A 72089-nucleotide genomic window follows, 5' to 3' on the forward strand; every position below is an offset into this window, starting at 1 on the left:
AGGGGTAGTAACACTGTCTTTCTCCCTTCAAAAAACACTGGCTTTCTATCCTCACCGCTGGTTACAGATCCAGACGTATCCCCCTCCGCCGGTGAAGGGGAGGAGGGGCAGCGTTTAGGCCATCGTCGACAGCGAGGGAGGAGACCCATTGCCGGTCGCACCGTTATCTCTGGCCGAGCGCCGGCGCGGGAGGTCCTCCTATCCCTTCGTCGTTGCCTGTGGGCGGATCCGGCCTCCCGCCGCCCACCTATCCACATCCTGACGACCTTCAGGTATATATTCATTTGAAACCGCCTTAGCTCTACTTCCCCAGCTCGCTACGTCGCTGCATGTGCATCATTTTCTACCTCTTAGCCCCTCTCGATCGGATGGTCCAATGTCACATATTTTTTTCTTCTATTGTTAGAGGTAAAGCTACTTCATGGAGTCAAATCTTGTACTCCCTCTGTCCAAAAATACTTGTCATTGAAATGGATGTATCTAGATGTATTTTAGTTCTAGACACATCCATTTTGATGACAAGTAATTCCGTACGGAAGGAGTACTTGGTTCAAACAAGAAATAAAGTGGGCGTGGGGGAATTTAGTATGTACATCATACTTGGTACAAACAGGAAGGAAAGGGGGTGAAAGTAGTACAGACTGGTCATCCAACCGGTCTCTTGGTCAAAAAGGGAAATATAGGGGTAACATTGTACATAGTGGTATGACCAGGACTAGATTTGCTATCCACACATAGGAGTAGGTGGATAGAGTGAAAAAAATGGGACCAACCCAGATATGTTTCTTGGATGTTTGTTTCTCAAGGCAACAAACTATGAATCACCACTTTCTGCCCCTGTTTACGTACATGGTGCTGGACTGCTGGTGCACCCACTGTTATAAGCCATGACAAGTTTAGCCAAATGTTTTTGCCTGTAATTGTTTGAGACTCTTACTGTTTCCTCTGTGCCTTTTTGTGCAAACCGGGATATCCAATTCACCCGGTTGCTGTTGTGACCTTTTGGTGCACTACACAAAACTCTTCTTAAAAGAAGTGACTTTTGTGCTGTTTAACTGGAATGTCATAATGGAACAGTTGGTTCATTTTGGTGGAACTGCACAAAGGGAGATCTGTGTTCCATTCCTCATCATCCATACTGGCACCATAACCTTCCTTTAGGTAAGAATGATATTTAATGCATGTGTTCATCTCTATTTTCCAACTGCCATGAGAAAATAATGCTGTTTTTACTAGTACACTTGTACTCCCTCACTGACAAAACCAATTCTGAATTAGAAGGCCAATCATGTACTTGGTTTCACCAACTGGTGAGGAGAAAGAGAAACATAGCATGAAGAGGAAGAAGAAGAAGAATAAACAGTGCCAAGGCGATCTTGCTGAAGCTAGAGGCCTCAGTCGAGGCCATTCAAGGGCTCAGGCAATGACTACCTTACATGTGAGACGATCCTCCAGGGAGCCCTTCCACTTCTACTGTCTCACCTAATTAATTAGGAGTACTTAAGTACCACTAATTTATTACTGCCTAATTTTCCTGTTGGAGTTAAACAAATCTTTAGTAGGACCCTATGCTGAATCATGTGCGTGTGTATGTTTGTCTATGGAGGTGAATCACGTGGTGGAGCAGGGAGGGAATATTATTAGTGTCATGACATAATAGTGCTATTGTTTTGCATGTCAATTTATTTCCATTGGTTCAATGAGGCAATGTTTTTCGTATTGTCCATCATGAATTTGATGCTACTTGTTGAGTAATATGCTAATGTCTTCCTATCCTTTCTCACTAAGCTAATGAAGGTTTCACCTTGTTCCTACTTGTGCAAACAGGGATCATGTTGTGCCAATCATACATTAAATGGAACTACACAAGACAATACAATGAACTGTATCCCAGCCAGTGCTTTAACTATGATGGAAGTTCTTGATAATCTTTCGATATAATCTCAGCACTGGTAAACAAGAGTGATTTCAACCATACATTTGAAGTGCACAAAAATATATACTATTGTGTGATTCCAGCGAGTGCTTTATCATCTCTTATGGGACTACATGAATAAGCTTTTTTCTCAGGTTGGTACGGGCCTAAGGCCTTCATCCATATTAGTTTGCTGTCATCTCTATTTGTATCGTGCTACTGTCATGAGAAACTCCTTTATCTTTGCACATTGAAGTTTTGTAACCTATGATAAATGGCAATGCTTTGAGTGTTGAGTTGAGCTAATTGGCACTGATTAAATAAACTAATACCTCCCTTTAAGCAAGACTACTATGTTGCTAACTTTACCCATTAAGATAATGAGGGTGCTTCTATTTGTTAGTATATGTTTCATAAACTAGTCCCACTATTACAGTAATCTCACTCTCTCAATATATGTGCCAACAGGGATGCTCGATTTTGGTGGAACTGCACAAAAACTTTGGGTGCTTCATTGCCTCGACAGCTTCCGTCCTTTCCTGTCAGTCGCTAAACTCCGCATGCTTTCTTCCTTTGCTGTCAGTCGCTTGGCTTATCTCGGCTTCCAGTCATAGGAAATAGTAATTGATATGCTACCTCACACAGGTTGGTACTAGTCTTTATCCTGATTATTGTGCCTGTCATATGTATTGGTAATTTGGTATTGTGCTACTGTTTTCCGATTTCATAAAGGAGTAATTTGGAGCCTGAACTCGCAGGCAAATCATTACATCGGGTGATTTCAGTAGAACTTCACAAAATGATCAGATGGACAGGTACTTATGCCGCTGCTATGTACTCCAAAGTTCACTCAGACAAGGATCGATGGTGACAAGAAGTGCCTATATTCATTCGAGTATCAACCGGCATCAACCAATTGTCAAACTCCAAGTGTTAGGAGAGTGAACGCCAAAAATATTGCTTGGTGCATAGCCCAGAAAAACACAGTCCAGTCTTTGGTCCCAACTTGTGCCTTTTGGTTATTGGCACATATGGTAGCGAACTATATGGCATGGAGTCTAAAGATTCCAGACAAGTTGGTTGACGCGTATATTCATCTGGCACTTAATCAGTCTGCACGCAAAGGATGCTCCATTTCAGTTGAACTGCACAAAATATTTGGGTGGTTCATTTTCTCAACCACCTCCTTTCTCGTCTTCAATGTAGAATTTTGGCGAGATACAGGACCAAGATGACCCAGTAAACTGGTTGGATGAAAGTAGTGGCCAAGTTGCTCAAACCTCCCTGGGCACGAGGCCACTATTTGAGGATAAACCTACAAGCAAAGTTCAGATTGTCTGTGCTGCCTCTTATGTACTTGAAAGTTTACTCATACAAGAACTAATTTTAGCAAGCCAATTGAACACCATTTACCAGTCTGTACCCTAGGTAATTAAAGTTCGTCCATGGATCATATTGGCTGTGATCTCAATCATTTGGATGCATAAACATACTAAACAGGTGTATATCTGAATCTTTTTGTAAATTATGTATGAATATTGTCGTGTGATCTATCAATGATTTGGATGCATAGATATGCTGAGCTTGTGTATATATGAATCTTTTGAGTTGTTGATTGTGAATGTTGGCTATGGATATGAACGTGTCCTATGAACCTGAGTTTGATATGAATGTTTACCTTTTCTGTTGTATTTGTGTGTGAACTTGTTAGTATGACTACTGTGGGGTGTAAAACGCAGGTCTCTTATAAAAGTAATGATGTGTACAATTTATGTTTTCCCTTCTAACCACCGCTGCTGTGTTGCCGCGCACCCGAACCAGTGAAGTTTCCCACTCCTCTCCATCTACGACTCAACTGCAGCTTAATAAATAGTAACGTCTTCGGTTTTAGCCTGGTTTTCCGTAGACTAACCAGGCAATTCTCTTCTTCTTAATTAATCAACGAGGCAATTCTTTTGCCTCCGTTTCGAAAAAAATAGTAATGTCTAACTGAGCCAGTTAGTTAGATGCGTACACTTGGTGTAGTATGATCTTTATTTAGTTTGATGCATACACTTGTTCTTTTTTGGTAGCCCTTTTGTAATGATGGCTGATGTTTGGTTTGGAAGAGAGAGCTGTGTCTTCACTCTTCTGGCCTGCTTACTGCTTCTGTTGCACCCCCAGCCCTGGTTGCTGCTGCCGCTATTTTCAATGTACAATCAGTAGTATATTTCGTATGTTGGTTGAATAAATGTGTTGTTAGAACGACAAACACAATGTTTTGGAAATCGTTGCACGGTTCGATCCTTTAGTGCCCCGTACCGTACGTAGCGCATACTATTTATTGTACGGAACACATTTTTTTTGAAACTTGGAACACATTGTCCACTTGTTGATAACATGCAACCCACTAATGAAGGCCCAATAGAGAAGCCCATAATTAACTGGAAGGGAGGCTCTCACATGAATCCAGCCCAGGTACATGCTCATGGTCCCCTAAACATAAAGAAGTAAATAAATAAATAAATAAAGCTAAATGCTCATGCACCAGTTCTTTGGGAAAATAGGTAGCCCAGTATTTCTTTTTGAAGAATACCCAAGATAGGCCTATTTGTTTTCTCCGAATTAATGGGCTGCAAATCTTTCAAGACGAGGAGGGATGCATTCCGGCCTGGCTTAAGAGTATGGTCAATGTTTGTTAAAAGTAATATCAAAAGGGGTTGAAAATTCGAAATTTTTTACAGCAAATGGGATATAAGTTTCTTTTTTTGTTTTTGTTCTTCACTGATATCTTATACGTATTTCATTGGATTTAACATGACATAGTACTAATTTATTTTTAAATTTGTTTTAGTATGGCTATTAATTTTTGGATTAAGAATATTTCGTTCCCCAGCAAAAATTTGTGAATTTTCAAAATTTCCCACATATTTAGTTAATTTTTTGACCCTAGTACTGACCAGAAAATGGCCAGCAATTCTAAAAATGGAAAACTGGATGCAATAAATTCCATATGAATTAGAAAATGAGTAAAAATTATAAAAATAATAGCAAATGGGCTATACACACCACAGATTTCGAGGCTGACTTGTTTACGCAAGGCTTTGTCAGTGAACACACGATTTTAGCAGCAGTTAGTGTTGGATGTCCATCCAATGGCCGACGTGCTTCTTCAATCTCTGATCTTCCTGCTCCAGCCGCCTAAACTAGCGCCGGAGGGACTGCCTTCTCCCCCCTCTTGTGGCCCGCTGTGATGCCTCATAGGCTTCCCCGGCCCACGCTACTCCCTCCGCTGGCCTGGCCGCACGCAATCAACTGCCTCCTTTGCCGCGAAAAAATGATTCCTCCCACTGACATCTGGGGCGCACCGATTGGGAGGCTAACTTGTGGGCCTACTAAGTTGACGCGTACGCAGGTCTTGTCAACTTAGTCAACAAACGATTCTAGCAGCAGTAACCGTTGGATTTGAATTGAACGGTCCTGCTGCTTCTTCAATCGCTGCTCTTCTTGCACCAGCCGCCCAAACCAGCGCCGGGGAGACCGCCTGCTCCTGCCTCTAGTGGCCGGCTGTGCTGCCGATGAGGCCTCATCGCCCCCTACTACTCCCACCGCTAGCCAGGCCCTGTGGTGACGGCAGCCTCACACCACAGCCGAACCAGTGAACCCTCGTACTCCTCTCCGCGTGGGCATCCACTGCCGCGCCTTCCCCGGCTCCGCATCGTCCCCTTCCTAGGCCTCGCCGTCGTCCACCGCCTTGGTGCTCTCGGCGCGGCGTGGTCAACGTGGTCAACGACATTCCATCGGAAGAGTACTGTACGTGGAGAGGCTGACAGCTGGGTCCATGGCCACAGCCCAGTTTTTTTGTGATTTGCCAAGTAAGTCGCTTTGTCAGGCCTGTTGGGCTGCAAATCTTTCAAGACGAGGAGAGCTTTCATTCGGCTGGCCGAGAAAATGGCCCATCAGTAATGAGAAATGGGTTGTACATTTTTAAAACACATCAAACCGGGAATTAGTTTCAAATATCTTTTTTTTCATTTCGAGATTTGAAATTACATTAATTTTTATGCGTGGAGAATTTGTTGGATTTTATATTGATATACATTTATTTTTAAAATTAGTTTGAATGTGAGTCAAAATTTCGGGATTAAAAACAGTTCAGACCGCACCGAAATATGCAAAACTTTGTATAATTTTTTAACCGTGGCCACAATATGGGTTGTAATGCTAACAAAAAGAATATGGGCTCCAAAAAAACCTTAATAATTAGCAAATGGGATGTAAATTATTAGAAATAATGGCAGATGGGTTGTATGCTATTTTCCACAGATTTGAGGCTTTCCTAAAAAAAAGGTTGACGCACAAGCAATGACTGTTGGATGGCCATCCAACGGCCGTCGTGCTTCTGCAATCTCTGCTCTTCCTGCTCTAGCCGCTCAACCAGGCGCCGACGGGACTGCCTGCTCCCTCCTCCCCGCGGCCGGCTCTGCTGCCGCGCAGGCCTCACCGCCCCACCATACTCCTATCGCTGGCCTAGCCATCCCTCTACTCACCCACAACTGCTGTTATTCTCCGGCGACGACAGACGAACTAGTAAACCCTCGTACAGTCGTACTCCTCTCTGCGTGGGAAACAACTGCCGAGTCTTCCCTGCCTCTGTGTCGTTCCCTTCCTAGGCGTCGCTGTCATCCACCGTCATGGTGCTCTCGGCGTGGCCTGGTCAACGTGGTCAATGACCGACATGCATCTGAAGTGGACTTTACGTGGAGAGGTCGACAGTTGGGTCCACGGCCGCAGGCAAGGAAATGCCTCCTTATTACGCGCAAAATAATGATTCCTCCACCTCACATCAGGGACCCACCAAAAGGGCCTCTGTATTTCACGAAAAAACGTTACCGGCACTGACAGCTCGGACCCACCATCTATATCTTCACACGCAAGGAAGTGCCTTCTTATTATGGACAAAAAAATTGAATACTCCCCCTGTTAGCTGGGACCCAGTATAGTGGCAGGCTGAGTTGTGGGCCTACTAAGTTGACGGGGACGGAGGGCTTTGTCAACTTAGTCAATATGCACGATTCTAGCTCCAGTGACCGTGTGATGTCCATCCAACAGCCGTAGTGCTTCTTCAACCTCTGGTCTTCTTGCTCCAGCCACCCAAACCAGCACTGGTCGTGCCTCGTGCTCCTGCCTCCCGTGGCCGGCTGCGATGCGGCGGAGGCCTCACCGCCCCCTACTACTCCCACCGCTGGCCCGGCCATCACTCTACTCACCCACACCCCCTGTTATTCTGCGGCGACGGCAGCCTAACACTGCAGCGAACCAGTGAACCCTCATACTCCTCTACGTGTGGGCATCCACTGCCGCGTCTTCCCCGGCTCCGCGTCGTCCCCTTCCTAGGCCTCGCCGTCGTCCACCGCCCTGGTGCTCTCGGCGCGGCGTGGTCAACGTGGTCAAGGAACGACTTCCATCGGACGCGGACTGTACATTGAGAGGCTGACAGCTGGGTCCACGGCCGCAGCAAGGAAGTGCCTCCTTATTACCTGCAAAATAATTATTCCTCCACCTGACAGCGGGACCCACCGGACGGGCCACCATATTTCATGAAAAAAAATGTTTCCCCCTGACTGCTGGGACCCACCAGCTACATCTTCGCATGCAAGGAAGTGCATCCGGGCAAAAACAACGATTTGCCCCCTAACTGCTGGGACCCACCAGCTACATCTTCGCAGGTAAGGAAGCGCCTGACTGTCGGGACCCACCTGGTCGAAGCGTACGTAGCGTTGTCATTCTAGTCACGAACGTGTACGTACATACTGGTCGATGTAGAGGCGCGCACGTAGCATTTACACGTATGTACAGCGTCCAGGGTGCAAGAAAGAAAATACGACCACGTATGTGTAGATATGGGCGGGGTCTCGAACGCCTACTCGCGCATACGTACGGCCAGGGCTCGTGTACATGGCTGGGTCGGAATGGAGAAATAGCGTCGTCGTCGTGTTCATGGGGAGGCAATGGAATGCGTCGTGTTCATGGGGAGGCAACGGAATGCATCGTGTTCATGGGGAGGCAACGGAATGCATCGTGTTCATCGGGAGGGCTTGGACGGCACAGGCGATGGAAACGAGGCCTGGCGTACCGCAGAACGGAGGAAACAGCCTTGTGTTCGACCGGCCATGTTCGAAACGGGATCCTGTTCATCGGGAGGGGTCTGGCGTAGCGCAAAACGGAGGAAACGGACCTCCTACGGTCGAAACGGGGGTCCTGTTGATCGGGAGGGGTGTGGAGTACCACAAAACGGATGAAACGGACTTGTGTTGGAGCGCTACGGTCGAAATGGGGGTCCTGTTCATCAGGAGGGGTGTGGCGTACCGCAAAACGGGACTCCACGGGATACTGTTCATCTCAACCGTCGACCTCCTCCAGCCTCCACGGGCTCCTGTTCATCCAGCCTCCACGGGCTCCTGTTCATCCAGCCTCCACCGCGCGCTACTCCACCGGCTACTGTTCAACCACCCCTCCACCGTATACTGTTCATCCAGCCCTCCACACCACTGGGTCCTGTTCAACCACCCCTCCACGGGCACCCCTCCACCGTCTACTGTTCATCCAGCCCTCCACATGACGGGGTCCTATTCAACCACCCCTCCACCGTCTACTGTTCATCCAGCCCTCCACACCACAGGGTCCTGTTCATCCACCCCTCCACGGGCACGCCTCCACCATCTACTGTTTATCCAGCCCTCCACCACACCACGGGGTCCTGTTCATCCAGAGGCAACGCCACCGCTCACTGTTCATCCACCCTCCCCCGCAATGCTCACTGTTCATCCCATTGATCGGCTTCAGTTAGCAGGAGTAGCGAAGGAATCGCTCGATCGGGTTCAGTTAACAACCATTGATCGATCGCTCGGTTTCAGTAACGCGTAGCTTGCAGTGCAATCGCTCGGATTCAGTTAGATCCCAACGCCTCGCTCGGGTTCAGTTAGAGCCAACGCCTCGCACACACGCGCGTACGTGTACGAGAGAAACGCGCATCGCTCGGCCCCCGACCTCCCACAGTAACCGGGAACTCCCCGAAATTTTCCTCCCCCTCGCTTCTACCACGGTTTTTTCCATCATGGATGGCCCAAAGAATGTCATGCAGCTGCGTCTCCGGCCCGCCCAGGAAAAAAAGCCCATTTTCTGTCATGATTTTTTGTCATAGAAGTAGGAGCCCACCACATCTATGATGATCCCGGGTTTCGTCACAATTATCATCATAGAAGTGTCATATGTATGACAGGAAAAAAAATTCGTTCGGCCCAAAATGTCACGGATGTGTCTTTTTTTTTGTAGTGTTCCAGCCTGAGGGAGTCCTGGATTAGGGGGTATCCAGACAGCCGGATTATATCCTTTGGCCGGAATGATGGACTATGAAGATACAAGATTGAAGACTTCGTCCCATGTCCGAATGGGACTCTACTTGGCATGGAAGGCAAGCTAGGCAATACGGATATGTATATCTCCTCCTTTGTAACCGACCTTGTGTAACCCTAGCCCCTTCCGGTGTCTATATAAACCAGAGGGTTTTAGTCCGTAGGACAACATACAATCATACCATAGGCTAACTTCTAGGGTTTAGCCTCTCCGATCTCATGGTAAATCAACTATTGTACTACTCATATTATCAAGAATAAATCAAGCAGGACGTAGGGTTTTACCTCCATCAAGAGGGCCCGAACCTGGGTAAAACATCGTGTCCCCTGCCTCCTGTTACCATCCGCCTTAGACGCACAGTTCGGGAACCTCTACCTGAGATCCGCCGATTTTGACACCGGCATTGGTGCTTTCATTAAGAGTTCCACTGTGTCGTCGCCATAAGGAAGGATGCCTCGTCTCGTTGTTAAAAACAACATTACCGCCGGCGGAACCCTGGCTGTCGGCCAAACTCTCCGGCTTGGCAGTTTCATCATGACCGCCCGTTCGGCCGCTGCACCGACGATGACCTCTCGGGTCATCAAAAACAGCCTCCACATCGGCTCGGAATTCGCCGAGTAGATGGATCCAATGGAACTCTCTTCCCTAAACGAGCTCTTGGATCGTATCGCCGCCTTGGGAGTCGCTACAGACTATGATCGGATTGGGCTTAAACCCGATCAAAGGGAGATAAATTCTCCACCGGTCACCCATCATATTGCGGTGGTGGAGGAACAATGCAGCGATTCTTCCTCTATCTGTAGGACTAAATATGTCCAGATTTCTGAGCTCTCCGAGCCGGATACCCGTTTATGGGAGGACATCACCCAAGACCTAAACTTAGAGTCAGGCAGCAGGCCATACTTATCGGGCAACACTCTAGAATCCAAGCTTCCAAGATTGGACACTCCTCGGCCCCTAGGTCTCAGATCAGGTAGGGGTTCTTACTCAAATCCACCCACCCACGCAGACATAAACAATCTTTCCCACATCAGGCAAGAGCCCCATAGAACAGTACATCATTATTGGGCCAGATTCCTCCTTGTGATGAACAAGGTTAAGGACTTTCGCGGGGAAGACGTAGTCTCATTTTTCTGCAATAATTGCATGGACAAGGGAATCCTTACCGCCGTAAGTCGACATGACATATCACGCTTCGCCGACTTGGCTTCCATAGTACGAAAGTACTGTGCAATGGAAAGCGCCTGGAAAACCGAAACGAAATTTTGGGATTATCCGGCTCGGAATATACACCCAGTCCGAAGTAAAAGAGTGCACTATCATAAGACACCCGAGTTAGTTACAAAGAAACAAAAACCCTCTACAGGGCATAGATTAGTATTCGAGGGATGGCTTAACGGACCCTGCAAAATTCATAGTACAGCGGATACCATACCAACACATAGCCTTAGAGCATGTTGGATACTTCGGCAGGTGGCCAAAAGTGGTGAGGATCTTCTCATCCCAAATGCCACAGAGCACCATCCCATGGATAATAATACGGTATTAACAGTCTTTGAAACCTTCGCATCAAATAATAGGCGCAAGCGGACACTCCGCAGCCTCGCCGAAATCTGCCACGTGGCAGCAATGAATCCATGGAGTGACACAGCTATTACCTTCAATGCCAGTGACGAACCTAAATTCCGAACAGCCCAAGCACCAGCTGCACTGGTCCTCAGTCCAATTGTGGACGGCTTTCGACACACCAAAGTACTCATGGACGACGGCAGTGGATTAAACCTCATCTATGAGGAAACTCTTCAAAAAATGGAAATAGATTGGAACCGCATTGAGCAAAGCAGCACAACCTTCAGAGGAATCATCCCCAGTCGGGAAGCATGTTGTGCTGGGAAATCACACTAGATGTGGTATTCGGCACGCCGGAGAACTATAGGTCCGAAGAAATTACATTCCAAGTGGCCCCGTTCAGTAGTGGATACCACGCCCTTTTAGGACGGGAGGCGTTCACGATCTTCCAAGCCATACCCCATTATGGGTACATGAAGCTCAAAATGCCCGGGCCCAACGGAATCATCACTCTCGCTAGTGTTCCAGACACAGCACTCCGTGCCGAAAACAAAACAGCCGCATTGGCCCTCGAGGCATTATCCGAAGCCTTTTCGGCCGAGGAATTAACTGCGCTACGCTCCACAGTGGACATGGATGATGTGATACTTGACAAGAGATCCAAGTCCACCTCTTTTAAACCAGCGGATGAAATAGTAAAATTCCAAGTCCACCCAATGGACCCTACAAAAACAGCCTCCATCGGGGCACAGTTAAACCCCGCCATGGACGCCGCACTACAAGAGTTCCTGCGCGAGAATTGGGACATATTCGCCTGGCACCCCTCAGACATGCCAGGAATCCCAAGCAGGCTGGCCGAGCACAGCCTCAATATCCTAAAGGGATTCAAGACGGTCAAGCAGGCTCTTTGGCGTTTCTCTGAACCTAAGAGATAGGCTATGGGAGAGGAACTAGTCAAGTTATTGGAGGCCGGGTTCATTAGAGAAATAAAACACCCGGACTGGCTAGCAAACTTGTTGATGGTACCAAAGAAGGAAAAATCCTCGCGCCTATGTCTCGATTTCAAGGACCTCAACAAGGCTTGCCCAAAGGATCCCTTCCCCCTCCCCTGCATTGATCAAATTATCGATGCTACCGCAGTACACGAGTCATTGTGTTTCCTCGACGCATACTCTGGCTACCACCAAATCAAGATGGCAGAGTCCGACCAAGCCGCAACGGCATTTATCACACCATACGATCCCTTCTGTTTCAACACAATGCCTTTTGGGCTCAAAAACACCGGCGTAACATATCAGCACATGATTCAGACATGTCTGGAGAAACAGATCGGCAAAACAGTAGAGGCATACGTAGGTGATGTGGTCGTCAAAACCAAACACGCCGACTCTCTAATAGACGACTTGAAGCTCACATTCGACAACCTTCGAACATACGACATCAAGCTCAATCCAGAAAATGCGTTTTCGGTGTACCAGCCGGAAAGCTCCTGGGCTTCATTGTCTCCAGTAGAGGAATTGAAGCTAATCCGGCCAAAATCCGAGCTTTGTCACAGTTGTCTACCCCAACAGACCTCAAACAAATCCAGAAATTAACTGGATGTGTGGCGGCTCTAAGCCACTTTATCTCCCGCTTAGGAGAAAAGGCATTACCCCTTTATCGCCTCCTTCGGTGCACAGAACACTTCGAGTGGACGGACGCTGCCACAGCCGGATTGGAAGAAATAAAAGCCATACTGGCAACCAACCCAATCCTGGCCGCGCCAAACATTGGCGAACCAATGTTGTTATCCATTGCGGCAACTCATCAGGTTGTAAGCGCAGTGCTCGTCGTCGAACGAGAAGCGGATGGACATAAATTCCCTCTTCAAAAGACCGTATATTATGTATCCACTGTCCTCACTCCATGCAAATCACGGTACCCACATTATCAAAAGATAGCCTATGTGGTATTCATGGCATCCCGGAAGCTGCGACACTACTTTCAAGAGTGTTCGATTACAGTAGCCTCGGAAGTGCCACTTAATGATATTATAAACAACCGCGACGCCACGGGCAGGATTGCCAAATGGGCTATTGAGCTCCTCCCGTTTGACATAACATACAAACCACGGCGAGCCATTAAATCGCAAGTATTGGCCGACTTTGTCGTCGAATGGACGGAAGCCGAACTCCCTAAAGAGTACGACGCATACTCCAATTGGATCATGCACTTCGACGGCTCCAAAATGCTAGCTGGTCTGGGGGCCGGCATCATCCTGACGTCCCCAACCGGAGATACAGTTCAATACGTACTACAGATACTGTATACAGACTCCAACAACGCAGCGGAATACGAAGCCCTGCTACATGGTCTTCGGATGGCAGTTTCCATGGGCATTCAACGCTTGGAGGTGCATGGGGATTCGAACCTCGCAATATCCCAAATAAATGGAGACTTCGATGCCAAGGATCCAAAGATGGCGGCCTATCGAAACGCCATCCTAAAGATGTCAGCTAGGTTCGAGGGGCTCGAATTTCACCATGTGGCTCAGGAAAACCATCAAGCAGCGGATATCCTCGCCTGCATCGGCGCAAAACGCGATGCGGTCCCCCCAACATCTTTTTGGAGAGGTTGTTTAAGCCATCCGTGGTATGGGAAGGGGACATCGGTAACAATAGTCCGGATCCGGCCAAAATGCCCGATACCGAACACTCTGACATAATCGGAGGCTCTGCCACCGAAATAACACCTTCAGCCCACGTAATAATGGCCATCATCGCCCTGTGGACTGAACCATTCCTGACCTATCTAACTAGGCAGGAACTTCCCGAGGACCACAATGAGGCACGCTGCATAGTGCGGCGATCCAAAGCCTACAGGGTCCACGAGGGAGAGCTGTATAAAAAAAGCACTACCGGAGTCCTTCAAAGGTGCATCTCCAAAGTGGAAGGGTGGAAACTTTTGGCAGAAATTCACACCAGACTTGGCATCCACCACGCCGCATCTCGGGCCCTTGTAAGCAAGGCCTTTCGTACAGGTTTTTATTGGCGACGGCCTGGGCAGACGCACATGACTTGGTCCAACGCTGCACCGGTTGCCAGCTTTTTGCAAACCAAAGCCACATGCCACCCACCACCATCCAAACCATCCCCATTACCTGGCCCTTCACGGTCTGGGGGCTTGACATGGCTGGACCCCTTAAAGAGGGAACCCATAAGAAAAATACTTATTGGCCATGGTGGATAAATTCACCAAATGGATAGAAGCCAAACCTGTTAAAACGGCCAAATCCGGACCGGTGATAGACTTCATATCCGGGGTTGTACACCGTTATGGCATCCCCCACAGCATCATCACTGACAATGGCACGAACTTCATGGCCAACGAGGTAAAACTCTGGTGCAGCAACATGGGCATCAAGCTCGATTATGCTTCAGTCTATCACCCACAAACCAATGGCCAAGTTGAGCAAGCAAATGGCCTTATCATGAGCGGCATTAAACCCAGACTAGTGTGGTCCTTAAAGGAGTCTAACACGCATTGGGTAGAGGAGCTCGACTCTATACTCTGGGGGCTGTGGACCACGCCGAATCGTACTACATGATATACACCCTTCTTTATGGTGTACGGCACAGAGGCGGTTCTGCCCTGCGACATAATTCATGACTCACCTCGAGTGCGCATGTACGAAGAAAGAGAAGCCAAGCTCGATCGTTAGGATAGTCTGGACACACTGGAGGAGGAGTGCGACATCCCAAAAGCCCGTTCCGCATTCTATCAGCAACATGCTCGCAGATACCAAAGCAAGGAAGTATGGGCCCAAACTTACAACGTTGGCGAGTTAGTTCTACGCCTCCCGGAGAAGAAAAAGACCAAGCTCGAGCCCAAATGGGAAGGTCCCTTCATTATTGTCCAAGTTCTGACCGGTGGAGTGTACCGTCTGTGGGATGCATCGAATATTCGACTTGAGCCGAACCCATGGAATGCATCCAGGATCCGAAGATTCTACGCCTAGTGCCGGACTCTAAGTTCGTCTCCTTCCTCTGTCCATTTTTCGCATATACATTATCTGTCTTTTTTCTCTTTCTTTCTTTTATTCTTTCTCAAGGCCTTCAAGGGCCAACTTGTGCCTCGCTCGCACACTATATATGCGCTAACCGCGCTCATTATACCTGGGGGCTTCTTGCACAGAAGCTTAATTATCTATCTGGGCTTCATGCCCCGCACATGTGTTCTTCTTCCGCATGTACCTTTTCTTCGTCATTATATGCATCGATATGACTTAAGTTTTGGCCAAGCTGGGTTGCCTGGCTCTTGTATTTATGCCCTACATTCCCATTAATTCGGCTAGGGCATAAGGGGAGCACCTCTGTGATTGTTACTGCCGGGTCAGCCGGATGTGTACCTCAGACTGGGTGAAGCCGAAAGCTAGCGTTCTTAAGGGAATATTCGGTGGGCGAACAAAAGATGATTTTTATTTATTTTCCATATATGCCCCCAGATGTTTTTGCCTGCGGCTCCGCTTGCAGTCCGGACATGCACTTTAGGGCATGTGTACCCAGGGAAAGGAACCCCTAACGGAACTATTCTCCCTGGAAGTTGTTTCTTACTACCCATGTAATATAACATAACTAGTTGGGTACTTATCTGTTCAAGAACTAATGAGCTTCCTCTTCTATACCATCCAACAGGCGGTCTAGCCTACAATCCTGTTGGGAATACTTTCCGGCTAATTCTACTTGCCCATAGACTAAGCTAATGGGGATCTCTTTCCCATCGGGCCCCACAGGTCCGACCTCGGCCATGTGGTTTGGGTCAGCCTTGGTATACCGCGTCTTCACCATGGCCAAGGCTTCCCTGGCACCTTGACGGTAGACCAATATCTTCCGTAATTGGAAGCACCGCCGTGCTCCCTTGAGCTTCTCCGCAAGCTCTCCAATGCCATCTGGCAGGGAGACTGATGGCCACAAGGCCTGGGCAATAACTTGCATCACCTGCCGAACTTGTTCGTGCAGTTGTGAGAGCTCAGATAGAAGATCACCCGCAGACCCGGGCATCTCCTCCACGGGACGACCCGTCAGCATACCTGCAGACATAACTTTGTTAGTCGGCTTCTCCGCCGTCCCCTTTTTAAGGGTTCGTTCAAGCACTGACTAAAAATGCCGCGTCGAAGCCGCTTATTCTCCTTCTCGGAGTCCGCAAGCTGGGCTCGAACATCTTTCAGTTCCACGCTCAACTTGGTATTGGCGTCTTGGAGATTGTTTTTCTCCCGCCTGACCTCAGTCAGCACGCGTTCGCCAGCCTTTAGCTATCGTACGGCATGCTGGTCCTCCGGATTTTCTCCGCATTCATCTGCAATATCTATTGTTAGATCTGCAGCCACGCCGCACACTATATGGTACCTATCATTCTTTGAAACAAATGTTACCTGTTGGGGACTTTTTAGGTTCCTTCAATGCGGCAACGGTGGCCCGAAGTTGGGTCTTGCATTCCTCCAGCTCCTGTGACAGTCGAGTATTCTTCTCTATAAGAACCTGCACAATAGATGATCCTTAAATCAGTTCTGCTAACTGTTTCAAGTCCCAGGGGCTACTGATACATATAATCGTCAGATTTGCTTACTCGTACATCCCTTACATACTGGTCTGTGGCTCTGGCTAGACCATTTTGAGCAGCACGGAGGTACGCGTCTCCAGAATTGATGGCATCAAATGCCTCTAGGGAGAAGGAAGCGTCACGGAGTACGGCTCGGCGACGCCTATGATTCATGGCGCTCTCCACTTCTGAATTTGTAGCAGATAGTCTATCTGCATCCTCTGTAGGAGGAGTATTCGGTGTCCGCCCCATGTCGTCTTCTGCCTCTATGTCCGGTCCTGGAGCCCGACTGGTGGAAGCATGATCGGCAGCCTCACCGGACACATTCTGGCGAGCATTTTTTCTGTTAAAGAAACATGGATACCATTACGTTTTGAGAAAGACGACAACCACGGAGCAGGGTTTTTGTCATACCTCTTCACCGACGTCCCCGTCCTGACCGCCTTCCTTTTTGGCCTACCCGGCCTTGGTGCCTCTTGTTGGCGAGTTGCTGCAGGTTCGGCACGGCGTCCCGAAGGCCTTCCATGTAAAACACCATATGTATATGGTAGGTGAAGTGTCTAAAAGGGGATCCTAGTTTTTGGAGTTGGGATTTTTGGTTTTTCTTACGTGCGACACAGGAAGTAGTCGGGGATAGTCGGTTGTAATGGCCACCATGGCGTCATCACAGCTTAATTGATATAACTGCTGGTCTATCAGCTCCACGAATATGTCCGGATCTTCTTCGAGTCCGGGACCAAGGGCCCGGTCAGGGTCCTCTGGTTGTGGGGATGGGCTGTTGACCTCCCTTATGGCTTTTCGCAGTTCCTGCCGCACAATGGCAAGGTGAATACCTATGACAAAGAATGCGGGAAGAATGGGAGTAGGGAGATATAACTCACCCAGCTTGGAAGGTTGTACATAGAGAATCCATCCTGTGGCGTGATGCGGACGAAATCCTCTTCCTCTCCCTTGAACAACTCGGACAGAATTGTTGCTAAAGCGGCAGCATTGTCCGGACCCTTACGCCCGCAACGGGTGGCATCGTCTTCCCCGTTAAAACACCATAGGGGGTTCCCTCGATATTGAAGTGGCTGCACTCCCCACATTATGCATATTGACATAACCTCGATTACTGTCAATCCTGATTGAGCCAGCGCTTTAATCCGCTTCATCAGGTAAAGGTCTTCTCCGTTGTCTTCCTCCTGGGGGCTCCGTGGGCGCCAACTTCGGCGTTTCTTCAGAGGAGCATTGTTAAACTCAAGAAGACCCCGCCAAACAGGGTCCGGAAGGGGGATGTCCTACATATAAAACCATTCCGAAGGCCAGTCTTCAGACGTATTTTTCGGAGTACCGGACAGGTATCCGGTTTCGGCGATGCGCCATATTTCGGCTCCGCCCACTTGATAAAGTGACCCCTTCTGTGTGAGGGGACAAGGCAAAATAACCTTTTCCACAGCTCGAAATGAGCCTCGCAGCCCAGGAATAAGTCGCAAAGGGCAACATAGCTGGCGATGTGTAATATGGAAGCAGGGGTGAAATTATGCAGTTGGAGGCCGTAAAACTCCAGGAGCCCGCGGAGGAACAGATGAATTGGAAATCCGAGTCCCCTTAATAAATAAGGAACAAGGCATACCCGCTCCCCCGTAGAGGGGCTGGGGAAGCTCTCCGCTTGCTCCCTGCCATTGTAGGTGGCGAGCCCGGCTCGGATGGGAACCATATACGCTGGAGGGAGAAATCCCCTAGTCTGCAGTTCGACTAATCAACTGTGTGGGACTGAACACCTCTCCCAATCACCGGGCTTAGAGCTAGGGGGGCGGGAGGAGGAGCTCCGGAGGTCGGCCATGTTGGAGTGGATTTTTCCGAAGCGCGCTCTGATGGATTCTCGCTGGGGGAGGATGATATGGATTGGATCTAAGAATCCCCATCCCTTTAATAGACAATTTATTTATCTGGCTAGGGGGGCGAATGTAAAAATGCCCTGGCGCCTCGTATTCATTCCACGTGTGGGAGATAGCCCTTATTGGGCGCAGAAGCCAAGAGGTCCAACATTTATGGGGCCGGACACTACTTAAACAAACGTTTGAAATTTGGAGAAGAACCCGCCTTGCAATGCTGAAGACAACACTGCGCGCCGGACTCATCGTCATTGAAGCCTGGTTCGGGGGCTAGTGCGGGAGTCCTGGATTAGGGGGTATCCGGACAGCCGGATTATATCCTTTGGCCGGACTGATGGACTATTAAGATACAAGATTGAAGACTTCGTCCCATGTCGGGATGGGACTCTACTTGGCGTGGAAGGCAAGCTAGGCAATACGGATATGTATATCTCCTCCTTTGTAACCGACCTTGTGTAACCCTAGCCTCCACCAGTGTCTATATAAACCAGAGGGTTTTAGTTCGTAGGACAACATACAATCATACCATAGGCCAGCTTCTAGGGTTTAGCCTCTCCGATCTCGTGGTAGATCAACTCTTGTACTACTCATATTATCAAGAATAAATCAAGCAGGACGTAGGGTTTTACCTCCATCAAGAGGGCCCGAACCTGGATAAACATCGTGTCCCCTGCCTCCTGTTACCATCCACCTTAGACGCACAGTTCAACACCCCCTACCCGAGATCCGCCGGTTTTGACACCGACACAGCCCCTCTCCCTCGATACATGACAGTGCACGTAGTGACCACGACAATGGCGTGGCTGTGCACGCGCTCTGTGTGCAACGGCCGCGTCCAGTGGTTGTTTGTGCTGGACCCCCTCCTCCTCCCGTCGTCTTCGCCCGTGTAAGCGTGTCCAAGAGTTTTACCGCGTCGTCGCCGTCCTCCTGGACCTCTCTCCCTCTTTGTAAAACCCCTCACCGACGCTCATCGACGCTCGCCACCGAACACCCACGAGAGCACAATGCTCCGTTTGGCTCTGCTCGTCGCCGTCGTCATCCTCCCCGTGCTCCCTTGGCCGCCTCTGCCCCGTGAGAGACTCCAATATGTCTCCCTCGTCGCCTGCCTCCGAGTTCATGCGAGTGGGCACGCGTCCGCAGCGCTGGCCACACGTCCGCGGCGACGCCAGCTCGGCCTCCTCGCCCCGAGGCTATATAAGCCCGTCCCAGGTGTGTTTCTCCTCACCAGCGACCTCTACCCACTCCCCCATGACTCCTTGACTACTTCCCCGAGCTTGAGTCGCCCTCCACGATCACCATTGCCGCCATGGCTGCCTCGGGTCTCCTTCTCGATTGGCTCAAGCCGAAGCCCCTCTTCTCATTTATCCTCCACCAGCAGACCTACAATACCCCGGCGAATCTCCCCGCCCTCTCCATTTCTCTCCAGAGCCAGCATGGCCGCGCGCCGCCGAGATGGTCCACCGCCGTTGCTCTCTACCTCTGATGGTTGTCGTCGCAGCAGCGCTCCCTGGAGCGCATGTAGTTCCTGGATGGGTGCAGGCCTCCATCCCGAGGCCACCGGTGAACTCTCCATGGCCGGAGATGGCCGGAGTCTCCGTGCCCCATGGCGGCCGCGCACCTGCCTGGCGTTTTGTCGAGGATAGGAGGAGCAGGCGCGGGTTGAAGAAGGAGGCGTGGGCGGAGAGAGAAGATGCGGCGGGCCCCACGCGTCATCGATCCAGCGCCCGGCCCCGCCACCGCCACGTCACGTAAGTGGAGACGTATTCCACTGGAATACGTCTGTGCTTCCCGAAAGCGCATTCCATTTCTTCTTCAGGCGTAAGTACGTTTTCATCTCAGGAAAGTGTATTTACTAAAAACCCGGTTCTGCCTTATCCACTCAGGGACTTGTTTGTGATGATATTTTTGCAGAAAAGTCCCTGATCTTCATCACCTCACAACTTTTCACTCGTAACTCCGATTGAGGTGATTCCAAAGCCCACTTCTTCGGTTCGTCAAGCCCGTTCTGATGCAACCATTTTCACCATGTTTTGGCATTCCGAAAATGACCATTTTGCCCCTGCCCTTATTCAGCCCCCTCCGATAGTGAATGTTTTCCAGCGATTCGTTCCGCGAGCTTCTCACATTTTCTCCCGGTGATTTCTTCTACCCCGGGCAAGCCACACCCTCCATTTGCATGATTGCAATGCGGTGACATGGTTTATTTATTTGAACTTGTTTAAAACATTGCATTAGTTATGTATGATCTTTTCATGGCATGTCTCGGAGTATTGTTTTGATGTTGATATTGCCATGATATTGCTTGGAGTTCTAGGACTTATATTTTGATGATTATGTGGATGACATGTGCCTCTGGATTCTTAGTGGTTATTATGATTATGTTCATGATGGTAATATGCTTTGGAGTATTATTTTGGATGGCATGTTGCCTTTGGATTCTTAGTGGCTAGTATGATTTTTGTCATGATGGTATCTGTTATTATCTTGGAGCACTACTTTGAATATCATGTTGCCTTTGGATTATTAGTGGCTAGTGTTATTTTCATCATGATGCTAGTTGATATTATGTTATGAATATGATGACGGAGATGATGCTTGCATGGGGATCCTAGCTAGATTGTTATTTGAGTAGTAGTGTTATCGTTCTTGGGTTCATCATGATAGTAGTGTTACACTTACCTTGGAGTATTTTGGTATGATGATATTAAGCTTTGGATTATTTTTTGGATATTGCTATGACTTGGATTATAGGTTGATGGATGATATCAGAGTATCAGTCATTACAATTACATTTTTGGGATAAATTTCGTCATTAAGTTGGTCAGGTGCCACCGAACCAGGCTTTTCCAGTGCAACCACATTTTCCTTTATGGGAAGGCCCTAATGCGGTCTATTGTTGTGCCTCTCGCCGGTGCCTCCAACTAGGGAAGGTTATGGGCGCGCACTACCTTGATCAGGTAGGCGGACATAAGCCTTGTGTGCCCGTTGTTGTTGTTATGTGCACGGTCCCCCCGAGGGACGTTTTGGCTATGATAGTGGTCATTGTGTCTTTGGTAGACACGGGGCCACCCAGGTCTATCCCAGTTGGGACTGGGTCGGAGTGGCCGGGAGAGTGTCATTGCAGTAGATCGGTTTTTTTGGAACACCGTTGGTCCACCCGAATTGGAGTGCGAGGCCATGGGTTCCGTGGTGTGGGTAAAGTGCGCTACCTCTGCAGAGTGTGTAATTAAATCTATCAATAGCCGCGTCCTCGATCATGGGCATGGGTTCGTACTAGGTCACACCGTTCGATCAACACTCACATGACGGAATGAATTATAGGTGATTTATATGTTAATATGTTGAGCAGTACAGATTGGCAGGATGTTGATGATGATGTTGGAGACCAAGTGTTGGTCATGGTAGTGATCGCTGGAAGGATCACCGTTTGAGACCAAGTGTTGGTCATGGTTGTGATCGCCGGAAAGATCACCGTTTGGTTTTGATCATGAGGTGATCGAGATGGTATATTGCTTGGCCGGATAACCAAGAGAAATATAGTTATGGAGATCTGAGATGGTGATTTATTAGTATTTTATCAGTTTCATACCATGCTTCGTAGTTGTTTCATCATGGTAGTTGTTAAATAATTAACCTATTCATGCTATGTTATTGTCTTGCCTTGATGATTATGGTTGTTGTGAGCTTGCAAGTACATTCAATGTACTGACTTGGCGTGTCAAGCCAGATTGCAGGTGATGCCATGATTGCTTGATTGCTTGTCGATGGTTGCCGTGCGTGCGAGCTAGGTCATGTCCCAGCCAGAGTCCCTGCGGAGTGGAGTTCACCACCTTCGTCGATCGTCCGCTGCTAGAAGTACTCCGCTGCTACGAGTTGTTTCGCTGCTAGCATAGAGCAAGTGTAGTATTGCAGGCGTAGTGTCACCGTGCTGATGTTCTTCTTTGTAACATCAGACCCTTGTATTAGTATTCTTGTAATAAGAGCTTATTTGTTCTATGTCAAGCAGTGCCGTATTCCAAAGACTTCTCCTGTATCTCTGGGCTGGAATACGGGGAGTTCCGGTTTCTCTGAGCCGGGGTGCCACAATGGTGGCACTTTATGAAGGCCCAAGGCCCAAAGGCGGGTTAAGGCATGTAGATATAAACCGACATTATCATGTAACTTGTATTGTAAGATAGGAGGAATAGAGACCGAGCCGGACATGTCGATGATCCGGCCCTAGGACTCTGTAAACCGGCGGGCATCGACCTATGTATATAAAGGGACGACCCGACAGCAGTTTAGGGACAACACAACAACTCAAGAGCCAGACAAAGCGGATTCGCTCCCTGGTCATCGAAACCCTAGCAATTCCATCACAACTTGAGTAGGCCTTTACCTTCATCGTAAGGGGCCGAACTAGTATAAAACTCTCGCGTCCCTTGTCCGCTTTAACCCCTTTAAGTTAACCCGTAGAGATGACTCCACAACTAAGTCCTTTCACACGGACATCTGCCGTGACAAAACCACGACAGCGGTAGTAGGTATTTCCTTTAGTGATGATACACGGGTTATCGAGCCTGTAGGAGAACCAGGCAACACAATGTAAACAACCCCTGCACACAAATAACAAATACTCGCAACCTGACGTGTAAAAGGGGTTGTCCATCCCTTTCGGGTAGCGGCGCCCCAAGACAGGCAAACGGACGTGAAATAAATTGTAGTAGATTGATAGATCGAACGCCAAATAAAATAAATAAGAATAAAATGCAGCATGGTATTTTTTGTATTTTTGGTTTAATAGATCCGAAAGTAAAAGCAAAGGAAAAGTAGATCACACAGGAAAATATATTAAAGAAGAGACCCGGGGGCCATAGGTTTCACTAGTGGCTTCTCTCGAGAAAAATAGCAAATAGTGGGTAAACAAATTACTGTTGGGCAATTGATAGAACTTCAAAGATTAGTAGACCGACTCCTGCCTGCATCTACTACTATCACTCCACACATCGACCGCTACCCCGCATGCCTCTAGTGTATTAAGTTCATGGGGAAATGGAGTAATGTAATAAGAATGATGACATGATGTAGGCAAGATCTATCTATGTAGAGATAGACCCCATCATTTTACCCTTAGTAGCAACGATACATACGTGTCGGTTACCCTTCTGTCACTAGGACAAGCACTATAAGATCGAAAACACTACAAAGCACCTCTTCCCATTGCAAGATAAATAGATCAAGTTGTCCAGGAAAAACTCAAATATCGGAGAAGAAATACGAGGCTATAAGCAATCATGCATATAAGAGATTGCTACCTCTTGTGCACTGTGTTGGTTTTCCCTTGAAGAAGAAAGGGTGATGCAGTAAAGTAGCGTAAGTATTTCCCTCAGTTTTTGAGAACCAAGGTATCAATCCAGTAGGAGATCACACTCGAGTCCCACACACCTACGCAAACAAATAAGAACCTCGCAACCAACGTGATAAAGGGGTTGTCAATCCCTTCACGGTCACTTACGAGAGTGAGATCTGATAGATATGATAAGATAATATTTTTTGTATTTTTATGATAAAGAGAAATAAAGATGCAAAGTAAAATAAACAGCAATAGAAATAGCTAAGAGTTGAAAGACTAATATGATGGAAGATAGACCCGGGGCCATAGGTTTCACTAGTGGCTTCTCTCAAGAGCATAAGTATTACGGTGGGTAAACGAATTACTGTCGAGCAATTGATAGAATTGAGCATAGTTATGAGAATATCAAGGTATGATCATGTATATAGGCATCACGTCCGTGACAAGTAGTAGACCAAAATGATTCTACATCTAGTACTATTACTCCACACATTGACCACTATCCAGCATGCATCTAGAGTATTAAGTTCATAAGAACAGAGTAATGCTTTAAGTAAGATGACATGATGTAGAGGGATAAACTCATGCAATATGATATAAACCCCATCCTTTTATCCTCAATAGAAACAATAGAATACGTGCCTTGCTGCGCTGCTGTCAGTGGGAAAGGACACCGCAAGATTGAACCCAAAGCTAAGCACTTCTCCCATTGCAAGAAAGATTAATCTAGTAGGCCAAACCAAACTGATAATTCAAAGAGACTTGCAAAGATAACCAATCATACATAAAAGAATTCAGAGGAGATTCAAATATTGTTTATAGATAAACTTGATCATAAACCCACAATTCATCGGATCTTGACAAACACACCACAAAACAAGATTACATCGAATAGATCTCCAAAAAGATCGAGGAGAACTTTGTATTGAGATCCAAAGAGAGAGAGAAGAAGCCATCTAGCTAATAACTATGGACCCGAAGGTCCGAGGTAAACTACTCACACATCATCGGAGAGGCTATGGTGTTGATGTAGAAGCCCTTTGTAATCAATGCCCCCTCCGGCAGAGTGCCGGAAAAGGCCCCAAGATGGGATCTCACTGGTACAGAAGGTTGCGGCGGTGGAAATAGGGTTTTGGCTCCGTCTCTGATGTTTCCAGGGTATATGGGTATATATAGGAGGAAGAAGTACGTGGGTGGAGCAACGAGGGGCCCACGAAGGTGGAGGGCGCGCCTGGGGGAGGTGGGCGCGCCCCCTGCCTCGTGCCTTCCTTGTTGATTGGTTTACGTAGACTCCAAGTCCTCTGGATCACATGTGTTCTGAAAATCACGTTCCCGAAGGTTTCATTCCGTTTGGACTCCGTTTGATATCCTTTTCCTTTGAAACACTGAAATAGGCAAAAAACAGCAATTTGGGCTGGGCCTCCGGTTAATAGGTTAGTCCCAAAAATAATATAAAATGTATAATAAAGCCCATTAAACATCCAAAACAGAATATGATATAGCATGGAACAATAAAAAATTATAGATACGTTGGAGACGTATCAGAGATCAAAGAAACTCAAATAACTTTCATGGATATAAAATGTGGCACCCCGGCTCAGAGAAGCTGGAACACCCCGTATTCCCGCCCAGAGATCGAGGAAAAGTCTCTCGAATATGGCACTGCTTGACATAGAACAAATCAGCTCTTATTACAAGAACAATAATACAAGGGTCTAATCTTACAATGAAGCACATCAGCACGGCGACACTACGCCTGCGATACTACACTTGCTCTATGCTAGCAGCGGAACAACTCGTAGCAGCGGAATACTTCTAGCAGTGGAACAACGACGAAGGTGGTGAACTCCACTCCGTAGGGACTCCTGCTGGGACACGCTCTAGCTGGCACGCACGGCAACCTCGACAAGCAATCAAGCAATCATGGCATCACCTGCAATCTGGCATGACACGCCAGGTCAGACATTGAATGTACTTGCAAGCTCACAACAACCATAAACATCAAGGCAAGACAATAACATAGCATTTAACAGGTTAATTAAATTAACAACTATTATGATGAAAATCTACCAAGCATGGTATGAAACTGATACAATACTAATAAATCACCATCTCAGATCTCCATAACCATATCACTCTTCGCTAACCGGCCAAGCAATATACCATCTCGATCACCTCGTGATCAAATCCAAACAGTGATCTTTCCGGCGATCACTACCATGACCAACACTTGGTCTCAAATGGTGATCTTTCCGGCAATCACTACCATGACCAACACTTGGTCTCCCACATCATCATCAACATCCTGCCAATCTGTACTGCTCAAATATCAACATATATATATATATATTATCTATAAGTCATTCCGTTATGTGAGTGTAGATCGAACGGTGGGACCTAGTACGAACCCATGCCCATGACCTAGGATGCGGCTATCAATAGTTTAAACAAATACACTCGGCAGAGGTAGCGCACTTTACACACACCATAGAACCCATGGCCTCGTACTCCCATTCGGGTGGACCAACGGTGTTTCGACAAACCGATCTACTGCCATGACACTCTCCTGGCCACTCCGACCAACATCCCTTCTGGGTTTAGTCCAGGGTGGCCCCGTGTCTACCAAATACACAACGACCAGCATCGTGGCCAAAACATAAACATCCCAAGAAGGACAAAAAGGTGCCTAACAACTACAGACACACAAGGTTATGCCTGCTTACCGGGCAAGGGTATGCACGCCCATAACCTTCCCTCGTTGGAGGCACCGGCGAGAGACATGACAATAGACCACATTAGGGCCTTCCCATAAGGCAAATGTGGTTGCACTGGAAGAGCCCGGTTCGGTGGCACCTGACCAACTTAATGACGGAATTTATCCGCAAAAATATAAATGTGATAACTGATACTCCAATATCAACTATCAAACTATAATCCATGTCATAACAATAACCAACAAATAATCCAAGCATAATATCATCATCTCAAAATACTCCAAGGGCAGCACTACACTACTGTCATGATGAATCCGAAAATCATAATCCTACTACTCCAATAACAAGAATAAAGCTATTCGGCTAAGACCCACATGTAAACATCATTTCCGAAAATAATACTCCAAGAAACAAAACATCAACTAGCATCATGAAAAAAATCGTACTAACCACTAATAATCCAAAGGCAGCATGATATCCAAAGTAATACTTCAAAATAATACCAGGTACCATCATGAAAAATAATAATCATAATAGCCACTAAGAATCCAAAGGCACATGTCAGCCACATAATCATCAAAATATTAGTCCTAGAACTCCAACCAATATCATGGCAATATCAAGCTCTAAACAATACTCCGGGAAATGCCATGAACAAATCATACATAGCTAATGCAGTGTTTTAAACAAGTTCAAATGAATAAACCATGTCACTGCCTTGCAATCATGCAAATGGAGGGTGTGGCTTGCTTGGGGTGGAAGAATACACCGGGAGGAAGTGCGAGAAACTCGCGGAATGAATCACCGAAAAGCGTTCTCTCTCAAAGGGGGATGAATAAGGGCAGGGGCAAAACGGTCATTTTCAGCATGTCAAAACGTGGTGAAAATGGTTCATCAGAATGGGCTCGACGAAACGAAGAAGTGGGCTTTGGAATCACCTGATTTTAAGTTGGGAGTAAAAAGATATAAGGGTTTTTCTGCCAGGGACCCATCTATAATGAAATCATCACAAACAGGCCCTTGGCTGAAAAAACAGAACGTGCACTATGAATAATTATGCCTTTGCCTCGGGGAAGCGTATTCCAGGCGGAAACAGAGGGAAAATACGCTTTCAATAAAAGAAAACATACTCTGTCTCAAAGAGAGCAAAAATACGCTTTCCGAAAGCAAAAACATACTCGAGTGTTGATGCTTCCACTTGCCACGCGGACAGAGGCGGGGCCAGGCACTCGGGTCGCTGACGGACGGGTACCATGGGGCTGGGACCCATCACTTATCCACGTGGACCGGGCGGGTCAACGTGCAGCGGCGGGACCGACCGCCTGGGTCGCTGCCAGGTGGGGCCAGGGAGGGCTAACAAGGTCGTCTTCCTCCTCCTCGCTCCCCCGACCAGAAACAAAGGAAGTTAGCGGAGGGCGCGACCACGGCGGGGGCCTGGCCAGCTTCGGCCGTTTCAGGCCAGGGGGAGGCCACCGGTGGCCGCGGGCAGACGCCCCACTCTCGTTCATACCACACATGGCGGCCGGGAAGGAGCAGCGGGGCAACGAGGTTCGCTGCGTCCGAGGACAGAGGCGGCGGCCAAGACTTGAGGTCGCGACCACAGTAGCTCCGGCGATGAAACGAGGAACTGGGAGGGTCCGCCGGAGTTTGTTCGGGCTCATGGAGGTGGAAAGAAGGAGAGGGGAGGCATGGTTGGCCGAAATTTACGCCGGAGGGGGCGGCGGCCATGGCGGCCAACAGAAGCAAAGAGGAGCTCTCGAGCTCGAAGGAGAGGCTGGGGGGGGGTAGTGGAGCGAGGCAAGGCTGGTGACGAGCTCGGAGGGGTTCGGGGCTTCCTTATATAGGCCGGGGCGAGGGGCACGGGCTCAGGTGTCACCGGGCATGTCCGGCCGAGGCTCTAGCAACGGCCAGCGATCACTGGGAGGCGCGGGAACACGACGAGGGGGTGTGCGGACGAGCCGCAGAGGTCAGGAGACGAGCAGAGCTCGGGGACAAGAAGAGGAAGAAGCCACGACGCCATTAATGCTCGGTCGGCCACAGTGCACCCGTGGGCGAGCGTCGGTGAGGGGTTTTACTGAGAGAGAGGTCTAGGAGGACGGCGACGACGCGGTAAAACTGCTAGACATGCTCGTGCTTGCTGAGACGCTGAGCAGAGGAGGGTCCCGAGTAAGAAGCCATTCTGGACGCGCGCACTAGATGCCAAGTCGGTGGTCACCGCGCAGACTGGGAGGAGAAGATGCCAAGGGTTGGCAAACGTTATCTAGGGTGTAGTCCATCTAGGGGAGGTTGCAACCGTGGTGGTAGATCGATTAAAAGTGATCAAGTTAAATGGTAAGAAGTCTCTGAAGTTTACTGCAGTAAACTTGGTTGAGCACTAGTGATCAACAGGAAAGGGTTTGGAGCCATTGAGTTTGTCTGCGAGGTTGAGGTAAATAAAGACTTTCATCCTGGTAATTTTGAGAAGATTAGGGTCAAGGTTTAACATAGTTGCTTTGCAACTGCCCCAAATGGTCCAGAAAATGGATTAAGATCAAATGGTGTGGCCACATGAGCTCAAATTTGTCAAGCCTTGATGATTTGATCATATAAAGATGATGTATAAGTTTCATACCAATTGGATTCACCAAAATGGTACTTGGAGGAGGGGGTTGGGTGAAAAGGTCCCAAATGGTCCAGAAATATTGGCTGAGTGAAAAGGTGCCAAATTTGGTGGAGAGAAGTTATTTGGGTGGGAGAAAAATCTAGTAATTTATCAGGATTTTTGAAGCAATAAAAATTATACTTGCTTCACAACCTGAAAATATTGCCAGAATTAAAGATTTGGTCCTGTGCTCACAGAGATGATTGGATAGAGCTGAAACTTGGAGGAGGGGTTAATATGAGCACATTAAGGAGTGTGCCAAATTTCATCTCATTTGGATAACCCTAGCTAGTACGTCCTTTACAAAGCCTTCTATTTGACAGAAACTTCGAAAAATTGCTGAGGAAGATTGGCTAGGCAAATGAAGTTGAATTTTGGCATGAGGCAATTATTTTGACATAAAAGAATGCCCAATAAGTTAGGGAGCAAACAAGATTGGATAGGTGGCACTTCCTTCACAAAGTGCCACTCTGGACAGAATGGAAGAATGAATTTTGGAGAATTATTCTAGGGCTAGGACAGGAAAGTTTGGGCATATTTGAGCAACATATGACCCAAAGGAACTCTGAGAATTATTTGGGAATTATTGGATGGACATAAATATAGGTTTCTTCACAACCTATGGCCATTAGGGTTATTCCTTTAATTGAAAAAGGAATTTTCCCTAGACAAAGGAATTAGGGTTTGGTCAAGCAGTGGAGTGACATGGTCTTGGCAAGGTTTTGAGAATGATGAGTCACTTGGGAGAGGAAATGAAGCTGATTTCCCATGTGACAAGGCCACAGAACCACTCCAAAAAGAAAACAGAGCAAAAACCAAATAAATCAAAAATAAAAAGGAAAGGGCCAAAATCTAGGCTGTTACAACTCTTAGCCCCTTAAAGAAATCTCGTCCTCGAGATTTCGTTGCTCTGGGAACAAGTATGACTTGAGGATACCGTTTCCAACTCGGGTATCCTTTTCCTTTATTTATTGTTCCCCCAAGAATTTCAGATGATCAACTTACCTTGCTCTGGGGTTGGCTTGCTTCACCTTTCCCCAAATTCTGACGATTTTTTCTCATATACCACTTCCTTTTGCTGACGTGAATTTTCTCACATTTGCGGTGATATCCCATGGATCTGAGCATAAAATTCCTTTTTGTCCTGAAAACCTTAATACTTCTATCACGGGTTTGCTTTAAATAAATGCATGCCTTCTGGGTTCAATAAATGATGAGAATTAATCATGGCCACCTTCTGACGGGGTCTGACTGCTCAAAGGTGGTACTGATTTTGATTTATTTCTTTGGCCCGAGTGTGAGATATGTACCAAAGATCTGACTACCTTTTATCAAGAGCAATATAACGGTGTATGGATTCATACCTCAAATATTTACATCTTGAGACTTTGCCCGACAGGGGGCTGGCGGACAAATGCTTTTCCTGACAGACTGACCATGTACTTGATTCCATCGGTGAGTATACCGGGTCTGAGCTAATTGTTCGGCTTTTGACATTCTCATTTTGTCGGTATACCCATCTTTGGTAATACTTTGTGATATGTTTTTAACACTGCCACTGAGGTCAAACTGTTGAGGTTACCAAGGAATCTTGGATCTGACAGAACAGACTTGGATATTCCACACTAACCATGTCAAGCGGGTCAGCAGGATATGAAAATCCTTGTAAATAGAGTAGGCCGCTGAGAATATGCCTTTGTGGATCCATATGGAATTATGGCCTCCGACTGATTTGGGTATCCAGACACTGATGGTCGTGCAAAATCATCATACCTTTGTTGTCGGTCTCACCTTTTAAGGGTCATGATTTTTCTTTGTCAGGATACCTCACTGAAATATCTTTGCCACACATGTCCGTGATTCTTCGTATGACCATGGATGTGATTAATATTTTTGACTTCATTCCTTGTGCTTGTTTTTCTGACCTATGTCCGCACATATATGACATGTACTCCGGGTTTGTAGTTGTATGGAGCTCATTGCTGAGGCCAATCATACAAGAAGGTGACAAGAGTTCATAGATCACCTTGTTTGGTGCAGGAATAATGACCTTGATGACCATTGTCAACACTGTGGATTCTGTGATGTCATCCCCAGATCTTGTCGATCCTTGTAATTTATGAGATGTATCTCTGTTTATCTTCCTTTGCATGATTCATGAGGCTGTGGGATCTGTACTTTCCTTTAAGTATATCTATTGGATCTGTACCTCGTATGAGTGACTGATATGATTGGGGGTGCATGCTCACCATATGTATAAGGAGAATATGCCACCGAACACTCGATCCTTGCGGTAGGCATATGTTTTGACTACATTGTATTTCTGACAAAATTATTGCAAATCTGTTCCTTGAACTGCAAAGAAAAGCCATTCGTGTAGTTTGCCGGGGAATGCTCATTAGCTTCTGCTCGGAGCTTTTGTCTGGGTATCGTGTTGAAGAAGGCTCTATAGCTTATACACGAATCATGGTCTGATTATTGGGCTGGAGAAGCCTGAGTTTCGTACTTGAGAAGCTTCTCCTCGGGTTTGCTTATTGAGAAAAATTCATTTCTGTTTTTCAGAAGCTTTTACCGAGGTATCTTGCTGAGAAAGACCGGATTTCTTGGATCAGAAATTCTTCACATATCATGCTGACGAAAATTGAGGAGCCTTGCATCATGAATTTCTTCCTATAGCGTCTGGAATAATACTGGGTTTCTTATATCCAAAACTTCATACTGATATGCAGACTAAAATCCACACCCAGAGACACCCATAATATTCTATGGATGAATATTTGCATGAGAAAATTTGTTTAATTGTCTTCCTTGCTCATATCACATTCTGACTTTATTTCGGATGATAACATATTTCAAGCATCATGCATTGCTGAGCCAAAATGTTGTATATGAACCATGCCTTTGACTAAAAATATACCGTTGATCTTGTACTTGACTTGCCTTGCTGTCGATCATTACTGCTGTGAGGATTTTATACTAATACATGCTTGAGTTATCAGTACTGTCGTGAGGAGTGCACACTAATGCAAACTTTGTTTATCAGCCTCACGATCAGATATTCCCCATTTTACTGCAGTCGGCTGAGAATTCCATTTTGTCTAGCCGAGCTTCCAAATAATTGAACTCCTTATTACTTCTTCGAGTCCGGTGTCAGATGATGAGCAACTCTTTATAGGGGAAAAATAATGTAACACCGGGGCCCAAAAAGGAAGAAGCAAAAGAAAACTCAACTAAACGAAAGCACACAACAACAATCAATTCACACACAATCAGTGTCACATATTACTGCTAGTCACACAATATGCATGCCTACTTAAGCATGAAAATTTCGCGGGATCTCCGATTCTACGATCTAGCATGTTGTGACAATGTGCACGAGGACGAATAAATGTGTGGAAGAATCGGTGTAAACAACACTACACCAATTGCAAGCTTAGCTAGGTAGCAACTTGGACTAGCTCGGAGGCGAGGACATACTTGGTAACCATGTAGCAGGACGCGAATGTCGCGACCACATTATTATCAAGTGGGCGGAAAATATCCGTACTCGTCAAAGAAATAAGGATAGCGAGGAAGAAACTGAGTCTGCTGTCATTGCCCTTTCTTGATAACTACGATCATTAAGGGTTGCCAAAATGACAAGAAAAATGACAATCCATGATAGAAGCATGTCTACCACCGAAACAAAAGGTGGGGCCGAAGGAAATAATTCGGCGCGATACCTGAGCACCATTTTTGCAAAGAGTGTCAGGATCACTTGGCATCACTCTACTGGGTCAGAAATGACACAAATCACCGAAGAATGAGCAAGAAAACAAACCGGAAGAAATGCAGGAGCTGAGCTGTAGTGGATCCGGACCGATGCCATCTACACTCACCAGATAAAACCGTTAGTAACAAAATGATAAAGCTATATGCATGCTATGCAACAAACAAATGCAGCAGCCAAATGCAATAAACAAGTTGGACCTTAAACTACCGATTTCTACCGCTCGCGCTGACTAGGGCGTCCTATAGCCAGACCTGCTCTGATACCAAGCCTGTGGCACCCTGGCTCAGAGAAACCGGAACGCCCCGTATTCTAGCCCAGAGATCGAGGAAAAGTCTCTGGAATATGGCATAGCTTGACATAGAACAAATTAGCTCGTATTACAAGAATAATAATACAAGGGTCTGATGTTACAATGCAGCACATCAGCACGGCGACACTATGCCTGCGATACTACACTTGCTCTATGCTAGCAGCGGAACAACTCGTAGCAGCTGAATACTTCTAGTAGCGGAACAACCACGAAGGTGGTGAACTCCACTCCGCAGGGACTCTAGCTGGGACACACTCTAGCTCGCATGCACGACAACCTCGACAAGCAAGCAAGCAATCATGGCATCACCTACAATCTGGCATGACATGCAAGGTCAGTACATTGAATGTACTTGCAAGCTCACAACAACCATAAACATCAAGAAAAGCCAATAGCATAGCATTTAACGGGTTAATTAAATTAAGAACTATTATGATGAAACAACTACCAAGCATGGTATGAAACTGATACAATACTAATAAATCACCATCTCAGATCTCCATAACCATATCACTCTTGGCTAACCGGCCAAGCAATATACCATCTCGATCACCTCGTGATCAAATCCAAACAGTGATCTTTCAGGTGATCACTACCATGACCAACACTTGGTCTCAAATGGTGATCTTTCCGGCGATCACAACCATGACCAACACTTGGTCTCCAACATCATCATCAACATCCTGCCAATCTGTACTGCTCAAATATCAACATATATATATCACCTATAAGTCATTCCGTCTTGTGAGTGTTGATCGAACGGTGGGACCTAATACAAACCCATGCCCATGACCGAGGACGCGGCTATCGATAATTTAAACAAATACACTCTGCAGAGGTAGCGCACTTTACCCACACCACAGAACCCATGGCCTCGTACTCCCATTCTGGTGGACCAACGGCGTTCCGACAAAACCGATCTACTGCCATGACATTCTCTCGGCCACTCCGACCAACATCCCTTCTGGGTTTAGTCCTGGGTGGCCCCGTGTCTACCAGAGACACAACGACCACCGTCGTGGCCAAAACATAAACGTCCCAACAAGGACAAAAAGGCGCCTAACTACTATGGGTACACAAGGTTATGTATGCTTACCGGGCCAGGGTACGCACGCCCATAACCTTCCCTCGTTGGAGTTACCGGCAAGAGACATGACAAGAGACCGCATTAGGGCCTTCCCATAAGGCAAATGTGGTTGCACTGGAAGAGCCCGGTTCGGTGGCACCTAACCAACTTAATGAAGGAATTTATCCCCAAAATATAACTATGATAACTAATACTCCAATATCAACTATCAAACTATAATCCAAGTCATAGCAATAACCAACAAATAATCCAAGCATAATATCATCATCTCAGAATACTCCAAGGGTAGCACTACACTACTGTCATGATGAATCCGAAATTCATAATCCTACTACTCCAATAACAAGAATAAATCTATTCGGCTAAGATCCACATGTAAACATCATTTCTGAAAATAATACTGCAAGCAACAGAACATCAACTAGCATCATGAAAAATAATCATACTAACCACTAATAATCCAAAGGCAGCATGATATCCAAAGTAATACTTCAAAATAATACTAGATACCATCATGAAAAATAATAATCATAATAGCCACTGAGAATCCAAAGGCACATGTCATCCACATAATCATCAAAATATCAGTCCTAGAACTCAAGCAATATCATGGCAATATCACGCTCTAAACAATACTCCGGGAAATGCCATGAACAAATCATACATAGCTAATACAGTGTTTTAAACAAGTTCAAATGAATAAACCATGTTACTGCATTGCAATCATGCAAATGGAAGGTGTGGCTTGCCTGGGGTGGAAGAATACACCGGGAGAAAGTGCGAGAAACTCGCGGAACGAATCATCGGAAAGCGTTCTCTCTCGGAGGGGGATGAATAAGGGCAGGGGCAAAACGGTCATTTTTAGAATTCCGAAACGTGGTGAAAATGGTTCCATCAGAACGGGCTCAACGAAACGAGAATTGGGCTTTGGAATCACCTGATTTGGAGTTGGGAGTAAAAAGATATAAGGGTTTTTCTGCCAGGGACCCATCTGTAATGAAATCATCACAAACAGGCCCTTGGCTAGAAAAACAGAACGTGCACTACGAAGAAATACGCCTTTGCCTCAGGGAAGCGTATTCCAGGCTGAAACAGAGGGAAAATACGCTTTCAATAAAAGAAAATGAACTATGTCTGAAGGAGAGCAAAAATACGCTTTTCGATAGCGAAAACGTACTCGAGTGTTGATGCTTCCACTTGCCACGCGGATAGAGGTGGGGCCAGGCACTCGGGTCGCTGTTGGGCGGGTCCCACGGGGCAGGGGACCATCACTTATCCACATGGACCGGGCGGGTCAACGTGTAGCGGCGGGACCGGCTGCCTGGGTCGCTGCCAGGTGGGTTCAGGGAGGGCTGACCAGGTCGTCGTCCTCCTCCTCGCTCCCCCGACTAGAAACAGAGGAAGCCAGGGGAGGGCGCGATGCCAGCGGGGGCCTGGCTAACTCCTGCCGTCTTAGGCCAGGGGGAGGCCACCGGCGGCCGCGGGCAGATGCCCGCTCCCGTTCAGACCACGCATGGCGGCCGGGAAGGAGCAGCGGGGCGACGAGGTTCGCAGCGTCCGAGGACAGAGGCGGCGACCAAGACTTGGGGTCGCGGCCATAGTAGCTCTGGCGACAAAATGAGGAACTGGGAGGATCCGCCAGAGTTTGTTTGGGCTCATGGAGGTGGAAAGAAGGAGAGGGGAGGCATGGTTGGCCGGATTTTAGGTCGGAGGGGGCAGCGGCCATGGCGGCCAACAGAGGCGGAGAGGAGCTCTCGAGCTCGAATGAGAGGCTAGGGAGGGGTTGTGGAGCGAGGCAAGGCTGGTGACGAGCTCGGAGGGGGTCAGGACTTCCTTATATAGGCCGGGGCAAGGGGCACGGGCTCGGGTGTCGCCGGGCACGTCCGGTCGAGGCTCTGGCGACGGCCAGCGATCACGGGGAGGAGCGGGAACGCGGCGAAGGGGGGTGCTGACAAGCCGCAGAGGTCACGGAGACGAGCGGAGCTCGGGGACAAGAAGAGGAAGAAGACATGGTGCCATTAAAGCTTGGTCGGCCATAGTGCGCCCGTGGGCGAGCGTCGGCGAGGGGTTTTATTGAGAGGGAGAGAGGTCCAGGAGGACGGTGACGACGTGGTAAAACTGCTAGACGTGCTCGTGCTTGCTGAGACGCCGAGCAGAGGAGGGGCCCGAGCAAGAAGCCATTCTGGACGCGCGCACTGCATGCCAAGTCGGTGGTCACCGCGCAGACTGGCGAGGAGAAGATGCCAAGGGTTGGCAGACGTTGTCTAGGGCGTAGTCCATCCAGGGGAGGTTGCAACTGTAGTGGTAGATCGATTAAAAGTGATCTGGATAAATGGTAAGAAGTCTCTGAAGTTTACTGCAGTAAACTTGGTTGAGCACTAGTGATCAACAGGAAAGGGTTTGGATCCATTGAGTTTGTCTGCGAGGTTGAGGTAAATAAAGACTTTCATCCTGGTAATTTTGAGAAGATTAGGATCAAGGTTTAACATAGTTGCTTTGCAACTGCCCCAAATGGTCCAGAAAATGGATCAAGATCAAATGGTGTGGCCACTTCAGCTCAAATTTGGCAAGGCTTGATGATTTGATCATATAAATATGATGTATAAGTTTCATACCAATTGGATTCACCAAAATGGTACTTGGAGGAGGGGGTTGGGTGAAAAGGTCCCAAATGGTCCAGAAATATTGGTTAAGTGAAAAGGTGCCAAATTTGGTGGAGAGAAAGTTATTTGGGTAGTAGAACAATCTGGTAATTTATCAGGATTTTTGAAGCAATAAAAATTATACTTGCTTCACAACCTGAAAATATTGCCAGAATTAAAGATTTGGTCCTGTGCTCACATAGATGATTGGATGGAGCTGAAACTTGGAGGAGGGGGTTAATATGAGCACATTAAGGAGTGTGCCAAATTTCATCTCATTTGGATAAACCTAGCTAGTACTTCCTTTACAAAGCCTTCTATTTGACAGAAACTTTGAAAAATTGCTGAGGAAGATTGGCTAGGCAAATAAAGTTGATTTTTGGCATGAGGCAATTATTTGGACATAAAAGAATGCCCAACAAGTTTGGGAGCAAACAAGATTGGATAGGTGGTACTTCCTTCACAAAGTGCCACTCTGGATAGAATGGAAGAATGAATTTTGGAGAATTATTCTTGTGCTAGGACAGGAAAGTTTGGGCATATTTGAGCAACATATGACCCAAAGGAATTGTGAGAATTATTTGGGAATTGTTGGATGGACAGAAATATAGGTTGCTTCGCAACCTATGGCCATTAGGGTTATTCCTTTAATAGAAAAAGGAATTTTCCCTAGACAAAGGAATTAGGGTTTGGTCAAGCAGTGGAGTGACATGGTCTTGGCAAGGTTTTGAGAATGATGAGCCACTTGGGAGAGGAAATGAAGCTGATTTCCCATGTGACAAGGCCACAAAACCACTCCAAAAAGAAAACAGAGCGAAAACCAAATAAATCAAAAAGAAAAAGGGAAGGGCCAAAATCCAGGCTGTTACATAAAAAGATAGATCTGATCATAAACTCAAATTTCATCTGATCCTAATAAACACACGCAAAAAGAGTTACATCATAGGGATCTCCAAGAGACCATTGTATTGAGAATCAAACGAGAGAGAGGAAGCCATCTAGCTACTAACTACGGACCCGAAGGTCTACAAAGAACTACTCATGCATCATCGGAGAGACACCAATGGAAGTGGTGAACCCCTCCGTGATGGTGTCTAGATTGGATCTAGTGGTTCTGAACTCTGCGGCGGCTGGAATTGATTTTCTTCAACTCCCCTAGGGTTTCTAGAATATTGGGGTATTTATAGAGCAAAGAGGCGGTCTGGGGGCACCCGAGGTGGGCACAACCGACCAGGACGCGCTTGGGCTTCCTGGTGCGCCCTGGTGGGTTGTGCTCCCCTCAGAGTACCCTCTAGGGGCTGCCTTGGCCCATTGGGTGTCTTCTGGTCCATAAAAAATCTCTGTGAAGTTTCGTTGCATTTGGACTCCGCTTGGTATTGATTTCCTGCGATGTAAAAAAACATGCAGAAAACAACAACTGTCACTTGGCACTATGTCAATAGGTTAGTACCAAAAATGATATAAAATGACTATAAAATGATTATAAAACATCCAAGATTGATAACTTAATAGCATGGAACAATAAAAAATAATAGATACGTTGGTGACATATCATAAATATGCTTTGTGAGTAGTTACGTTTGTTCTTGAGGACATGGGAGAAGTCTTGTTATAAGTAATCATGTGAATTTTGTATTCGTTCGATATTTGATTAGAGGTATGTTGTTTCTCTTCTAGTGGTGTTATGCGAACATCGACTACATGACACTTCAATATTATTTGGGCCTAGGGGAAGGCATTGTGAAGTAATAAGTAGATGATGGTTTGCTAGAGTGACAGAAGCTTAAACCCTAGTTTATGTGTTGCTTCGTAAGGGGCTGATTTGGATCCATATGTTTCATGCTATGGTTAGGTATACCTTATTACTTCTTTTGTAGTTGCGGATGCTTGCGAGAGGGGTTAATCATAAGTGGGAGGCTTGTCCAAGGAAGGGAAGCACCCAAGCACCAGTCCACCCACATATCAAATTATCAAAGTAACAAACGCGAATCATATGAGCATGATGAAAACTAACTTGACAATAATTCCCATGTGTCCTTGGGAGCGCTTTGCTTTACATAAGAATTTGTCCAGGGTTTTCCTTTGCTACAAAAAGGATTGGGCCACCTTGCTGAACTTTAGTTACTTCATTTAGTTATTACTCGTTACGATTTATCTTATCACAAAACTATCTGTTACCGATAAGTTCAGTGCTTGCAGAGAATACCTTGCTGAAAACCACTAGTCATTTCCTTCTGCTCCTCGTCTGGTTCAACACTCTTACTTATCGAAAGGACTACGATAGATCCCCTATACTTGTGGGTCATCAAGACTCTTTTCTGGCGCCGCTGCTGGGGCGTGAAGCGCCTTTTCTAAGTGCAATTTGGTAAGGAAACATTTATATAGTGTGCTGAAATTTTGTATCACTTGTTACTATGGAAAATAATCCTTTGAGGGGCTTGTTCAGGGTATCTTCACCTCGACTGGAACCAAAATTGGTTGCTCCTCGACCGATTGCACCTACTGAAAATATTTATTATGAAATTCCTTCAGGTATGATAGAGAAACTTCTAGCTAATCCTTATGCAGGAGATGGAACATTACATCCCGATATGCACCTAATCTATGTGGATAAAGTTTGTGGATTATTTAAGCTTGCAGGTATGCCCGAGGATGTTTTCAAGAAGAAGGTCTTCCCTTTATCTTCGAAGGGAAATACATTGATATGGTATTGGCTATTGGATGATATTTCATCATGGAACTACAACCGATTGAAATTGGAATTTCATCAGAAGTTTTATCCTATGCATCTGGTTCATCGTGATCGGAATTATATATATAATTTTTGGCCTCGTGAAGGAAAAAGTACCGCTCAAGATTGGGGGAGGCTTAATTCAATGTTATATTCATGCCCCAATCATGAGCTCTCAAACAGTCTTTGGCTAAAAAACCTGCTGGAAGAACTGAGAAGTTGAGAAGACTACATAATGTGGAAAGTGAAGAATCAGACTGGTGGGACCTAAAAACATATGCCATTTTGTACATGTAGTAGTGTGGATAATGTTATTTTTTCTCTAAAGAAAGTAGACATTATTTCTTTCTAGAAATTGGTCACTGTGAAAGCAAACAATTTAACGTGAAAATATAAGGTACCAATGGTATTGCGGAGTGCACGTGTCTTACCAAGAAATTTTTACTGGATATGTACAGTACATAAATAAACTAAATTACAAAAATAAATATGTGAATTATGCATGGCGTTAGAAAATGCACCTATACCTATAACTACACTTACACTATGACAACTATTAAATTTATGTTTACAGAAAAATATATAGCTAAGCAGCATGACAAAAAGATAGAAAAACAATACAAACATAATTTAAACAACACGAGTGATCATAAAATTTTTAGTATGGCATGCACACTTAGGAAGTAAATGATGAAGGGGTAACACATATATTTATATATCAGTAAAAACCCAAACATGTCGAAGATAAATCTACGTTTGAAGTAGTCTTATATATGAAAATGCCATCACATTTGATTTTTTTTATTCTAAAAAATCAAATAATATGCTTTCATCATTTAACTTTATGAAATGCTAGCCCATGCATCGAGCGGGCCACATAACAATTGTTCGACAGTAATTTTCATTAAAAGCAATTGAAAATGTATGTACAAAAGGGATAAAAAGAAAAGGAGATGGCCAAGTCCATCTAACCAATGCCTTCTCTTGAAAATATGTATAACTCAAGGATCTTTCAGACTACAAACGTGTGGCAATCCAATCTTGAAAACCTTGAAGGAGCTAGTGCTTAGTTCTATGATGTAGCAACTATAAATCTTTCTTGTGTAGCAGCTTCCATGATCAGGTGATTGGATATATATGCTTAAAGATCTTGTTGTTCCTTTACATCCAAATATGCCAGCAACTCATACTGAGAATGTTCATGCCCACTCAATTTGGTAATTCATTCAAAGCAGCATGATTTCCTGAATGACATGTGTGTCCCTCTTCTTACTAGGGGTGATCAGGTGCCAGCATTCTAGAGCAAATGAGCAGTCCAAAAAGAGATGCAATGTGGTGTCAATTTGCTCATTACATAGCGCACATCTGTAGGAGGGCGGGTGAAACGATTTCCTAAGAAGAAGACTTCTTGTGTTGTGCCTATCATGGATCAGAAACCAACAGGAAATTTGGTATCTCTGAATCACTGTTGATTTCAAAATCTTCTTAAATATGGGGTGTGCCATGTCTCCTTGAATTAGAACTCTGTAAATTTTGGCAGGAGAAAAGGTTGCAGAATGTCGATAGTAGCTCCATATATCCTAGCTAGCTAGGCATGAGAGTGATGTGAGCTAATGTTAATTGAACTTGTCGGAACCGGCCAAAATATTGGGTAGAGAGTGGCTTCTGAAAGATCTCTTGGAGATTATTATTCTCAGAAACTTGCTGAACCGAGGACAAACTTTTAAGGGAAAAGAGAAAAGGTTAGGGTATTATAGCTTAGGAGGTGTTGTATTCCACTTATCATGCCATAATAGATTTTTCTTTATGACACATCATATGTTCTAGAGACAGTTGCCTATGTCATAACATGAGGAATATAAGTTCGTGTGATAATTAAATGGTTTGTTGTTGCCTGATAGTAAATGAGTACACAAAAATATTTTAATACGTCATAATTTAACGATTCATGTGTAGAACTAAAATTGTGTTCTGCTCATGTGCATGAGCAGTTAGTGCACATAGCCAGACTTCAGGTCACAAGTTAGTCCATGGCCAATATGCAGGTTGTACAACCACAAAACGAAAGTTTTGGTGATATAACTACTGGGTATGAACCGCCTAGGAGGGGCCAGGTCATACCACTGACTGCCTATCAATGAGGATGGCGGATCATGCAAGCCCGTTGATGGCCCAAGATCCAGAGGCGACTTGAGGCCCAAGAGGATTAACCGCCATAAGTGTATGACTTGTTTTGTAAGGCAAGCGTAGTTAGTCACTGAGCCGGACACGTTGTGTATGAGCCTGCCGGGACTCCATGAGCCACCGGGCGTCAACCTGTGTATATAAAGGGCCGACCAGGTGGCAGTTTAGGGCAAGAAACAAGAGATCGATAACTAGGTCAAGTGTATTCGCTCCCTGGTAATCGAAACCCAAGCAATACAACCCTAACTGGAGTAGGCCTTTACCTTGATTGCATGGGGCCAAACTAGTATAAACTCCCTGTGTCCTTTGTCCCGTTTAACCCCTTTAAGATAACCTAGTTGCGATGGCTACACTACTAAGTCCTTCCGCTAGGACATCTACCGTGACAATTCCACGACAGTTGGCGCCCACCATGGGCCAGCGCACGGTGGTTTCGAGTTCTTGAAGGGCAGCTTCGAAGGGATCAAGGGATACGCTATGGGCTGGATGAACAAGAGTCGTCGAGGCAAGCTCTACATAGATGATGCAGGCTGGGGCCCCGAGGTCGGCTCAATTGAGTACGGGTACCGGGTCCCCTTCAACGGAATCCACATCTTCATCGGCAAGATCGGCGAACCGGGCCTTGAGCCGGACACCTGCACCAACATCATCAAGACGGCTCAGCATGCACGACCTGCCCGTGTTCAACCCGCCGTGAAGCACGCCTTTGTTGGTTTTATCCATGGGGCAGAACTTGAAAAAGGATCTGTGTCTTTTGGTGAGACGACCATCTATTTTGATGGTGAATCGTCCATATGCGAGACTAATTAAATGTATCAATTGCAAGACAGCCGGCTTGGGGGCTGTTCCGATGGTGACAGTATTCCGGACCCCTATGAGCCGCCAAACAGGGTTGCGATCTTCATGGCCGGTACACAGCTGGCACTCGGTTCATCAACCGCCACGGCTTTGACTTCTAGTTCAACCGCTGCAGTGACGACTGGGGCTAGTGGCACCACGCGCCCGTTGGCTCAAGCTTTGACAGAGTTATTGGAGACTTTGGCGACTCTGATGGGGGTGGAGGTAACCCTGGACAACCAGGAACAACACAAGTTGGATGTGGAGAAGCTACGAGATGAGATAGCTCAAGCCAAGGAGAAGCTGGCAACTGAGAACGCTAGGATGGCTACGGAGCGAGCTGCTTTGGAGGCCTAGGCACAACGGATTCAGGCAGACTCTCTCCGGCTCATGTTGGATCAGAACGCTTCAAACGAGATCATGAGGAGGAGGAACCAGAGTCGTCTGCCCTCAGTTTATGAGGCGAGGAACCTCTTCGACACGCCTAGAGCTGGGACCAGTGACCCGTCGGCGGTGAACCGGGCAGTTGAGGCACCCGTGACCGGAGCGCCGGTTCAACCACGTGTGATGGATCCGCCCAGCTAGAATAATACGCCTCTTTAGCATGTTCCGACACCGTCGGGTCACTATTCTAACCCTTTGGATAATATGATTGCTACGACAACGCGATTGGCGGATCTACCAGTTGAAGGCAAGTCTCCAACAGCGATAGAGACACGAAGGCCAGAGAGCTTCTTCAGACAGCTGTGGCTCAACAGGCGGCTTACTCTTATAGTCGTGAACAAATTCATTCACCTCCTCGGCCAAGCCGGAGTTACAGTAGGCACATTTAGTTGCCAGCAGTTTCAAGTAGAGAGTAGCACTGCAACTAACCTCGTGGGCACGACCCGGCACGCGGTGGTAATAATGCTCAGGCTTTGGTGGATCAGGGCAGAGTGCGTCGGGAGGTGGAATTGGCGGCTCAGTAGGCGGCTCAACAGCAACCTCCGGTTTAGCCATCAACATCTGTGGAGGCTGGGGTGACCTCCAGAACCTTGGGAGTGCCGTGTTTAGCACCGACTTGGTGCAATGAGTGTTTGTCTAGGAATTCAAGGGCCCTCGCAAGGTGCCTAATTACACGGCGGATCAGCCCCACGAAGCATGGATCGAGAGTTATGAGATGGCCATGGAGATGTCGGATGTTAGTGACGCTGTGTGTGCTAAGTATTTCACCATGATGCTGGAAGGGCCGGCTCGTACTTGGTTGAAGGGGCTCCCTGCTAACTCCATCGGATAATGGGCAGAGTTGAAGGCTCGTTTCATCCAAAATTTTAAAGAGACGTGCAAGCAGCCTCTGTCGACTTTAGTTTTGGACTCCTATGTTCAAGGAGAAGGTGAGTCAACAACCCATTGGGTGCATCGAATCTCAGCTGTTATACACTCGTCGGACAGTATCAATGCCGACTCAGCAGTCTTGATGTTGGAAAAGAACTGCCATTTTCTCCCTTTGAAGCAGAAACTGGGGCGGCTTAAGCGCCATTGCAACGACATGGGGGAGCTAATGGCGGCTCTCGTCAAATATGCAGACTCTGATAGTACCAAGGACCCTGAACCTGATCAGAAGCCGGGTAAGGGAAAGATGAGAAGCAATGGGTAGCAACATAACTCGGCAGGTCAAGGTGGCACTGGTAAGTGCAAGGCGGATGGCAGCTTGGATTTTGTGGCTAACACCAATACGTACAATAATCCGCGTCGCAAGGCAAAACTGCCCCCTCGGTTTGGAGGACCGAAATTCAACCTTGAGGCGATGATGAATTAGCCCTGTCCAAAGCATGGCATGCACGAAAACCGAACAATCACCTCTGTAAGGATTGCTTCATTATGAAGGACTATAGAAATTCCATTTTTTCCCAAAATAATCATGGAGCGAACGGTGGCTCAGGATCCGGCTCTCATGGTCCTGGTTTTGGTGGTGGCGATTCAAATTCCGGTTTCTAGGGCCAAGGCAATCAAGGTGGTTATAATCAACAGTCTAGTCAAGGGAATCAACAGTAGCAGTCTAGTTATCAGAGTAACCCGAAGTGGTTGAATAGTGGAGAGTACCACGTCTTCACCACGAGTTTATGCAAGCAGGATCAGAAGCTCCATACAAGGGTAGTGAACGCAGTTGAGCCGGCGATTCCTCATTACTTGCGGTGGTCTGAATACCTTATCCTCTGGAGCCATGAGGACAACCCGCTCTGGGTTGATAATCCGGGTCACTTAGCTTTGGTGGTGGCGCCTCAGGTTGGAGGGTACAGATTTACTAAGGTACTCATGGATCAAGGCAACAACATCAATATTCTTTATTATGAAACTTTTCGTCGCATGTGCTTGACAGACAAAGATCTTAAGTCGTCGAATATTGTTTTTCTTGGTGTGGTGCCTAGTAAGTCAGCGTATCCAGTGGGAAACATATCTTTGGAAGTGGCTTCTAGTGATGATCATGATTCCACGCCTGAGACGTTGACTTTTGAGGTGGTTAAAATGAAGAGCCCTTATCATGCTCTGTTTCGGCGGCCGGCTTATGCTAAGTTCATGGCAAGGCCGTGTTATGTTTATTTGCCGCTGAAGATGCCACGTCATAAAGACACTATTACAGTGTATGGGAGCCGGAAGATAGCCTTGGAGTGTGAAGAGGGCGATGCTGCTTATGCTGAGTACGTTTGTGCAATGGAGGAGTTAAAATTTTACAAGGATAATGTTGACCTGTCAGATATGACATCTTTGAAGAAGCCAACTACGGAGCAAGATCCTCTGTTGAAGTTTAAGTCAGCGGATGACACTAAGCTAGTTTACTTTGTTCCCGGTGATTCATCCAAGCAATTCAACATCAGTGCTAATCTAGATCATAAACGAGTTCATCCGTGAGAACCGGGACATCTTTGCATGGAAACCTTCAGACATGCTAGGTGTACCGAGGGAATTCGTTGAGAACACTCTCAATACTGATCCAAAGTTTAAACCGGTCAAGCAATTCCTTCACCGTTTCAATGAAGAGGGGCGCAAGGCCATTTGTGAAGAAGTGGTTCGGCTCTTGGCGGCTGGGTATATTGTTTAAGTTTTTCATCCTGAGTGGTTGGCTAACCCGGTGCTCGTACTTAAGAAAAACGGTAATTGGAGCATGTGTGTGGATTATATAGATCTTAACAAGGCCTGCCCGGCCGATCCTTTTGCTCTCCCCGTATTGATCATATCATTGATGCTACGGCGGGTTGTGAGCGTTTGAGTTTTTTGGATGCTTATTCTGGTTATCATCAGATTAAGATGGTAGTTAAGGACCAGGAGAAGACAACCTTCATCACTCCTTTTGGAGCCTTCTATTATGTGTCTATGCCTTTTCGGCTCAAGAGTGCCTAGGCGACTTACCAGCGGTGTGTGCAAAATTGCCTTCATGATCAGATTGGGCGCAATGTTCATGCTTATGTGGATGATATTATGGTGAAATCCGGGAAGAAGGAAACCTTGATAGATGATTTGAAGAAGACCTTTGACAATCTCCGGGTCTACAAGATGATGCTTAACTCAGCCAAGTGTGTCTTTGGCGTACCGGCAGGCAGGCTCTTGGGCTTTCTGGTTTTTGAACGGGGTATTGAAGCTAACCCGAAGAAAATAAAGGCTATCACTTCCCTAGCTAAACCAGCGTGTATCAATGATGTTCAGCGTTTGGCGGGTCGTATTATGGCCTTAAGCCAGTTCATAAGCCAGTTGGGTGAAAAAGCTATCCCTCTATACCAGATGATGAAGAAGACAGATCACTTTGTCTAGAGTGATGCTGCTGATCAGGCGTTTGAGGCCTTGAAGAAACAGATAGCCAAGCCGCCGGTTCTTGCTCCTCCCATTGATAGAGAGCCTTTGTTGTTATATGTGGCTGCCAATAGCCGAGCTGTCAGCATGGCAATTGTGGTGGAAAGGAAGGAGTGAGGCAAGGAATATCCCTTTCGGCGGCCGGTTTATTACATCAGTGAGGTGCTCATTGAGTCCGAGCACAGGTATCCACATTGGCAGATGCTGGTGTATGGGGTGTTCATGGCTAGTCGAAAGCTCAGGGAATACTTTCTGGGTCATCTCATCACTGTGGTTAGTTCTGCTCCTCTAGGGGATATTATTCAAAACATAGAAGCCACAGGTCGGGTAGCCAAGTGGGCTATTGAACTTGGACCCCATGGTTTGAAGTATATGCCTCACACAGCCATCAAGTCTCAAGCACTTGTGGATTTCATCAATGATTGGACAGAGCTGCAGATGCCTGAGGAGAAGCTGGGTATCACATATTGGACTATTCACTTTGATGGGTACAGACAGTTGGAAGGCTCAGGGGCTGGAGTTATTTTGACTTCCCCACGAGGTGATAAATTTTGTTATGTTTTAAGGTCGATGTTCCCTTGTACTAACAATGCAGCTGAGTATGAAGCCTTACTCCATGGTCTCCGGATGGCTAAAGAGATGAATCTAAGCCAGGTGAGGTGTTTTGGTTACTCAAACTTAGTGGCTCAGCATGTTTCAGGCACTTGGGATTCTAAGGACACACTGATGGCGGCTTATCGCTGAGAGGTGGATGCTATTGCTGGTCACTTCAAGGGTTATCAAGTAGAGCACGTTGATCAAAGGAAAAATGAGGTGGCTGATGCTTTAAGCCGGTTGGGGTCCCAGCGTAAGCCGGTGCCACACAATGTTTTCCTTGATATTCTGCATAATCCTTCAGTCAAATTGCCTACAGAAGAAGATCTTGCTATTTCTGACCCGGAGGCACAGCTGGTGGCGGCTCTTCATGCTATTCCTGACTGGAAAGTTCCATATTTGGCTTATATGACCCATGGCGAGTTACCTGAGGATGACATTTTGGCCAGGCAGATAACCCGGCGGTCTAAGTCAATGACTAATGTCAATGGGGAGTTGCACCATTGCAGCGTCACATGGGTGTTTCAACGTTGTGTTTCTCTTGAGGAGGGCCGTGAGATTTTACGAGAGATTCATGAAGGATATTATGGTCATCATGCCGGCTATAAGTCTCTCATGGCCAAGGCTTTTCATCATGGTTTTTATTGGCTGACGGCCCTTGCTGATGCAGAAGATTTGGTCAGTAGGTGTGATGGTTGTCAGAAAGTTTCAAGACGAGCTCATATTCCGATTCAAGAATTGAGGATGATTCCAATTGCTTGGCCGTTTGCAGTATGGGGGCTTGATATGATTGGACCTTTCAAAAGGTCCAAGGATAAAAAGACCCATATTTTGGTGGCGGTTGACAAATTTACAAAGTGGGTTGAAGCAAAGTCGGTTAGTAAATGTGACGAGGTGACAGCGGTTCAATTCATCAAAAAGGTGATTTTTCGTTTTGGTTTTCCCCACAACACTATAACTAATAATGGCACTAATCTGTCCAAGGGTGCTATGAAAGAATTTTGTCAACGAGAGCATATTCGACTTGATGTATCATGAGTGGCTCACCCCCAATCCAAGGGTCAAGCTGAAAGAGCCAATCAAGAAATTTTGAGAGGCATCAAGCCCCGACTTATGGTCCCTTTGCAGAGGACGCCGAGTTGTTGGGTGGAGGAATTACCGTCAGTGTTATGGAGCATCAATACCACCCCCAACAGATCTATGGAATATTGCTTATCTTCGGACTTATTACACCTGAGCCACTTGCTCTTGTGACATACATATTTTTGCATTGTATATATTATGATGAATATAATAAAGTTGGCATCACTACTAAGTCAGGGCCTCTGTCGTTTCATTTCTGAGAATAATGAGTCTTTATTGTCACTTCATATGATCACTTGGGGGCTTCCTGCTCATTGAGCATAGCTATGACTACCCTCTTGATCCGGCTTGTACGCCATAGTTACCAAATACTTGGGGGCTTCCTGCTCATTGAGCATAGCTATGACTACCCTCTTGATCCGACTTGTACACTATAGTTACCAAATACTTGGGGGCTTCCTGCTCATTGAGCATAGCTATGACTACCCTGCTGATCCAGCTTGTACGCCTCAAATGAAACATTACTTGGGGGCTCTTGTTAATGGACAGAGCTTTGATGACCCTTGTAATAGGCTTGGACTCCTGGTGTATTCACAAAAAAATCCAGGTTATCCTGCCTTTTTAAGTCTGCCACTCCGCCCAGGTAATCCTGGATTGACTCGCGTACTCTAGACAGTCAATCTTATAAAAACCCTAAACTTGTCAAAGTTAAAATGGTGATTGGTCATGTGAGGCCTGGCTTACAAGGTTTGAATGAAGGTTTAACTCAGTGGTTGTGCAGCCCTTGAAAAGCACTTGACTTTAAGGCTTGGCAGCCTATCAAAGCCTAGTTTTTTGATTTCCATTTGATTTGAACATTTTTTGAGGTTCATCTCTTATACATATTAATGCATGATTGGAAACTGATGAGGGCTATGTTGCCTTATGGTTCATATGTGGATCTACCTGGAGTTTATTAACCCGACCTACCTTTGGACTTTAAGTCGCCAATGTATGATGATTTTTTGGTTTGAGTACTGGCTCTAAGTTTTGGGCTGATTACCCCTTACTGCATATGGCATCTTGAGCCGGCAATATAAATCAATTGAACAGGGCGTTATGCTCTCAATCCTTTGGTTGTAATCCTTTGGTTATACTTGCTTCACAACCTGAAAATATTCCCAGAATAAAAGATTTGGTCATGTGCTCACATAGATGATTGGATGGAGCTAAAACTTGGAGGAGGGGTTAATATGAGCACATTAAGGAGTGTGCCAAATTTCATCTCATTTGGATAACCCTAGCTAGTACTTCCTTTACAAAGCCTTCTATTTGACAGAAACTTTGAAAAATTGCCGAGGAAGATTGGCTAGGCAAATGAAGTTGAATTTTGGCATGAGGCAATTATTTTGACATAAAAGAATGCCCAATAAGTTAGGGAGCAAACAAGATTGGATAGGTGGCACTTCCTTCACAAAGTGCCACTCTGGACAGAATGGAAGAAGGAATTTTGGAGAATTATTCTTGGGCTAGGACAGGAAAGTTTGGGCATATTTGAGCAAGATATGACCCAAAGGAACTGTGAGAATTATTTGGGAATTATTGGATGGACATAAATATAGGTTTCTTCACAACCTATGGCCATTAGGGTTATTCCTTTAATTGAAAAAGGAATTTTCCCTAGACAAAGGAATTAGGGTTTGGTCAAGCAGTGGAGTGACATGGTCTTGGCAAGGTTTTGAGAATGATGAGCCACTTGGGAGATGAAATGAAGCTGATTTCCCATGTGACAAGGCCACAGAACCACTCCAAAAAGAAAACAGAGCAAAAACAGAATAAATCAAAAAGAAAAAGGGAAGGGCCAAAATCCAGGCTGTTACAACTCTTCCCCCCTTAAAGAAATCTTGTCCTCGAGATTTCGTTGCTCTGGGAACAAGTATGACTTGAGGATACCGTTTCCAACTCGGGTATCCTTTTCCTTTATTTATTGTTCCCCCAAGAATTTCAGATGATCAACTTACCTTGCTCTGGGGTTGGCTTGCTTCACCTTTCCCCAAATTCTGACGATTTTTTCTCATATACCACTTCCTTTTGCTGACGTGAATTTTCTCACATTTGCGGTGATATCCCATGGATCTGAGCATAAAATTCCTTTTTGTCCTGAAAACCTTAATACTTCTGTCACGGGTTTGCTTTAAATAAATGCATGCCTTCTGGGTTCAATAAATGATGAGAATTAATCATGGCCACCTTCTGACGGGGTCTGACTGCTCAAAGGTGGTACTGATTTTGATTCATTTCTTTGGCTCGAGTGTGAGATATGTACCAAAGATCTGACTGCCTTTTATCTGGAGCAATATAACAGTGTATGGATTCATACCTCAAATATTTACATCTTGAGACTTTGCCTGACAGGGGGCTGGCGGACAAATGCTTTTCCTGACAGACTGACCATGTACTTGATTCCATCGGTGAGTATACCGGGTCTGAGCTAATTGTTCGGCTTTTGACTTTCTCATTTTGTCGGTATACCCATCTTTGGTAATACGTTGTGATATGTTTTTAACACTGCCACTGAGGTCAAACTGTTGAGGTTACCAAGGAATCTTGGATCTGACAGAACAGACTTGGATATTCCACACTAACCATGTCAAGCGGGTCAGCAGGATATGAAAATCCTTGTAAATAGAGTAGGCCGCTGAGAATATGCCTTTGTGGATCCATATGGAATTATGGCCTCCAACTGATTTGGGTATCCAGACACTGATGGTCGTGCAAAATCATCATAACTTTGTTGTCAGTCTCACCTTTTAATGGTCATGATTTTTCTTTGTCAGGATACCTCACTGAAATATCTTTGCCACACATGTCCGTGATTCTTCGTATGACCATGGATGTGATTAATATTTTTGACTTCATTCCTTGTGCTTGTTTTTCTGACCTATGTCCGCACATATATGACATGTACTCGGGGTTTGTAGTTGTACGGAGCTCATTGCTGAGGCCAATCATACAAGAAGGTGACAAGAGTTCATATATCACCTTGTCTGGTGCGGGAATAATGACCTTGATGACCATTGTCAACACTGTGGATTCTGTGATGTCATCCCCAGATCTTGTCGATCCTTGTAATTTATGAGATGTATCTCTGTTTATCTTCCTTTGCATGATTCATGAGGCTGTGGGATCTGTACTTTCCTTTAAGTATATCTGTTGGATCTGTACCTCGTATGAGTGACTGATATGATTGGGGGTGCATCCTCACCATATGTATAAGGAGAATATGCCACCGAACACTCGATCCTTGCGGTAGGCATATGTTTTGACTACATTGTATTTCTGACAAAATTATTGCAAATCTGTTCCTTGAACTGCAAAGAAAAGCCATTCGTGTAGTTTGTCGGGGAATGCTCATTAGCTTCTGCTCGAAGCTTTTGTCTGGGTATCGTGTTGAAGAAGGCTCTATAGCTTATATACATGAAGCATGGTCTGATTATTGGGCTGGAGAAGCCTGAGTTTCGTACTTGAGAAGCTTCTCCTCGGGTTTGCTTATTGAGAAAAATTCATTTCCGTTTTTCAGAAGCTTTTACCGAGGTATCTTGCTGAGAAAGACCGGATTTCTTGGATCGGAAATTCTTCACATATCATGCTGACGAAAATTGAGGAGCCTTGCATCATGAATTTCTTCCTATAGCATCTGGAATAATACTGGGTTCTTATATCCCAAACTTCATACTGATATGCAGACTAAAATCCACACCCAGAGACACCCATAATATTCTATGGATGAATATTTGCATGAGAAAATTTGTTTAATTGTCTTCCTTGAGCATATCACATTCTGACTTTATTTCGGATGATAACATATTTCAAGCATCATGCATTGCTGAGCCAAAATGTTGTATATGACCCATACCTTTGACTAAAAATATACCGTTGATCTTGTACTTGACTTGCCTTGCTGTCGATCATTACTGCTGTGAGGATTTTATACTAATACATGCTTGAGTTATCAGTACTGTCGTGAGGAGTGCACACTAATGCAAACTTTGTTTATCAGCCTCATGATCAGATATTCCCCATTTTACTGCAGTCGGCTGAGAATTCCATTTTGTCTAGCTGAGCTTCCAAATAATTGAACTCCTTATTACTTCTTCGAGTCCGGTGTCAGATGATGAGCAACTCTTTATAGGGGGAAAATAATGTAACACCGGGGCCCAAAAAGGAAGAAGCAAAAGAAAACTCAACTAAACGAAAGCACACAACAACAATCAATTCACACACAATCAGTGTCACATATTACTGCTAGTCACACAATATGCATGCCTACTTAAGCACAAAAATTTTGCGGGATCTCCGATTTTACGATCTAGCATGTTGTGACGATGTGCACGAGGACGAATAAATGTGTGGAAGAATCGGTGTAAACAACACTACACCAATTACTAGCTTAGCTAGGTAGAAACTTGGACTAGCTCGGAGGTGAGGACATACTTGGTAACCATGTAGAAGGACGCGAATGTCGCGATCACATTATTATCAAGTGGGCGGAAAATATCCGTACTCGTCAAAGAAATAAGGATAGCGAGGAAGAAACTGAGTCTGCTGTCATTGCCCTTTCTTGATAACTACGATCATTAAGGGTAGCCAAAATGACAAGAAAAAGGACAATCCGTGATAGAAGCATGTCTACCACCGAAACAAAAGGTGGGGCTGAAGGAAATAATTCGGCGCGATACCTGAGCACCATTTTTGCAAACAGTGTCAGGATCACTTGGCATCACTCTACTGGGTCAGAAATGACACAAATCACCGAAGAATGAGCAAGAAAACAAACTGGAAGAAATGCAGGAGCTGAGCTGTAGTGGATCCGGACCGATGCCATCTACATTCACCAGATTAAACCATTAGTAACAAAATGATAAAGCTATATGCATGCTATGCAACAAACAAATGCAGCAACCAAATGCAATAAACAAGTTGGACCTTAAACTACCGATTTCTACCGCTCGCGCTGACTAGGGCGTCCTATAGCCAAACCTGCTCTGATACCAAGCCTGTGGCACCCCGGCTCAGAGAAACCGGAACGCCACGTATTTTAGCCCAGAGATCGAGGAAAAGTCTCTGGAATATGGCACAACTTGACATAGAACAAATTAGCTCTTATTACAAGAATAATAATATAAGGGTCTGATGTTACAACGAAGCACATCAGCACGGCGACACTATGCCTGCGATACTACACTTGCTCTATGCTAGCAGCGGAACAACTCGTAGCAGCGGAATACTTCTAGTAACGGAACAACCACGAAGGTGGTGAACTCCACTCCGCAGGGACTCTAGCTGGGACACACTCTAGCTCGCATGCACGGCAACCTTGACAAGCAAGCAAGCAATCATGGCATCACCTGCAATCTGGCATGACACGCCAGGTCAGTACATTGAATGTACTTGCAAGCTCACAACAACCATAAACATCATGAAAAGACAATAGCATAGCATTTAACAGGTTAATTAAATTAAGAACTATTATGATGAAACAACTACCAAGCATGGTATGAAACTGATACAATACTAATAAATCACCATCTCATATCTCCATAACCATATCACTCTTGGCTAACCGGCCAAGCAATATACCATCTCGATCACCTCGTGATCAAATCCAAACAGTGATCTTTCCGGCGATCACTACCATGACCAACACTTGGTCTCAAACGGTGATCTTTCCGGCGATCACAACCATGACCAACACTTGGTCTCCAACATCATCATCAACATCCTGCCAATCTGTACTGCTCAAATATCAACATATATATATATCACCTATAAGTCATTCCATCTTGTGAGTGTTGATCGAACGGTGGGACCTAATACAAACCCATGCCCATGACCGAGGACGCGGCTATCGATAGTTTAAACAAATACACTCTGCAGAGGTAGCGCACTTTACCCACACCACAGAACCCATGGCATCGTACTCCCATTCTGGTGGACCAATGGCGTTCCGACAAAACCGATCTACTGCCATGACACTCTCTCGGCCACTTCAACCAACATCCCTTTTGGGTTTAGTCCTGGGTGGCCCCGTGTCTATCGAAGACACAACGACCACCGTCGTGGCCAAAACATAAACGTCCCAACAAGGACAAAAAGGCGCCTAACTACTATGGGCACACAAGGTTATGTATGCTTACCGAGCCAGGGTACGCACGCCCATAACCTTCCCTCGTTGGAGTTACCGGCAAGAGACATGACAAGAGACCGCATTAGGGCCTTCCCATAAGGCAAATGTGGTTGCACTGGAAGAGCCCGGTTCGGTGGCACCTGACCAACTTAATGACGGAATTTATCCCCAAAATATAACTATGATAATTGATACTCCAATATCAACTATCCAACTATAATCCAAGTCATAGCAATAACCAACAAATAATCCAAGCATAATATCATCATCTCAGAATACTCCAAGGGTAGCACTACACTACTGTCATGATGAATCCAAAATTCATAATCCTACTACTCCAATAACAAGAATAAATCTATTCGGCTAAGATCCACATGTAAACATCATTTCTGAAAATAATACTCCAAGCAACAGAACATCAACTAGCATCATGAAAAATAATCATACTAACCACTAATAATCCAAAGGCAGCATGATATCCAAAGTAATACATCAAAATAATACTAGATACCATCATGAAAAATAATAATCATAATAGCCACTGAGAATCCAAAGGCACATGTCATCCACATAATCATCAAAATCTTAGTCCTAGAACTCAAGCAATATCATGGCAATATCACGCTCTAAACAATACTCCGGGAAATGCCATGAACAAATCATACATAGCTAATACAGTGTTTTAAACAAGTTCAAATGAATAAACCATGTCACTACATTGCAATCATGAAAATGGAAGGTGTGGCTTGCCTGGGGTGGAAGAATACACCGGGAGAAAGTGCGAGAAACTCGCGGAACAAATCATCGGAAAGCGTTCTCTCTCGGAGGGGGATGAATAAGGGCAGGGGCAAAACTATCATTTTTAGAATGTCGAAACGTGGTGAAAATGGTTCCATCAGAACGGGCTCAACGAAACGAGAAGTGGGCTTTGGAATCACCTGATTTGGAGTTGGGAGTAAAAAGATATAAGGGTTTTTCTGCCAGGGACCCATCTATAATGAAATCATCACAAACAGGCCCTTGGCTGGAAAAACAGAACGTGCACTACGAAGAAATACACCTTTGCCTCGGGGAAGCGTATTCCAGGCTGAAACAGAGGGAAAATACGCTTTCAATAAAATAAAACGTACTCTGTCTGAAGGAGAGCAAAAATACGCTTTTCGATAGCGAAAACGTACTCGAGTGTTGATGCTTCCACTTGCCACGCGGATAGAGGCGGGCCCAGGCACTCGGGTCGCTGATGGGCGTGTCCAACGGGGCTGGGGACCATCACTTATCCACATGGACCGCGCGGGTCAACGTGCAGCGGCGGGACCGGCCGCCTGGGTCGCTGCCAGGTGGGTTCAGGGAGGGCTGACCAAGTCGTCGTCCTCCTCCTCGCTCCCCCGACCAGAAACAGAGGAAGCCAGGGGAGGGCGCGATGCCAGCGGGGGCCTGGCTAGCTCCGGCCGTCATAGGCCAGGGGGAGGCCACCGGCGGCCGCGGGCAGATGCCCCGCTCCTGTTCAGACCACCCATGGCGGCCGGGAAGGAGCAGCGGGGCGACAAGGTTCGCGGCATCCGAGGACAGAGGCGGCGGCCAAGACTTGGGGTCGCGGCCATAGTAGCTCTGGCGACGAAATGAGGAACTGGGAGGATCCGCCGGAGTTTGTTCGGGCTCATGGAGGTGGAAAGAAGGAGAGGGGAGACATGGTTGGACGGATTTTAGGCCGGAGGGGGCAGCGGCCATGGCGGCCAACAGAGGCGGAGAGGAGCTCTCGAGCTCGAATGAGAGGCTAGGGAGGGGTTGTGGAGCGAGGCAAGGCTGGTGACGAGCTCGGAGGGGGTCAGGACTTCCTTATATAGGCCGGGGCGAGGGGCACGGGCTCGGGTGTCGCCGGGCACGTCCGGTCGAGGCTCTAGCGACGGCCAGCGATCATGGGGAGGCGCAGGAACGTGGCGAGGGGAGGTGCTGACAAGCCGCAGAGGTCACGGAGACGAGCGGAGCTCGGGGACAAGAAGAGGAAGAAGACATGGTGCCATTAAAGCTTGGTCGGCCATAGTGCGCCCGTGGGAGAGCGTCGGCGAGGGGTTTTATTGAGAGGGAGAGAGGTCCAGGAGGACGGTGACGACGCGCTAAAACTGCTAGACGTGCTCGTGCTTGCTGAGACACCGAGCAGAGGAGGGGCCCAAGCAAGAAGCCATTCTGGACGCGCGCACTGCATGCCAAGTCGGTGGTCACCGCGCAGACTGGCAAGGAGAAGATGCCAAGGGTTGGTAGACGTTGTCTAGGGCGTAGTCCATCCAGGGGAGGTTGCAACCGTGGTGGTAGATCGATTAAAAGTGATCTGGATAAATGGTAAGAAGTCTCTGAAGTTTACTGCAGTAAACTTGGTTGAGCACTAGTGATCAACAGGAAAGGGTTTGGATCCATTGAGTTTGTCTGCGAGGTTGAGGTAAATAAAGACTTTCATCCTGGTAATTTTGAGAAGATTAGGATCAAGGTTTAACATAGTTGCTTTGCAACTGCCCCAAATGGTCCAGAAAATGGATCAAGATCAAATGGTGTGGCCACTTCAGCTCAAATTTGGCAAGGCTTGATGATTTGATCATATAAAGATGATGTATAAGTTTCATACCAATTGGATTCACCAAAATGGTACTTGGAGGAGGGGGTTGGGTGAAAAGGTTCCAAATGGTCCAGAAATATTGGCTGAGTGAAAAGGTGCCAAATTTGGTGGAGAGAAAGTTATTTGGGTAGTAGAACAATCTGGTAATTTATCAGGATTTTTGAAGCAATAAAAATTATACTTGCTTCACAACCTAAAAATATTGCCAGAATTAAAGATTTGGTCCTGTGCTCACATAGATGATTGGATGGAGCTGAAACTTGGAGGAGGGGGTTAATATGAGCACATTAAGGAGTGTGCCAAATTTCATCTCATTTGGATAAACCTAGCTAGTACTTCCTTTAAAAAGCCTTCTATTTGACAAAAACTTTGAAAAATTGCTGTGGAAGATTGGCTAGGCAAATAAAGTTGAATTTTGTCATGAGGCAATTATTTGGACATAAAAGAATGCCCAACAAGTTTGGGAGCAAACAAGATTGGATAGGTGGTACTTCCTTCACAAAGTGCTAGTCTGGATAGAATGGAAGAATGAATTTTGGAGAATTATTCTTGTGCTAGGACAGGAAAGTTTGAGCATATTTGAGCAACATATGACCCAAAGGAATTGTGAGAATTACTTGGGAATTGTTGGATGGACAGAAATATAGGTTGCTTCGCAACCTATGGCCATTAGGGTTATTCCTTTAATAGAAAAAGGAATTTTCCCTAGACAAAGGAATTAGGGTTTGGTCAAGCAGTGGAGTGACATGGTCTTGGCAAGGTTTTGAGAATGATGAGCCACTTGGGAGAGGAAATGAAGCTGATTTCCCATGTGACAGGGCCACAGAACCACTCCAAAAAGAAAACAGAGCAAAAACCAAATAAATCAAAAAGAAAAAGGGAAGGGCCAAAATCCAGGCTGTTACATAAAAAGATAGATCTGATCATAAACTCAAAGTTCATCCGATCCTAATAAACACACGCAAAAAGAGTTACATCATATGGATCTCCAAGAGACCATTGTATTGAGAATCAAACGAGAGAGAGGAAGCCATCTAGCTACTAACTACGAACCCGAAGGTCTACAAAGAACTACTCACGCATCATCGGAGAGGCACCAATGGAAGTGGTGAACCCCTCCGTGATGGTGTCTAGATTGGTCTAGTGGTTCTGAACTCTGCGGCGGCTGGAATTGATTTTCTTCAACTCCCCTAGGGTTTCAGGAATATTGGGGTATTTATAGAGCAAAGAGGTGGTCTGGGGGCACCCGAGGTGGGCACAACTGACCAGGACGCGCTTGGGCCTCCTGGTGCGCCCTGGTGAACCCTGGTGGGTTGTGCTCCCCTCAGAGTACCCTCTAGGGGCTGCCTTGGCCCATTGGGTGTCTTCTGGTCCATAAAAAATCTCTATGAAGTTTCGTTGCATTTGGACTCCGTTTGGTATTGATTTCCTGCGATGTAAAAAAACATGCAGAAAACAACAACTGTCACTTGGCACTATGTCAATAGGTTAGTACCAAAAATGATATAAAATGATTATAAAACATCCAAGATTGATAACTTAATAGCATGGAACAATCAAAAATTATAGATACGTTGGTGACATATCATAAATATGCTTTGTGAGTAGTTACGTTTGTTCCTAAGGACATGGGAGAAGTCTTGTTATAAGTAATCATGTGAATTTTGTATTCGTTCGATATTTGATTAGAGGTATGTTGTTTCTCTTCTAGTGGTGTTATGCGAACATCGACTACATGACACTTCAATATTATTTGGGCCTAGGGGAAGGCATTGTGAAGTAATAAGTAGATGATGGTTTGCTAGAGTGACAGAAGCTTAAACCCTAGTTTATGTGTTGCTTCGTAAGGGGCTGATTTGGATCCATATGTTTCATGCTATGGTTAGGTATACCTTATTACTTCTTTTGTAGTTGCGGATGCTTGCGAGAGGGGTTAATCATAAGTGGGAGGCTTGTCCAAGGAAGGGAAGCACCCAAGCACCAGTCCACCCACATACCAAATTATCAAAGTAACGAACGCGAATCATATGAGCATGATGAAAACTAACTTGACAACAATTCCCATGTGTCCTCGGGAGCGCTTTGCTTTACATAAGAATTTGTCCAGGGTTGTCCTTTGCTACAAAAAGGATTGGTCCACCTTGCTGAACTTTAGTTACTTCATTTACTTATTACTCGTTACGATTTATCTTATCACAAAACTATCTGTTACCGATAATTTCAGTGCTTATAGAGAATACCTTGCTGAAAACCACTTGTCATTTCCTTCTGCTCCTCGTCTGGTTCAACACTCTTACTTATCGAAAGGACTACGATAGATCCCCTATACTTATGGGTCATCAAGACTCTTTTTTGGCACCACTGCTGGGGAGTGAAGCGCCTTTTCTAAGTGGAATTTGGTAAGGAAACATTTATATAGTGTGCTGAAATTTTGTGTCACTTGTTACTATGGAAAATAATCCTTTGAGGGGCTTGTTCAGGGTATCTTCACCTCGACTGGAACCAAAATTGGTTGCTCCTCGACCGACTGCACCTACTGAAAATATTTATTATGAAATTCCTTCGGGTATGATAGAGAAACTTCTAGCTAATCCTTATGCAGGAGATGGAACATTACATCCCGATATGCACCTAATCTATGTGGATAAAGTTTGTGGATTATTTAAGCTTGTAGGTATGCCCGAGGATGTTTTCAAGAAGAAGGTCTTCCCTTTATCTTCGAAGGGAAATACATTGATATGGTATAGGATATTGGATGATATTTGATCATGGAACTACAACCGATTGAAATTGGAATTTCATCAGAAGTTTTATCCGATGCATCTGGTTCATCGTGATCAGAATTATATATATAATTTTTGGCCTCGTGAAGGAGAAAGTATCGCTCAAGATTGGGGGAGGCTTAAGTCAATGTTATATTCATGCCCCAATCATGAGCTCTCAAACAGTCTCTGGCTAAAAAACCTGCTAGAAGAACTGAGAAGTTGAGAAGACTACATAATGTGGAAAGTGAAGAATCAGACTGGTGGGACCTAAAAACATATGCCATTTTGTACATGTAGTAGTGTGGATAATGTTATTTTTCTCTAAAGAAAGTAGACATTATTTCTTTCTAGAAATTGGTCACTGTGAAAGCAAACAATTTAACGTGAAAATATAAGGTACCAATGGTATTGCGGAGTGCACGTGTCTTACCAAGAAATTTTTACTGGATATGTACAGTACATAAATAAACTAAATTAGAAAAATAAATATGTGAATTATGCATGGCGTTAGAAAATGCACCTATACCTATAACTACACTTACACTATGACAACTATTAAATTTATGTTTACAGAAAAATATATAGCTAAGCAGCATGACAAAAAGATAGAAAAATAATACAAACATAATTTAAACAACACGAGTGATCATAAAAATTTTAGTATGGCATGCACACTTAGGAAGTAAATGATGAAGGGGTAACACATATATTTATATATCAGTAAAAACCCAAACATGTCGAAGATAAAACTACATTTGAAGTAGTCTTATATATGAAAATGCCATCACATTTGGTTTTTTCTTCTAAAAAATCAAATAATATGCTTTCATCATTTAACTTTATGAAATGCTAGCCCATGCATCGAGTGGGCCACATAACAATTTTTCGACGGTAATTTTCATTAAAAGCAATTGAAAATGTATGTACAAAAGGTATAAAAAGAAAAGGAGATGGCCAAGCCCATCTAACCAATGCCTTCTCTTGAAAATATGTATAACTCAAGGATCTTTCAGACTACAAACGTGTGGCAATCCAATCTTGAAAAACTTGAAGGAGCTAGTGCTTAGTTCTATGATGTAGCAACTATAAATCTTTCTTGTGTAGCAGCTTCCATGATCTGGTGATTGGATATATATGCTTAAAGATCTTGTTGTTCCTTTACATCCAAATATGCCAGCAACTCGTACTGAGAATGTTCATGCCCACTCAATTTGGTAATTCATTCAAAGTAGCATGATTTCCTGAATGACATATGTGTCCCTCTTCTTACTAGGGGTGATCAGGTGCCAGCATTCTAGAGCAAATGAGCAGTCCAAAAAGAGATGCAATGTGGTGTCAATTTGCTCATTACATAGGGCACATCTGTAGGAGGGCGGGTGAAATGATTTCCTAAGAAGAAGACTTCTTGTGTTGAGCCTATCATGGATCAGAAACCAACAGGAAATTTGGTATCTCTGAATCACTGTTGATTTCAAAATCTTCTTAAGTATGGGGTGTGCCATGTCTCCTTGAATTAGAACTCTATAAATTTTGGCAGGAGAAAAGGTTGCAGAATGTCGCTAGTAGCTCCATATATCCTGGCTAGCTAGGCATGAGAGTGATGTGAGCTAATGTTAATTGAACTTGTCGGAACCGGCCAAAAGCTTGGGTAGAGAGTGGCTTGTGAAAGATCTCTTGGAGATTATTATTCTCAGAAACTTGCTGAACCGAGGACAAACTTTAAAGGGAAAAGAGAAAAGGTTAGGGTATTGTAGCTTAGGAGGTGTTGTATTCCACTTATCATGCCATAATAGATTTTTCTTTATGACACATCATATGTTCTAGAGACAGTTGCCTATGTCATAACATGAGAAATATAAGTCCGTGTGATAATGAAATGGTTTGTTCTTGCCTGATAGTAAATGAGTACACATAAATATTTTAATACGTCATAATTTAATGATTCATGTGTAGAACTAAAATTGTGTTCTGCTCATGTGCATGAGCAGTTAGTGCACATCGCTAGACTTCAGGTCACAAGTTAGTCCACGGCCAATATGCAGGTTGTACAACCACAAAACAAAAGTTTTGGTGATATAACTACTGGGTATGAACCGCCTAGGAGGGGCCAGGTCATACCACTGACGACCTATCAATGAGGATGGCGGATCATGCAAGCCCGTTGATGGCCCAAGATCCAGAGGCGACTTGAGGCCCAAGAGGATTAACCGCCATAAGTGTATGACTTGTTTTGTAAGGCAAGCATAGTTAGTCACTGAGCCAGACACGTTGTGTACGAGCCTGCCGGGACTCCGTGAGCCACCGGGCGTCAACCTGTGTATATAGGCCGACCAGGTGGCGGTTTAGGGAAAGAAACAAGAGATCGATAACTAGGTCAAGCGTATTCACTCCCTGGTAATCGAAACCCAAGCAATACAACCCTAACTGGAGTAGGCCTTTACCTTGATTGCAAGGGGCCAAACTAGTATAAACTCCCTGTGTCCTTTATCCCGTTTAACCCCTTTAAGATAACCTAGTTGCGATGGCTACACTACTAAGTCCTTCCGCTAGGACATCTGCCGTGACAATTCCACGACAGTTGGCGCCCACCATGGGCCAGCGCACGGTGGTTTCGAGTTCTTGAAGTGCAGCTTCGAAGGGATCAAGGGATACGCTATGGGCCGGATGAACAAGAGTCGTCGTGGCAAGCTCTACATGGATGATGTAGGCTGGGGCCCCGAGGTCGGCTCAATTGAGTACGGGTACCGGGTCCCCTTCAACGGAATCCACGTCTTCATCGGCAAGATTGGTGAACCGAGCCTTGGGTCGGACACCTGCACCAACATCATCGAGACGGCTCAGCATGCACGACCTGCCCGTATTCAACCCGCCGTGAAGCACGCCTTTGTTGGTTTTATCCATGGGGCGGAACTTGAAGAAGGATCTGTGTCTTTTGGTGAGACAACCATCTATTTTGATGGTGAATCGTCCATATGCGAGACTAATTAAATGTATCAATTTTCGATGGCGAAAGTATTCCGGACCCCTATGAGCTGCCAAACAGGGTTGCGATCTTCATGGACGGTACACAGCTGGCACTCGGTTCATCAACCGCCACAGCTTTGACTTCTAGTTCAACCGCTGCGGTGACGACTGGGGCTAGTGGCACCACGCGCTCATTGGCTCAAGCTTTGACAGAGTTATTGGAGACTTTGGCGACTCTGATGGGGGTGGAGGTAACCCTGGACAACCAGGAACAACACAAGTTGGATGTGGAGAAGCTACGAGATGAGATAGGTCAAGCCAAGGAGAAGCTGGCAACTGAGAACACTAGGATGGCTACGGAGCGAGCTGCTTTGGAGGCCTAGGCACAACGAATTCAGGCAGACTCTCTCCGGCTCATGTTGGATCAGAATGCTTCAAACGAGATCATGAGGAGGAGGAACCAGAGTCGTCTGCCCTCGGTTTATGAGGCGAGGAACCTCTTCGACATGCCTAGAGCAGGGACCAGTGACCCGCCGGCGGTGAACCGGGCAGTTGAGGCACCCGTGACCGGAGGGCCGGTTCAACCACATGTGATGGATCCGCCCAGCTAGAATAATACGCCTCTTTAGCATGTTCCGACACCGTCGGGTCACTATTCTAACCCTTTGGATAATATGATTGCTACAACAACGCGATTGGCGGATCTACCAGTTGAAGGCAAGTCTCCAACAGCGATAGAGACATGAAGGCCAGAGAGCTTCTTCAGACAGCTGTGGCTCAACAGGCGGCTTACTCTTATAGTCGTGAACAAATTCATTCAACTCCTCGGCCAAGCCGGAGTTACAGTAGGCACATTGAGTTGCCAGCAGTTTCAAGCAGTGAGTAGCACTGCAACTAACCTCGTGGGCACGACCCGGCACGCGGTGGTAATAATGCTCAGGCTTTGGTGGATCAGGGCAGAGTGCGTCGGGAGGTGGAATTGGCATCTCAGTAGGCGGCTCAACAGCAACCTCTAGTTTATCCATCAACATCTGTGGAGGCTGGGGTGACCTCCAGAACCTTGGGAGTGCCGTGTTTAGCACCGACTCGGCGCAATGAGTGTTTGCCTAGGAATTCAAGGGCCCTCGCAAGGTGCCTAATTACACGGCGGATCAGCCCCATGAAACATGGATCGAGAGTTATGAGATGGCCAGGGAGATGTCGGATGTTACTAATGCTGTGTGTGCTAAGTATTTCACCATGATGTTGGAAGGGCCGACTTGTACTTGGTTGAAGGGGCTCCCTGCTAACTCCATCGGATAATGGGCAGAATTGAAGGCTCGTTTCATCCAAAATTTTAAAGACACGTGCAAGTAGCCTCTGTCGATTTTAGTTTTGGACTCCTGTGTTCAAGGAGAAGGTGAGTCAACAACCCATTGGGTGCACCAAATCTCAGCTGTTATACACTCGTCGGACAGTATCAATGCCGACTCAGCAGTCTTGATGTTGGAAAAGAACTGCCATTTTCTCCCTTTGAAGCAGAAACTGGGGCGGCTTAAGCGCCATTGCAACGACATGGGGGAGCTAATGGCAGATCTCGTCAAATATGCAGACTCTAATAGTACCAAGGACCCTGAACCTGATCAGAAGCCGGGTAAGGGAAAGATGAGAAGCAATGGGTAGCAGCATAACTCGGCAGGTCAAGGTGGCACTGGTAAGCGCAAGGCGGATGGCAGCTTGGATTTTGTGGCTAACACCAATACGTAGAATAATCCGCGTCGCAAGGCAAAACTGCCCCCTCGGTTTGGAGGACCGAAATTCAACCTTGAGGCGATGATGAATTAGCCCTGCCCAAAGCATGGCATGCACGAAAACCGAACAATTACCTCTGTAAGGATTGCTTCATTATGAAGGACTATAGAAATTCCATTTTTCCCAGAATAATCATGGAGCGAACGGTGGCTCATGATCCGGCTCTCATGGTCCTGGTTTTGGTGGTGGCGATTCAAATTCCAGTTTCTAGGGCCAAGGCAATCAAGGTGGTTATAATCAACAGTCTAGTCAAGGGAATCAACAGTAGCAGTCTGGTTATCAGAGTAACCCGAAGTGGTTGCATAGTGTAGAGTACCACGTCTTCACCACGAGTTTATGCAAGCAGGATCAGAAGCTCCATACAAGGGTAGTGAACGCAGTTCAGCCGGCGATTCCTCATTACTTGCGGTGGTCTGAATACCTTATCCTCTGGATCCATGAGGACAACCCTCTCTGGGTTGATAATCCGGGTCACTTAGCTTTGGTGGTGGCGCCTCAGGTTGGAGGGTACAGATTTACTAAGGTACTCATGGATCGAGGCAACAACATCAATATTCTTTATTATGAAACTTTTCGTCGCATGTGCTTGATAGACAAAGATCTTAAGTCGTCGAATATTGTTTTTCTTGGTGTGGTGCCTAGTAAGTCAGTGTATCCAGTGGGAAACATATCTTTGGAAGTGGCTTCTAGTGATGATCATGATTCCAGGCCTGAGACGTTGACTTTTGAGGTGGTTAAAATGAAGAGCCCTTATCATGCTCTGTTTCGGCGGCCGGCTTATGCTAAGTTCATGGCAAGGCCGTGTTATGTTTATTTGCAGCTGAAGATGCCAGGTCATAAAGACACTATTATAGTGTATGGGAGTTGGAAGATAGCCTTGGAGTGTGAAGAGGGCGATGCTGCTTATGCTGAGTACGTTTGTGCAATGGAGGAGTTAAAATTTTACAAGGATAATGTTGACCTGTCAGATATGACATCTTTGAAGAAGCCAACTACGAAGCAAGATCCTCTGTTGAAGTTTAAGTCAGAGGATGACACTAAGCTAGTTTACTTTGTTCCCGGTGATTCATCCAAGCAATTCAACATCAGTGCTAATCTAGATCATAAACGAGTTCATCCGTGAGAACCGGGACATCTTTGCATGGAAACCTTCAGACATGCTGGGTGTACCGAGGGAATTTGTTGAGAACACTCTCAATACTGATCCAAAGTTTAAACCGGTCAAGCAATTCCTTCACCGTTTCAATGAAGAGGGGCGCAAGGCCATTTGTGAAGAAGTGGTTCGGCTCTTGGCGGCTGGGTATATTGTTTAAGTTTTTCATCCTGAGTGGTTGGCTAACCCGGTGCTCGTACTTAAGAAAAACGGTAATTGGAGCATGTGTGTGGATTATATAGATCTTAACAAGGCCTGCCCGGTCGATCCTTTTGCTCTCCCCGTATTGATCATATCATTGATGTTACGGCGGGTTGTGAGCGTTTGAGTTTTTTGGATGCTTATTCTGGTTATCATTAGATTGAGATGGTAGTTAAGGACCAGGAGAAGACAACCTTCATCACTCCTTTTGGAGCCTTCTATTATGTGTCTATGCCTTTTGGGCTCAAGAGTGCCGAGGCGACTTACAAGCGGTGTGTGCAAAATTGCCTTCATGATCAGATTGGGCGCAATGTTCATGCTTATGTGGATGATATTGTGGTGAAATCCGGGAAGAAGGAAACCTTGATAGATGATTTGAAGAAGACCTTTGACAATCTCCGGGTCTACAAGATGATGCTTAACTCGGCCAAGTGTGTCTTTGGCGTACCGGTAGGCAGGCTCTTGGGCTTTCTGGTTTTTGAACGGGGTATTGAAGCTAACCCGGAGAAAATAAAGGCTATCACTTCCCTAGCTAAACCAGCGTGTATCAATGATGTTCAGCGTTTGGCGGGTCGTATTATGGCCTTAAGCCAGTTCATAAGCCAGTTGGGTGAAAAAGCTATCCCTCTATACCAGATGATGAAGAAGACAGATCACTTTGTCTGGAGTGATGCTGCTAATCAGGCGTTTGAGGCCTTGAAGAAACAGATAGCCAAGTCGCCGGTTCTTGCTCCTCCCATTGATAGAGAGCCTTTGTTGTTATATGTGGCTGCCAATAGCCGAGCTGTCAGTGTGGCAATTGTGGTGGAAAGGAAGGAGTCAGGCAAGGAATATCCCTTTCGGCGGCCGGTTTATTACATTAGTGAGGTGCTCATTGAGTCCGAGCACAGGTATCCACATTGGCAGATGCTGGTGTATGGGGTGTTCATGGCTAGTCGAAAGCTCAGGGAATACTTTCTGGGTCATCTCATCACTGTGGTTAGTTCTGCTCCTCTAGGGGATATTATTCAAAACATAGAAGCCACAGGTCGGGTAGCCAAGTGGGCTATTGAATTTGGACCCCATGGTTTGAAGTATATGCCTCGCACAGCCATCAAGTCTCAAGCACTTGTGGATTTCATCAATGATTGGACAGAGCTGCAGATGCCTGAGAGAAGCCAGGTATCACATATTGGACTATTCACTTTGATGGGTACAGACAGTTGGAAGGCTCGGGGGCTGGAGTTATTTTGACTTCCCCACGAGGTGATAAATTTTGTTATGTTTTAAGGTTGATGTTCCCTTGTACTAACAATGCAGCTGAGTATGAAGCCTTACTCCATGGTCTCCGGATGGCTAAAGAGATGAATCTAAGCCAGGTGAGGTGTTTTGGTTACTCAAACTTAGTGGTTCAGCATGTTTCAGGCACTTGGGATTCTAAGGACACACTGATGGCGGCTTATCGCCGAGAGGTGGATGCTATTGCTGGTCACTTCAAGGGTTATCAAGTAGAGCACATTGATCAAAGGAAAAATGAGGTGGCTGATGCTTTAAGCCGGTTGGGGTCCCAGCGTAAGCCGGTGCCACACAATGTTTTCCTTGATATCCTGCATAATCCTTCAGTCAAATTGCCTACAGAAGAAGATCTTGCTATTTCTGACCCAGAGGCACAGCTGGTGGCGGCTCTTCATGCTATTCCTGACTGGAAAGTTCCATATTTGGCTTATATGACCCGTGGCGAGTTACCTGAGGATGACATTTTGACCAGGCAGATAACCCGGCGGTCTAAGTCAATGACTAATGTCAATGGGGAGTTGCACCATTGCAGCGTCACATGGGCGTTTCAACGTTGTGTTTCTCCTGAGGAGGGCCGTGAGATTTTACGAGAGATTCATGAAGGATATTATGGTCATCATGCCGGCTATAAGTCTCTCGTGGCCAAGGCTTTTCATCATGGTTTTTATTGGCTGACGGCCCTTGCTGATGCAGAAGATTTGGTCAGTAGGTGTGATGGTTGTCAGAAATTTTGAAGACGAGCTCATATTCCGATTCAAGAATTGAGGATGATTCCAATTGCTTGGCCGTTTGCAGTATGGGGGCTTGATATGATTGGACCTTTCAAAAGGTCCAGGGATAAAAAGACCCATATTTTGGTGACGGTTGACAAATTTACAAAGTGGGTTGAAGCAGAGTCGGTTAGTAAATGTGACGAGGTGACAGCGGTTCAATTCATCAAAAAGGTGATTTTTTGTTTTGGTTTTCCCCACAACACTATAACTAATAATGGCACTAATCTGTCCAAGGGTGCTATGAAAGAATTTTGTCAACGAGAGCATATTCGACTTGATGTATCATGAGTGGCTCACCCCCAGTCCAAGGGTCAAGCTGAAAGAGCCAATCAAGAAATTTTGAGAGGCATCAAGCCCCGACTTATGGTCCCTTTGCAAAGGACGCCGAGTTGTTGGGTGGAGGAATTACCGTCAGTGTTATGGAGCATCAATACCACCCCCAACAGATCTATGGGTTACACGCCTTTCTTCATGGTTTACGGAGCAGAGGCGGTTCTCCCTAGTGACATCCGTCACGATTCGCCTCGTGAGGCGGCTTATGTTGAAGCTGATAATGAAAATACAAGTCAGTATTTACCAGCAAGATCTGCGCCGTTATCATAGCCGTCGGGTTAGAACCACAACCTTTCAAGAAGGCGATTTTTGTGCTCCGGCTTATCTAGGATCAAACTGATATGCACAAGCTATCCCCTCCTTGGAAAGGACCCTTTGTGGTCAACAAAAATCTGAAGAATGTGTCATACTACCTTATCGATGTTCAAGGCCAAAAGGACTCACGCACGTCGGAGGAGGAGACCAGTCGGCCATGGAATATTGCTTATCTTCGGACTTATTACACCTGAGCCACTTGCTCTTGTGACATACATATTTTTACATTGTATATATTATGATGAATATAATAAAGTCGGCATCACTACTAAGTCAGGGCCTCTGTCGTTTCATTTCTGAGAATAATGAGTCTTTATTGTCACTTCATATGATCACTTGGGGGCTTCCTGCTCATTGAGCATAGCTATGACTACCCTCTTGATCCGGCTTGTACTCCATAGTTACCAAATACTTGGGGGCTTCCTGCTCATTGAGCATAGCTATGACTACCCTCTTGATCCGACTTGTACACTATAGTTACCAAATACTTGGGGGCTTCCTGCTCATTGAGCATAGCTATGACTACCCTGCTGATCCAGCTTGTACGCCTCAAATGAAACATTACTTGGGGGCTCTTGTTAATGGACAGAGCTTTGATGACCCTTGTAATAGGCTTGGACTCCTGGTGTATTCACAAAAAAATCCAGGATATCCTGCCTTTTTAAGTCTGCCACTCCGCCCAGGTAATCCTGGATTGACTCGCATACTCTAGACAGTCAATCTTATAAAAACCCTAAACTTGTCAAAGTTAAAACGATGATTGGTCATGTGAGGCCTGGCTTACAAGGTTTGAATGAAGGTTTAACTCAGTGGTTGTGCAGCCCTTGAAAAGCACTTGACTTTAAGGCTTGGCAACCTATCAAAGCCTAGTTTTTTGATTTCTATTTGATTTGAACATTTTTTGAGGTTCATCTCTTATGACATATTAATGCATGATTGGAAACTGATGAGGGCTATGTTGCCTTATGGTTCATATGTGGATCTACCCGGAGTTTATTAACCCGATCTAGCTTTGGACTTTAAGTCGCCAATGTATGATGATTTTTTGGTTTGACTACTGGCTCTAAGTTTTGGGCTGATTACCCCTTACTGCATATGGCATCTTGAGCCGGCAATATGAATCAATTGAACAGGGCATTATGCTCTCAATCCTTTGGTTGTAACCCTTATTCCACTGGTATGATAAGCCAACATTGTGAGCAAATATCACAGGTATGATATTTTGTTATGATTATATGAGGTTGTGATTAAACCGGCCCTGGTTATGGACTAATATAGTCACTAGTGGTTTTTATATGGGGTATTGTGACCTGCCTTGGAGTAAACCGCCAGGGCACTTGTGATCTATTTTGTGTGCAAAACTGACTTGCATATTGATAATATGATGAGCATAAGTGGTAGATCTTCACATGACGGATCAATAGTGTTATGCAAGAAAAACGTGCATGATGGCACGACAGATCAGAGTTTAACTATCCTATCACATAGCTCCGTGAGCTCAAATGACTTAAGTGTTTTTACAAGCAATGCTTGTTGCTGAAAATTGAGAACCATCCAGCGGATTAGTTCTCGTGGTCTTGGCAGTTCGATGCTTCCGGATCATCCCGCGTCGGTTCTTCTTCTCCCTCCACCGTCTGGAAGTCAGGCGATGACCAATTGACGCCAGTCAAGGCTTGACATTCAGCTTCGTGATCCACAATCTCAGACGGGTCAGTTTCAGGGGCAGAAGTGTGCTTACGGATTGGAGGGATAAGATCTGCAATCTTGTAAGCCGGCATGGGCATTTTCTGTTTCTCTACAGTATAAGGCGCCTAATATTTGGTCAGATCTATTTCTTCCGCAAGCAGGCTCACCAATGGATGCATCTCTTTCACACAAGCAGCAAAGTCTTTCTTGTCAAAAGGAGACCCATCCCCTTTTAAACTGGGACAACCATTGGCTAGCTCGGCCAGGTCTAGTTCTGACTGCCATGTGGCTTAAAGCCGTAATGGCATCGGCTCTACCAGCTTACCATTTGTTCTCCTCAATCCTGGCAGGCAAGACAAAGATTTGGCTTAACACATTACTGAGAAGAGATGGTGCTTGCTTGCTTGGGGAGATGGCATCTATTGTGCACTGAGCTCCAGTATATAGTTATTCAACTAATGTGTAAACTGCCTTGAGCTTAATCAGCATTTCCTTCCAAGATTGCTGCTTCTCGGACCTGCATGGAATATTATTAAGTCACCCGACGGTTTACTACATGGAGGATGGAAAACTCATTGCACTATAAAATATCTTTCCAAAGATAACAAAGGTCATCTGATTGATATGATGCTTTAAGCCGGTAAGTTCAGTGGTAACCTCCTCCAGCGAGGCCTCAGCTTTTTCAGCCCTTTGGATCAGGGCGGCTTTCTCTTCAGCCAAGGTGGCTCTCACAGTATTAAACTCAGTTTTGAGTTTTTCATTTTCATTCAAGCTAAACTTGAACTTGGAGTCAGCCTTCCGGGTCTCAGCTTCTTGTGCTTCAAGCCGGGTTTTCAAATCAGTCAGCTAAGATTGAAATTGACTGGATGCTTCCTAGAATAAAAGGTCAAAACAAATATGCACAGTTATGAAACAGTATATATTTATAAAGTCCCAAGCCCTTTGCAAGCAATAGCACTTGGTACTTGGGGGCTAATGGGTGCAGAAAGTTTCTTTATGAAGTAGTATATATTGATAAGTCCCAAGCCCTTTGCAAGCAAAAGTACTTGGAACATGGGGGCTAATAGATGAAAAGTTTATTTTATGATGTAATGGCAGATGACCCTGGTTCATCATTTGTTTGAGTTGCCTGGTTTGCAAGGGTGACTAGATGAGATTTTTTAACAATGATAAGTCCCGGTTTATTCAGATGGATTCAACCGGCCCTTGGGGACTACAGCTGCAAAGTTGATCGCTATTAACTAAAGACCCGGCCAGTGATCAGAACTTCCTCAGTGTTTGGTTCGGAAGGCTTGATTAGGCTTGGCGGTTCAGCACCCAAGGGATCGGCAATGGGATGATCAGAAGAGGCACCACGATTTTCTGGTGGAGGTCATCAGCAGGTTCCTCTGGCTGTTGCGCGGAGGCCTCAGATATTGGAGCTTGTTTTTCTAGTTCATGAGGCTTGGGGTCTTCTGCGGGCTTTTTCATTTTGGCCTTTTTACTAGGCTTTGCTTTCCCACTGCAAGATGATTCAAAAAGTCAGTATGAGTCTCGCGATGTTCAAAATCACAGATAAAGTTGGTACCCAGGGGCAGTCTTGAAAGCCAGAAGCAGAGTCTGAGATGAATCGCCAGACGAAGAGTGAGAGGTCCCTTGGTATTTTGAGTCAGAAGGATTAAAGGCCTGATGAATAAGACCTGCTTTAGAATAAATAAAGTTGAAATTTTGAAGTACCTCATTCAGGCATTTATGTGGGGCCGGCGTATTAGGTAAGTCAGAGGAAAGTTCTCCGCCTCCACTGGTTCGGGTTTTGCGCCAGTTCTCATGCTGTTGTTGCTTCAAAATAAAGTTGGGATCCAAGTGAGCTAAAGGGTTAGAAAACCTGTCGGCGTCCTAGGAATGGGGGTACCCAGACTTGCCTGCCTGTGGCCCGTGAGCGTGGCTCCATCAACGGCCCGGTACAGCCCATGTTTAGCAGCAACAAATCAAGAC

Source organism: Triticum dicoccoides, chromosome 7A (genome assembly GCF_002162155.2).
Source record: "Triticum dicoccoides isolate Atlit2015 ecotype Zavitan chromosome 7A, WEW_v2.0, whole genome shotgun sequence".
NCBI classification, from domain to species: domain Eukaryota; kingdom Viridiplantae; phylum Streptophyta; class Magnoliopsida; order Poales; family Poaceae; genus Triticum; species Triticum dicoccoides.